Raw genomic sequence first — 72,089 nt, 5'->3', positions numbered from 1 at the left:
CGAAGGTACGTCCATTCACGTATGTCTCCACGCAGAAGACGCTCTAGCTGAGAAACGAACCGGACAGCGTCTTACTGCGAGGCAAAAAAGGCACCAAGATCCGGGTAACCTTGAGGTTCCACAAAAACGTCTAGAAGTTCTGCAAACCATAGCCAAGGTAAAAGAGCACCATGGGCCATTTTCTATTTTATTTTATCCTTTTTACTTAAATAAATTAAAATAGAAAAATGGCCCAGTGTGCTCTTTTTGGAAAAAAAAATCGCATTTGCAGCAGCATAGAAAAGAGGTGATTCATTAAGTCACCTTCTTCATTAAGATCATCAAGAGGTAGTACACTTAACGAGTCAGCACAGAGGCTTTCCATTCTTTTTCAGATCAGAAAAGGACCATCTGTATTAAACAATGAAGGGATAGTTGCTGGCTGTGGATATGGCTGCTGGTATTTTTTTTTTAATTTATTCAAACTGGAAGGCATCCATATAACTCATGACTAAAATGTCCCCGATTTTGCCTCATAGATTTGGTCTTTTCTTTATAAAATTTGTGGTTTTCGGAATGAGTGGTATACATTGCATGGCCACAATACAGTAATCATGCAATGTATACCTCTCAAATATCCTTCTGTCACTCTATGATTTTGCTTCATATTTTTGGTCTGTTACTGTCTCTCAAATGTGTCTAATCTTCAGAGTGTTCCCTAACTTTGGCTCCAAATCATACTTTGCACCTCTTATTCCCCACCTAAAACTAATAGTTTGGGTAGAAAAGGAGTTGCTTACACATAATAAACAATGACAGTCATTGAAGATATTAAGAGTATATATTGCATGGCTGCAATACAGTAATCATGCAATGTATATTATTCAACTGTCTGTCTATCCTTCTTTGAGTTTGCTTTATATCTGTGGCCTGTTCCTATCTCTCAACTGTGCCTGATTTAAAGAGAAATCCCTGCTTTTCACTCATAATTATGCTTTGTCCCTCCTAATCCATCCTTAAACTGGCAGTTTGGGTAAAAAGGTAGTAGATTATATAATTAATAAGGACAGTCAAATTTCCAAGATATCTGCAAACTGATCAACAACTTAATTTCATCTCCCCCAGTGTAAAAACAAAAACTGAGAAAAGGGAGGGAGCCAGTAAAATTGTCATTTTGGGTAAAAAATCAGTTAATGACTAGTAAGTAAAACCAAAGAAAAAACAGTAGTCTGACCGTCCCAAAAAGTTTAATAAAACACAAAGCTTTCAAGTCTTACAAATTCTTCATCAGTGTAGATAAAAATAATGAAAGACATTCAATTTAAATAGTTACAGCCAGCCAATCAAAATTCACAGTGGTTGACTTTTTCGAAACAGTCACCAAGGCCATTGATGAGGGAAAGGCAGTCCACACAGCCTACCTCGACCTGGCAAAGGCTTTCGACACAATACCCCACTCAGGTATCATTGAAAAACTCATCAGCTTAAATGTTAACCCATACGTCACAAGATGGATAGCAAACTGGCTAAGTGACAGAACCCACAGGGTGAGAGTTGCTGGTGCCATGTCAGACTCAAAGCCTGTCACAAGTGGTGTCCCACAGGGCTCAGTCCTGGGCCCACTCTTGTTCGGCATCTACTTTTCAGAAGTACAAGCAAACACAGGAGGGTTATGGCTGACAAAATTTGCAGATGACTGCAAACTGGGTGCCATAGTCGAGAACACATCTGACACAGATATCCTTCAGAAGGGTCTCATAGAAACGGATAACTGGTGCCAGAGCCATGGACTAAAGTTAAACGCCAAAAAATGCATAGTCATACCCTTCGGGAAAAACAAGGTTACCCCTAGCTACCATATAGGTGGCAATCCATTGAGCACAGAAGAGGTTATCAGGGATCTGGGGACCCAGGTTGACAGTAACCTTTCGTTTGACACTCACGTCACCAAAGTAGTTAGGAAGACCTTCTACATTGCCCACCTGATCATGAAGGGATTCACGTCTAGATCAAGGGAGGTCATCGTCCCCCTGTACTCATCACTCATCAGACCAATGATTGAGTACAATGCCCCATTCGGAATGTATCTGACCCGACACCTGCAGCAACTGGAAAGGCCCCAAAAGTTCCTCACCAAAAGGATAAAGGGTCTCAAAAATATGTCTTATGCTGCCAGACTGAAGGAACTCCAGCTCTAGTCAGTCGCTTACCGTCTGCTCAGAGGTGACCTGTGCCTGACATACAAGGCCATGTCCAACCCAGAATTGATGAACATGCTTCACCTCAAAAAATCTAGATCCCTCAGAACTACAAGGGCAGGAGACTTAAACCTTGACACGGTTATTAATAGGACGTGTTGGAGGGACAGATTCATCACCCAGAGACTCCCCATGCTGTGGAACAAAATCCCGGTACACGTGAGGCAGAGCACCTCGCTGGCCTTGTTCAAGAGAAATCTTGACCAATGGATGGGAGATCGCAGATATACCCCAGGGATTACCTCAGTGTCACTGCTTGACAGAGGCACAGCAAAATAATGGGCATAGTATCCTTCAAACTAAAGGGGTGGCGAAAGCCACAAAACTCTGGGCTAGGCTTATAAATGCCCTTGGGCAGATAGCCTAGTATGAACCACATGGTAAAATAAAATAGGAAACATATTTCTTTGGTTCTACATCTTTCTCCTCTGTGGTCCATTTAGCTACCCTGCAGTTTTTTGCTTTGATATATTGGCTAGTAAGTACACTGTCTGGATGACAGCAAAGTAGAATATTGCAATTGTTCAGCAAAAAGCAGTTCAAACATCAGCTTTGGTACAACAGATGGTTTTCAGTCATTTATAGGAACAAATGAATCAAATGTACTCAGAGGTGATTAAAATAAATGAAACACTGAAGGAATATATCATCTCAAATAACAAAAGGCCGGAAAAATAGCAAGCGCTTTAACTAGCAAGTCAGATGAAATAACAGAACTGCAAAAATTAGAGATGGAAATGAAGAAAAGGCTGGCTGAATATGAAGCTTTTCAAGAAGAGCAGCTTCAAAAAATAGTAAAGTTAGAATATCGGGCACATAGATAATAGCTGAGATTTTCTGTTGTAACAGCGAAACTGGTAAGAACAGACTGTATTACTTTTTATGAAATCACACATAGGCAACTGGACTGCTGTAACACAGCAAGGTTTGTTAATTAAGAGGGCACATTGAGTGCATGCTCCAAACCTGGCCAAGAGAAAGCAGCCAAGATCTACATTAGTAAAGATACAATCATATCAGCATAAAGAGTTAATCCTGACAAAACAGTGGCAGAAAGAAAAAGTATTAAAATTGGAAAGAGCAGAGTGTTTGTGGAAAACAATTATTCACTGTACACCATGCAGAAAAAAGGCAAATTTATTGCAGCAATCAAAGAATTGTAAGGTGTAGATGTAAGATTCAAGGCACTGTAGCCAGCTGTCTTCAGAACAATTCTGCCTGGAGAATCAAAGACATTTTGAATGCAGAATAGGCTAAAGAGGGAATACTAAAGTTTATGCAACAAAAAGTGAGCCAGTAAACAGAAGGGGATTGTTCTTCTCATTCTTCAGACAATTAAGCTCATAGAGAGACTTTGCCAGTAAAACATTTTCTATTGTTCCAAAGGAAAATGTTTGAGAAACAAAAATAAATAAATAAATAAAGCAGTGAAGTCTTAAAACTTTGTTGATGAGCTCAGTCACAATAAATTCTAAAAATCATGAAACTTGGATAGTGTTCTATAGCAACAAGCCTTTATTTGTCACAGACAAGTGATACTCAGTAACAAAACAATCAGAAATATTTTAACAATGTTAAACATTACAGCTTTTATATACTTAGAAGTAAGTGTGGAAAACATATGTATTGTTTCATTTTAAATCATCCTATTTCTGGTAAACAATATAAACAGGGATGTAAAATGGATTTTAGAACAGCAAGTACCCACCCCCATGCACTACTACTGATTAGGTCAAACTAACTCCTAGTTAAAGAAAACAATATCTATCCATTTGCAACCCACATTCCAAAAGCAGGTATTAAGAAAAGCGTAACATATACATAAAAAGACTTTTAACTAAAATCACTTTCGGCTAATACAATAAAACCTTTATTAGGTCTGTAACAAGAAGTAAAATCATGAAAAAACACATAGCTATCTAACCATAAACATAATCAAACTAGAACATTATAAAAATACATCTGTCTAATAATATCTAGTAACAGTAAATAACTAGTAAGTATAACTAGAAAAAAACAAGAGCTAACTAAAAGAATCACAAGTGCATTGGACTTAAACCAGAGTCTATTGTTGGGAAATAAAGATGATCAGGAAGAAAACCAGCAACATTGAAATTAGTACACGGGTGTAGCCAGGATTTTTTATTTTGTACTCTAAGGTCTAATACTGTTATCCCTATCACCAATACTGTCCCACCCCTTCATACATGCTGCTCTGTCCTGTCCTCACTTTGGGAAGAACTTTTCTCGGCCCTCAAAGTTTGGGTTGAAGGGTGCCAGTCCTGGAAACTGCTGAGTGTGCTAGACAACCTAGCTGCAGCTCTGTATAACTTTAATTGTCTGTACTAACTGGCAGACTAAAACATGAAAACATATAAAGAATAGTTCAATTCCACAGCAACATAACCAGATATCAGGATCAAACACTGGACCCTGGGCAGTAAGACACAGATTTTAATCACTATGCCACTGTGATTACCTCCATTCAGACAATGAGTACCTTTACAGGCATAAATAAATACTTGACATGAGGACTATGACACAGCTAAACAAGCACATGCACATATGCTGCCCATTCTAGTAAATTTGCTAGTGCAAGAATCAAGTAGAGTGTGAAACTTTATCTAGAACCAAGCTTCCTAAACATTAATAGCACAACATAAAAAACTGTTTCCATCCTAAGAAAAGGAGGATGGTAGTAAATGTTTCATGACCTTATTAAAAGTAGTGTGAGCAGAGGCTTCCTCACAAAAAAATGCAATGCCCAAGTCAGGAAACTAAGTAAACCTAGCTATTCTTAATGTGAACTATGCAACTCGACACACACATATTAACTTACATCTAAAAAAGTGCACATTACAGGACTGAGAAAAAAAAACAATTTAAAAAAGTAGCTTACATTATCTTAAATTATCTTAAATAAATTACTTTATTGCTCCAATATAAGCCCAGTGTATAACAAAAACTGGACATCTCAAGTACATGCTATGCAAGTTATATAACCATGCTTTATACAGATTGCTATTGTTTACAACAGTATTCAGTTCACTAACAGAACACTATAGTTTAACAAGCCAAGACACCCACTATAGTAAAGCATAAAAATGATTATTTATTTCTAACAATTATTACTCAAATTGGTTGTTAGAGACCAAGCCTTTTTTCACTCATTTCGGTCTCCTTACACTTTCAGTCAGTCATCCATATTCTTTATAATCTTATAAAAGCAAACCACAGAAAGGGACAGAGCAATTGTTATTGGAATTTTTTCAATATATTAATGGTACAAATTATTTTTTAAAGTTCACTTATACATATTCATCCACAAAGATAGATTTTTTAGATGTACAGTTAAATAGAGATATGCTAGATTAATTTACTACTAGTGTGTACAGGAAGAGTGTCAGAAAGAACAGTATCCTACACAACAACAGTATACATCCGAACCATACTAAACAGAATGTCCTTAAAGGACAGGTTTTCCGTATGATGCATCTTCATAATAATGATGTTGACTTGAATATTGCTCTAGCTTCTCTGAAAGATGAATTTTTAAGCAGGGGCTATAAGAATGATATCATAGATACGCAGATTTCAGAAGCTTGGAAGGAGAGGAGGGGCAGATGCAGACCATTTTATGGCACAAACTCTAACACAGTGTCTATGCAGATGCCTAATGGCATAGATGAGTGTGGGTCTGTGAACAACACTGACAAAACTAAACTGAGAATGCCTCTGACTTTTGCTAGCAACATCAATATGCTATGTGATGTTATTAGTACAAATTGGAACATCTTACTAACAATACCAGAGTTATGTGGAGTTATTAATAATAAACCAGATTTTATGTTTAGGAACAATAAAACTTTAAAGAAGCAACTGTGCTATAGACCCCTGAATTCTACTACCCATGTGCAATCAGAAAGAGTTGTCACATTTGCTTGTAGAAGGTGTAAAGCCTGTGCTTATATTTATTCAGACGGTAAGTTTACACACCCACATCTTGGTTTTGAGATCACTACTGATTTTTATGCTGATTGTCACACTAAGAATTTGGTTTACCTTAGTTTTTGTACAACATGCTATGCGTATTATATTGGCAAAACAAACAGACTTTTGAAAGATAGAATATTGGAACATCTTCAAGATATCAGGAACTCAAAAGAGTCTAATGCCTTAGCTATGCATGTGATGAAGGAAGGCAATGAGCATAAGTTTAAGTTTTTAGCTGTAGAACTTTTACATGTCAATGTTAGAGGGGGAGACCTTAAGAACAGAACATAACCTGCAGAGCAGAAATGGATTTTAAAATTACAATCAGACAAGTACCCTGGCTTGAATAATAGAGTGCCACTAAAACCATTCTTAAGAGCTAGATCTCTGAAGCATTAATGAATTTTAATTAGCTTAGTGTAGATAGTTTGTAGGTGGGACTTTTATAATTGATTAGCATTATTTTAAGTGAACTAAGTCTCGTCATGTTATAAATATATGTTTTACATTATTAGTCATAGTTTATTTTATATAACAGTCATTTACTATGAATGGCTATATTTTTAACAGTTCAGATAATTCTATTAATGTATGTATTTATTAACTTCAATTATTGCATCATTTCCAAGTTTGAATTCTATTGGCTGTATTATATTTAAACATTGAGTAACAGTTGCTATGTTTTATCATGGTCTGAAGAAGCAGAGTCTTGATCCGAGAAAGCGCTTACCCTTGCTTTTTGTACTTATTAAATATGTTTGCGTCAAGCTGTGCCTGGAACTTGTGCTGCTTTTTCTTGGATATTTATTTTTTTAACAGTTGGTTCCTGCATCAAAAGTGAGGGTTGTTTGCAGTTTTATTGGATTTTTTACTCACTTTTGAGCATGGCTGAAGGCAACAACCTCACGGCTGAGGATTCCATGAATGTTGTGAGGAATAGACCTACTCATCATCAGCTTAATGCCTTTTTGGAGGATCGTAGTAATCCTCTGTTGAAAGGAACTGTTAATTTAGAAATGAACTATTCTATGCCTGATGTTAATATTGCTGAAGCCTTTTATACTGATTATCACTTGTTGGAGAATGCAGTATATAAATATAAATGCCTGCAGTGGCAAAGATATCATTTAGAGGCTTCTTTGAATTTACAGATTATACCTAGAGGGCTGAGAGTCCTGACAATGCCTTCATACGGCTCTATGTATCCAGAACTGCAGAGATGCTGGCAGGTGCTTAATTTAGAATGTAGTGCAAAATACATGCAATTATTGATCGAGTTTTTTAGACCAGAAGAGGTGGATTTAGGTGAACGAATTGAAGCATTGCAGAACAAAATATATGAAACATATCCAATTGACATTTTAAGTGATAAGATGGATAATTTATTTGAGAACATCTCATCCTATGATAAAAGGCTTTATAATGTCAAAACCAGGGAACTTCAGTGCGATAAGCTAGATTTTGAAAAGGGTGACGTCTTTTCCTGGTCTCAAGACAGTTCGTCACAGAATACAGCATCGCAACATCAGACAGGAAATGGGAGGTACTCTGAGCATGCACGTTTCGTTGAGTCTCATAAAGGAGACACGCAGAAACAACCAAATGAATCTAAGATTTCGTTTACCAAAGTAAATCAAAGTGGAGGAGGAGTTAATGAAGAAAATGCTATCAGAAATAGCTCTACAGCCATTCCTAATAACACCGTTTCTGTCAAACCGAGATTACCAATGGGTGGAGAGTCATTCACCCAAAACTGTTTCACCGGCACAAGAAACAGTGTTAATGGATGTAGCAGGGGTGTCTACCTCTTTTTTACTGAAAGAACCGTTGCGGATACGAGGGAGGTCAAGGAATCATTTCCAGAATCCCAGGATTCGATGAATTCAGAGCGAAGAAGATACAACAAGGAGTGTAAAAAGAACCAAACAGGTTTAGTATACAACATATCATCTATCATGTTAACTGAGACTCAGATTTCAGTGTTAAATAGAGTGTTGACTTTCGTACCTGCACAGACAGCAGTGTTAAGTGATGTTTTACAAGATCTACATATGTTTGGCAGGACTTTGCCTTTGAAAACAATGTTTAAGAATGATGCTTAAAATGATTATGTTTTAAAAAAAACGAGTTTATTTGTGCCCCCACCCAAATCTACCATTGACCTGTTTGTAGATGTTTGTGATAGACAACTCAGACAGAAGTTTTTGGATAAGCACAATGACCGCTTTTTTAACTTAACCTGTGATGAGAGGCGAGCTTTATCAGACTTGAAATGCTTAAGCAGTGTTGAAATTAGACCAGCTGATAAAGGTGGAGCCATAGTTGTGCTAGATAAATGTGTTTATATTTTATTAATGATGGAATTATTAGCCAATACACACACCTATGTTCCTATACCATCATATACACTCAAGGGTATCATTGAGAAAGTAGAGTTTTTAGTATTTGATCTCTTGATCACAGGCTTGATAACAGAACAATTATTTGAATATTTTAAAGTTGAAAATCCTACTGTCTCAATATTATATGGCCTCCCGAAGATACACAAAGATCTCTATAGACCACCAATGAGACCCATAGTGTTTAGTAGGGGTTGGCTGACAGAACCCTTTTCCATTTTTGTGAAGAAAAATATTCGTACTGTTTTGAATGAATGTAAGACTGTCTTGAAGGATACGAAAGATGTTCTCTCTCACTTAACTAGCCAGCTTAGTAATATTACAGGAACTTGCTTCTTTGTTACACTGGATATAGTTTCACCTTTTACAGTGATACCCATTGACTGGGGTATAGAGAATGTCAGGTCTCTACTACATGCACATGATGTATCTAATAATAAGATTAGACTTTTATGTAGCTTATTGGATATTGTTTTAGATAATAATGTGTTCATTTTCAATGATGTACACTACTTGCAAAAGGTTGGGGTAGCTATGGGCACAGCTTGTGCCAATAGCTACGCCAACCTTACTTTGGTTGGATGGGAGACACAATATATTCTTTCAAGTGATAGATATGGTTCCTCAGTTGGTTGGTATGTACGGTTTGTAGATGATATTTTTTTCCTTTGGAAAGGGACTGAGCAATTGTTATTGGAATTTTTTCAATATAAGAAGAAGATTAATGGTACGAATGATTTTTTAAAGTTCACTTATAAATATTCATCCACAAAGATAGATTTTTTTAGATGTACAGTTAAATAGAAATATGCTAGATTCAGTTACTACTAGTGTGTACAGGAAGAGTGTCAGAAAGAACAGTATCCTGCACAACAATAGTATACATCCGAACCATACTAAACAGAATGTTCTTAAAGGACAGGTTTTCCATATGATGCGTCTTCAAAATAACGATGTTGACTTGAATATTGCTCTAGCTTCTCTGAAAGATGAATTTTTAAGCAGGTGCTATAAGAATGATATCATAGATACGCAGATTTCAGAAGCTTGGAAGGAGAGGAGGGGCAGATGCAGACCATTTTATGGCATGAACTCTAACACAGTGTCTATGCAGATGCCTAATGGCATAGATGAGTGTGGGTCTGTGAACAACACTGACAGAACTAAACTGAGAATGCCTCTGACTTTTGCTAGCAACATCAATATGGTATGTGATGTTATTAGTACAAATTGGGACATCTTACTAACAATACCAGAGTTATGTGGGTTTATTAACAATAAACCAGATTTTACGTTTAGGAACAATAAAACTTTAAAGAAGCAACTGTGCTATAGACCCCTGAATTCTACTACCTATGTGCAATCAGAAAGAGTTGGCACATTTGCTTGTAGAAGGTGTAAAGCCTGTGCTTATATTTATTCAGGAGGTAAGTTTACACACCCACATCTTGGTTTTGAGATCACTACTGATTTTTATGCTGATTGTCACACTAAGAATTTGATTTACCTTAGTTTTTGTACAACATGCTATGCGTATTATATTGGCAAAATGAACAGACTTTTGAAAGATAGAATATTGGAACATCTTCGAGATATCAGGAACTCGAAAGAGTCTAATGCCTTAGCTATGTATGTGATGAAGAAAGGCGATGAGCATAAGTTTAAGTTTTTAGCTGTAGAACTTTTACATGTCAATGTTAGAGGAGGAGACCTTAAGAACAGAACAGAATCTGCAGAGCAGAAATGGATTTTAAAATTACAATCAGACAAGTACCCTGGCTTGAATAATAGAGTGTCTCTAAAACCAATCTTAAGAGCTAGATTTCTGAAGCATTAATGAATTTTAATTAGCTTAGTGTAGATAGTTTGTAGGTGGGACTTTTATAATTGATTAGCATTATTTTAAGCGAACTAAGTCTCGTCATGTTATAAATATATGTTTTACATTATTAGTTATAGTTTATTTTATATAACAGTCATTTACTGTGAATGGCTATATTTTTAACAGTTCAGATAATTCTATTAATGTATGTATTTATTAACTTCAATTATTGCATCATTTCCAAGTTTGAATTCTATTGGCTGTATTATATTTAAACATTGAGTAACAGTTGCTATGTTTTATCATGGTCTGAAGAAGCGGAGTCTTGATCCGCGAAAGCGCTTACCCTTGCTTTTGTACTTATTAAATATTTTTGCATCAAGCTGTGTCTGCAACCTGTGCAGCTTTTTCTTGGATAAACCACTGAAACTGATGACTGACGTAAGGATAGCCAACCACAGATGTCAAGCTCTTAGATCCAGAAGAAGAAACAAAGCAAAAAAAATCTAAGACAAAGATACGCAAGGACACAGTTTAAATACTGGTACTAACAATTCAAAAAACTTCCAAACTAGGAATACTCAGAAGGTATTTTCTAAGTAAAAAGTTACTATAATGACTATGAATATTTACTAATCCACCATCTTTTCTCAAAAGGTCACTGACGGTCTCAACAAAATATTGAGCCCAAATCATGTTTTTACCTAGTCTCAAATGTCTAAGCAGCTCAGATATTTTATTGAAATACAACTTCTAACATTCTCACTTCCTTATCTTGTCTCTCTGTTTCTGTCTGGACTTTAGGCAGCACTTCAGATAACATAGTTTCCCTATTCTTTGATCACAATTTTCTGTATTTAATGGCCATGTGCTACATAGTGCTCCCTTCCCTAATTTGTCTTTGTTTCCCTACTGCAGTGCTTCAGTAAACCCCCATGCACTGCCCTTGGAGTTCTTAGACTGCAAGTGGAAATTATTCCATTGCTCTGCATTCATCTCATGGTTTTGGAAAAGGAAGCCAATACCATGCAGACTTTTGCACTAACCTCAAAGCATTCCTGTGTATAGTAAATTTTAACAATCAGTAGCACAAAAATTATATAACCCTTTGCATTTGTTTCCATATTTAACTCAGTATACATTGAATGAGTAAACAGCATTTCTGTTTTAGAATGTACAGCTTACTTGTTATGGCCAATTATACTAATAAGTGAAACATAATGGAACATTCTTTGTCCCCCCACCCATTGTCTTTTACAATCTAGAACAAAAGAGTGCTAATTGTAGCTTCTAATAGCTTTCTTCATTCAGCACTCCTGACTTGTGTCCAAAATGACATGCTTGTAAAGAGTTATCCAGCAAAATGATTCTCCTGCATCAAAATGAACAGAACCTTCTCTTATTCAGAACAAAATAGCCTTGCTGTTCACCAAAATGTGCATTTGAGCCACTTTCATTAGTAATCTCTTTATAAATGATTTCAGTCTCAGTACACTGCGTTCCATCCATTTTTACAATGATGATTTGGTTATCTGGGGAGATTTCAGATTTCTCACCCATTGCCCTCAACCTCTTATCTTAAGAATAAAGGACTTCTTATTTTGGCTTTTCCAGGTTAGGGGTCGCCACAGTGGATCACCAGTCTGCTCATGATTGGCAGTAGAGTTTTATGGTGTCGAGTTGCCAGCCTGGCGCCCAACCTTCCATGGAAGGCACACACACGCACGCACTCACACCTAGGGCCAATTTAGAGTGTCCAATTCACCTACAGCATGCCTTTGGGATGTGGGAGGAAACCAGAGCACCCAGAGGAAACCCACGCAACCCTTAAGAATAAAGGACAAAGGTCCAAAATCAAGGACGGATTTTAAATATTGCCACTATTTACTTAATTATCATTAATTTTATGAAGGATATGAATTCTAAAGTTCATATTTCTGACACATTTAATAATTGTATTCCTTAATGATTTGCCAAGAAACATGCATTTATATGATGAACAGACTAAACTGTGAGGCAAGCTCACATACAATCTGCAGATATATTCTGTATACTGTTACAGGCAGAGGCCATATCATAAATACTTTTATGTGCAGAATGGACTTGCTCTTTCAGTCTCATTTTCTATCACTCATTCTCTTTTTCTTACGTACAGATTGTGGAAGTAGCTTCTATGTAATACACATAAATTCTACACACCAGTTTAAAGACAAAGTAGCCACAAACTCCCATAGGTTCATAGGTTGGTACTAGGCTATCAGCCCTAGGGCCTATACAAGCCTAGCCATAAGAGTTCCCTGGCTATTTCTTCCCACAATATTTACTCTTACAAATAGATTGTAGATGCCATTTTCTAATATCAATTAATAGTAACCTTAAATGCTTACAAGTAAAACAGATTGTACATGCAACTTTTTTTAAAAATAGTAGTCACGAAAAACCTTCCAATCTAGTCTATTAAAAAATACAATAAATTTTCACCAGTAACTATTTAACACAAATACATAGTGAAATATTAACTTTTGTGCAGCTCCCAGTGGGATGTATGCAGCAAATAATTACCATGCTGTAATGTTCTTAGCTTATATAGTGCTGAAATTGAAGAAAACTAAACAGCTGAAGAAACTCAAACAGTGTGTACCAAGAAACACTCACAGGTAATTGTATATAAACATACTATATTATTATATGATATAGAAGTAGATTGAAAGCACAACTGCCAACATCTTGCCACCAGAGTCATGGACAAATCCAGATAGAATTATGGACAATAAGGGGCACTTTTTAAAATATTGTTGGTACTGCTGACGTAAGAACTTGACAGCATACGAAAATGTGAATTAACATGCATTTTCTGAAGTAAAAGACGTCTATAAATCTAATTATTTTATTGTGAAGTGTAATCCACCATCTTTATTCCAAAACTACTAGTTTTAGGAAAGATTATCAGGGACAGGATCATAGGAGGTTACATGGCTAATGGCACTGGGGCCCTTACAAGCCTAGCCAAGAGTTTATTCCAAAAAAGAAATCTCAGTCAGCACCTGTCACCCCTGTCAATGAGGGATACAGGTGGAACCCCTGGGGGCAACTTTGTGGTTTCTCATCCACTCATCAAGGTTGTACTTGAAGAGGGTCAGCGAGGTGCTCTGTCTGACATGTATGGGAAGTCTATTCCAGACACAGGGCAGCCTCTGGGAGACAAACCTGTCTCTCCAGCACGTTTTGTTGATGCTGCATATTAGATTCAGGCCTTTTGAGCAGGTAGAGCATGAGGAGTTAGACTTATAGATATGGAACATCTCTAGTAGGGCAGGGTCTGAGATTGTTCTGTAGATGAGACACAGATCACCTCTGAGCAATCTGTACAATACCAAGTAGAGTGATAGTGATTTGAGCCTGTCTGCATAGGACAGGTGTTGGAGGCCATGGATTCTCTTTGTGAGGTATTTCAATAGCCTTTCCAGTTAATGCAGATGTTTGGAGAGGTACATCCCAAATGGGATGTTATACTCAATTATTGGTCTAATGAGGAAGGAGTATAGAGAGGTAATAACCTCCTTTTTTTCTGGATGCAATCCTTTTACTTATGAGATGAACCAAGTCAAAAGCTTTTCTGACCACTGCCGCTACATGGTCGAATGTGAGGTTGTTATTAACCTGAGTGCCCAGGTCTCTCACCACAGGTTGTGTGCTTAGGGGGTTGCCGTTGATGTAGTAATCGGTAGGGGCCATGTTTTTGCTGAATGGTATGGTGATAATTATTTTGCATTTAATGGCTTCAGTCATTAGTTGCTGTGAGACCCTCTTGCAATATGTTAACGTCATTAGGGGAGTCAATGACAGCACCCAGCTTGCAGTTATCTGAAAACTTGGTCAGCCACAGGTCTTTTGTCTTTGCCTGGACCTCAGAGAAATAGATGCCAAACAGTAGAGTTCCCAGGACGGATCCCTGGGGAACTCAACTAGTGACAGGTCTGCTATTGGAGGTGGAGGTGCCTATTTTGACAGAGCAAAATGTTAAGCAAAAATCAAGGGAAGTTAAAAGTTATGATGGAACTTTTAGATTTTGTCCAATGTGCTTAAAGTAAGCAACTGAAGAAACTGCAACACATACTGCCCAACCTATTAGCGCAAGACATCTGGACAAAGCCTAAAATAATGGGGGGGGGGGGGCAAAGGCCAAAAAATAGGGATGGATTTTAAATATTGCTCTTATAAACTTAGAAAGTTGCTAGAATAACAGGCTTTGTGTTAGCACTCATTTTTTGAATAATATTATGTCTGAAATACAAATGCATGCCATTGTTTAATTACTTCAGTCCTTAGTGATTTATCAGAAAGTACAGATTTTATGAGGAACGGACTAAAAATATGAGGCAAAACTCTGGACATTCTGCGAAAATATGTATAGTTGACAGCTATGCTGCAACAGCGTTCCACAATTTGTGGATGAGAATCTGTTCTGCACAGGAAAATTTAAAAAAAAAAAACTGCTGTGGGTCCTGTTAGCATCCAGCTAGCAAACCCCAACACAGACAAAACAGAGAAGGAGTCAGTCGGGTTTATAGATAAGGAAGACTGGTATCTCATTATTAAAAAAAAATAAGCATAATAAAATATATATCCAACAGACAAAGCAACCCTGCTGCAATACCATTCTGTAACCTAAACAGATCTATACAACAAAACTGCAAACTTTAACAGGAAGACAAAGCACACTGCCAATGCAGCTACAGCTAATAAAAATACACATCTTCCAACTTCCATAGGCACACTGGTACTTACAAGACTGTTGATCCCCAAGGATCTGTAGAAACCTAGCAATACCTTCACATGAAGTTTTTAGCCCTTATATTTTAAGTACGAATAACCCAGAGATGAGCAGAACATTTACATGTTGCCCCTATCCATGAGGGACAAGGGTGCTAAAGAAGGATGAATTTATGCTTATCCATCCAATGGCTCTCCTAACAACAACTTCACTCCTCAAACATATGTGAAAAAGGTATCCACAAAAGAAATACATATACTACAATAGCAATCAAAGTAAAAAATGCCTTTCAACAACCATTTCAATTTGAAGCATACATTTTCAAGCCAGGCTTGAGAAGTTGACCAACCATCTCAACAGCCACATACCAAACACATCCATGAAAAACCACAATACAGTACCAAGATAAACAACAAGCACACAGTTATGAATGGACTCTCAAGAGATGTGGGTGGCCAAAAGTACTATATTTGCTTCACTCTCAATTTCCTGGATTCCTTGCAGACAAAATGATGCACACCCCTTCAAGAGACAGAGAAGCTGAAAACACTAAGGAAAACAGGGGGGCTGCATTAGTTTTCAGATTTCAATATGCCAACAGCTTACAACAAGCTTAGTGTTTCTTTTATCCTGGAATCAAACTACAGACAAGGTAATTCAATGACAATAACAGCATATTCAACATCAACACATGCCCAGCATACTCTAACCAAAACAAATTTTCTCAAGAAACAACCTTGCACATATTAGGTAGATTATAAGTCATGTATAATATTTGCAACTGGGAGTGTGTCAGTATGGTTTGTGATGTAAATGCTTGCAAATAGGATTGTGTTAGTGTGGTTTGTTTTCATTTGTATAAATGTATGATTGCCTGTGTAGTAAGTGATGGTTTAATAAATATGTTTCCTTGTTAAAAAAAATAAAAACAGGCAGAAATTGAATAATTTATGTAATGTTGCTTAGGTTATATAATATATAACAATATATGTAAAGTGAAATATTTGTTATGTTAATTATGGTCTGATTACTTTTACATGAATGTAAATTTGCCTATGTTACAAGTGATAATTCAATAAAGGTAACAAAAATAACGTATGATGCAAGGGGTAAACACTCCATTGCGAAAAAATAAAAATAATATAAGTAAAGTAACAATATCACAGCGGAGTGACCAGGCAGGAAAAAAATCAGGATCTCTGAAACCTTCACTTATAAAAAGTATATGTATATTTATTATAACAAACAAACGGTAAATGCTTTCGCAATCAAGCTTCATCAGACCTTATTAAAACCAAAAAAGACACTCCATTTATAAACATTCAAATTTCCAACATCCAATTGGAAAAATACATCAATTAAGGAAGTATTTAAATATTTAAAAAGAAAACTCTTCATGAAACATTAAAAAAATCACAAATAATAATAATAAAAACATAAATTACACTTCCTATTCTATATAAAATAAATACAATAATAAAATAACAAAATAAAATAATATAATATGATGTAATATAATATAAAAAAATTGTATTTCTGAAGTTTTCTCTTCTTGAGCAGGGGCTTAATGGATGCCCTCTCATTTAAACCATTCCCCCTATCTGCCCTGAGCATGATGATCCACTGTTTCCCTATGTTCTGTATGAGTAATAATGTCACCCTCCCTAACACTGGGCAGAATAATCTCTACAACCCTAAAACTAAATGTATGTGTTTCACCAACCTGTTTGATGTTCTTAGAGAGTGCATTATGTTCTGATTTCTTCTTGATATGATACATATGTTCTCTGATCCTGTCACATAGGACTCTATTGGTCTTGCCTATGTAAAATGAATTACAGACAGCACACTCTGCTAAATAGACCACGTTAGATGTCATACAGTTAGCATAGGCATGAAAAATAAACTCTCTGCATAAATCAGGATGATAGAAAATGCTGGAAGTATTAATTAGAGAACAAAAATTGCATCTTCCACATGGTATTACACTGGGACATCTTTCATGACAGAGTAACCTTTTCAAGTTCTTTCTGTTCTTATATAAGAACCTAGGTTTCTCACCTACAATCTCACCAATATTCACATCAACTTGTAAGATAGACCAATGCTTTGCAAACAAATCAGTAAGCTCTCTATGGTCACTAGTATAAAAAGGAGGAATCCTAACACCTCCATTGTTCCTATTAGATTCACTGCCATCTTCTATAATCACCCCATTAGTAAGTCCAAAATAGGGGGCTGCTGTAGTATCTCTTAGCCTATCCAAACCCAACCAATTCTGACAAATTTCCTCATGACCATATCCCCTCTCCAGGAACCTCTCTTCTAGGTTACTAATCTCATCCTGAAAGCCCTCCACTGTGGGATTCAGTCTAGAGGCCCTCATCCCTTGGCCCTTTATTAAGTTCCGAAAAATGTAACCCAGATGCATACTAGATCTAAACAAAAATGCATTCCTATGACACATTTTACAATAGATACCAGTATTAATGGAATAATCATGTAATTTCTCCACATAAAGATCTAAAAAACTCAGTCTGTGTATATGACCAATTAAAGGTAAATTTCAGGCAACTAGTAAGGCCATTAATTACTTGTTGGAACTCATAAAGTTCTTCCTGACTTCCTTTCCACAAAAGAAACAAATCATCGACAAAACATCGATAAAATAGAACATTCGTTCTATATTCCTCTTTTCTAAATAATATAGTATTCTCCCAGTGTGCAAGGGACATTTAGGTGTAGCTACTGGTACACAAAGTGCCCATAGCTATGCCATGTCTCTGGATGTACATTTCACCATTGAAGGTGAAAATATTATTCTCAAGAATTATCTCCAAAAAATAGCAAATCAGATCTACTTGTACTATAGTTAGGTCACTATTGGCCAAGAGATATTCATGAACATACTGTATCCCTAGTTCATCGGGAATCATTGTGAACAGAGATTGTACATCAAAAGTTACAAAAATAACACCTTCAAGGTCAGAAATCCCTCTGGTGCAGTCATACAAATCTATCAAAAATTGTTTGGAATCCCTCAGGACCACTTTATTCAAGTTAATTATTGGTCTCAAGTCCTTCTCAATATAAATTGATAGCGACTCTGTGACCCCCCCCCACCTGCTACGATGGGTCTCATTGGTGGATCAGATGGATGTTTATGCACTTTCGGCAAACCTTATATTATTGCTATCAGGGGATTGGTCACCTTAAGAAAAGAATATGTTTCATCCGTGACAAGATTCCCAGAAAAAAACATCAAACAGACTATCAGACACAGAAGAAATAGTTCTATGCACATCTTCAACTGTGATTTTATTGTAATAAATATCTTCACTCAGCAGTGTTTCCATAGATTGTAAATAATGGGATTTGTCCATCACAACAATAAGACCACGCTTATCTGCTTGTCTAATAATAATTGAATTGTTGTTCTGTAGGTCCCTAAGTGCTGCTCTTTCTTTATAAGTTAAATTTTGTTTTGAATTCCTTCTGGAAATACTATCTTTATTATCATAAAACTTAAATATGTTCTCTTCTGTAAGTTTTGGATATGCTTCAGCTAATGGATGATTATTAGGGATGAAATTACTCAATTTCCTGAAATTAAGGTGACGTATATTACTTCCAGGTTGCCCATCTTTCATATTAACATCCCCATATAGCAAACGTAACATCACATTCCTGCAGAAAACTTTAAGATCTAAAATAGTGTCAGACATTCTGCTCTTACATGTAGGTATAAAATTCAAACCCTTACAAAGCACACGTCTCTCCTCAAGGGAGAGTTCGTATGAAGAGATATTCAAAATCAATGACTCACCACCTTCCCCCACATCTTTTTTTTATAATAAATATACATATACGTTTTATAAGAGAAGGTTTCAGAGATCCTGTTTTTTTTCCTGCCGGGTCACTCCGCTGTGATATTGTTACTTTACTTATTTTAATTCAATAAAGGTGTTTAAAAGAAAGAATCTTGCCTATGTATGTTAAATAAATGGGATGCTGCCCGTACATCTCAGTTGTTGTTTTTTAAAATCTGAGTGTGAGAAAGTTGCATTCGTGTATTGTTAAAAATGGTATATTACTTTATGGTACCTTACCTGAAATGTCATAACTAGAAAAACCATCAAAGAACAAGTGTAAAAATAACCACAGAAACTGGAACGCTGCAACAGATTTATTCCGGTACCTCGGCGAAATGCCTTCAAAGGAATAAAGTACAAACACATGTTGCAACTATTTATATTGTGCAAAATGCAATTAATCAATTACAAAAAGTTAATTGCAGAGAAAAAAAAATGTGACCAAAGTATTTAAAGAGACATTACATATGACAAGCAAATATAAGTGAATGTAAACATTTGAAACTAAATTCATATAGAGAAGATGTCTAATAATCAAAGAAAAGCATTGAAATGCAACATGGAATATTACAACAGCAAAAGATGCCAATATCATTAAATAGTAAGATTTACTTCCAAATTCATACCCCTAGGTCTCAAAGTACCAAATTTTAAAATGAAGCTGCTCTCTAACTTCAAAAGATTTTGTAAGCAATTTACACCATTCTTAGATTTTGGTTTTGCTAAAGCACAAAAAATTAATGAATCCATATTACCCTTATGAACTATGTTAAAATGTTCAGAAATAGGACTGTCCAGTCTAGCATTGCGAACATCACCCATATGCTCTAAAATACGTATTTTTAGTTGGCGTTTTGTTTGACCAATATAATATTTCGGTGGATCACAATCACAACCAAGGATGTACACTACACCACAGGATTTGCAATTAAAATTGTCATGGGCAATGTATTTGACACCATTAATCATACATCCTGACAAGTTTTTGACTTTTGGGCAAATTTTACATTTGCCACAACTGAACATGCCATGTGGAAAAGTGACATTCTCAGGGATATTAGCATCACCAAATCTAAATTTCAGAATTTCCTTAAGATTGGCATATCTACCATAAGAAAAGGACACATAATTTGGAAACAAGTGACCTATTTCTTCATTTTTACAAATAATGGGCCATAAAAAGTCTACAATATATTTCAAAGTTATTGAAAAAGAAAACTTTGTTACAAAAAATATATTTTCACTTTTGTCACATAAAGTTTCATTAAATCTGAAACTTTGATTACCTACTTTTTTGACCCTGTTTTTATTCCTATCAGGGTTTAACAATCTATCACAACTTCTCTTGATGATGCTTTCAGAATAACCTCTAAACAATAGTCTAAATTTGACATTCTCGAATTCCACCCTCAAATTGGCACTATCTGAGGTATGTTCCTTAATGCGTTTAAATTCACCAAAATGAAGTGCTTCAATTAAATGTGCAGGATGTGCACTAGTAGCATGTAAAAAGTTATTTGAAGCTGTGTTCTTCCTAAAGGGTCTGAACTGTACTAATTCATTTTCATCTACATATAACAAAATATCCAGAAATTGAATTATTTGTGTGTTCACTGTAAATGTGAATTCCAAACCAAATTTATTTTGGTGGAGTTGGTCCACAAAATTATCAAAATCTGACGTTTTGCCTTTGCAAATAAAAATCAAATCATCAATGTATCTATGATATGAAATGACATTTTTTTGAAAAAACTCTAAAGTATACAAAAAACTAATCTCAAAATATGACATAAACAAAATAGCATAAGTGGGGGCAAAATTAGCCCCCATCGCAGTGCCCTCTCTTTGAAGAAATATCTTTTGTTCAAAAAGAAAATAATTATGAGTGAGTGCAAACTCTAATAACAAAATGATGAATGAAGTACGTGGTCCCTCCCCCAAAATTTTGCTAATAGCCTCCAAACCAAATCTTGTTTTAATACTGGTGTAAAGAGCCTTTACATCAATCATAGCCCAATAAAATGTTTTGTCCCATCTGAAGTTTTTAATCAACTCACAGTATTGATTGGTGTTACTAATATGAGAAGTAACATTCTTAAGTTCTTTTTTAAGAATGCTATCTAAAAGTATGCCTATATGTTCCAAAAAGCCTCCACAACAGGACACAATTGGACGACCAGGGGGATCTAGTAAATTCTTATGGATTTTGGGCAAAGCATAAAAAGTCGGGTCCTTGGGGTTAACAATAAACAATCTTTTAACATCCCTGCTATTCAAGAAACCTAACCTTTCGCCCCTTTCTAAAAGCTCCATAAGCAATGAATTATACTCACTAACCGGGTTATTGGACAGTTCTACATAAACACAGTCATTACACAAAAGATCATAATTCATTTTTAAATAATGACATCTTTCCATAATAACCCAATTTCCCCCTTTATCCGCTGTGCAAAATATATATTTACTAGAGACATTTTTCATTTCCTTTAAAGCCAACCATTCAGCTTTTGTAAGGTTATAAGTCATGTATTGCTTTAGGAAAGAAGCATACTCAATTTCCACTTTTTTACAAAGGACATTTTCAAAAACCTTCAAAATAGAACAATTTTTAGGTGGACAAAATGAGCTACACACAGGCAAACTTGGAACAGTAAGTTTGCCATATCCAGTGCAGAAACGCTCAGTATGCAAGGCATCACTACCAAAATCCAAAACAGAGCTAGAAGCAGTTTCAGAATCTGAATCAGCCATAACAAAGTTATCAGCTTCCTCAGAAGAATATTCATGAATGGAAAGTTCCATTAAGGAATCATTCAAAATAGACAAATTTACAAAATCACAAGAGGAAGGGCCGTCACACTCAGTTAGATCAGTACTTACATCAGTACTTGCATCGGGTGCATCAGTCCCCAAATACGCATACTTAGGAAACTTATTAGATTCAAAAAATACTTTTAAATGAAGTTTCCTACAAAAACGTTTAACATCCAGGAGTAAATCTGATAGGGCAGGTACCCTGGTAGGAACAAATTTACTACCCTTATCCAGAACCAATGACATGTCAGAAGTGATAACAAAATCACTTAAATTAACAATGTGTAAAAAGTTATTGTCAATTTGTGCAAAAACTGCATTATCAAAGTTCTGACTTTCAACTTGAGAAGCAGAACCAGAATACAACATGATATCACTGGTATTATCAGTACCTTCGATTTCGGCCCTTTTGTCGTGACTTCCGTTTCAAACCTTGGCGAAAATTCCATCTGCCCTGTTCTTCTGTGTCGGAAACTCCACCAGTATCACCTACAATATCCACTCTCTCAAAAGAAACACTTTTTTTGCTAGCAACAGTGTCCGACGAAGAAACAGATGAGTCCCGACCACTACGCGAGCTTCCTTCAGCAGCCTTCACTTGGGACAAACCACTTTTTCGCCTTCTCTGCCAAGAATAAACCAAATTCCTTTTGAAATCACCGACATCTCTATTAAGCTTTTTCTTTTTCCTTGCGATTACATCACATTCTGCTTTAGACACCTCAACGTTGATATCCTTCATAGCCGAATTAAATGCTGTATTTGGAAACTCATTAGATAAAGTAGCCTCACCTTCCGCAATTTGTGTTTGGATTAGTCCAAGACTTCTCCGGTTACGCTTGATTAAGATTTTTAACCAGCTGAGCGTACATTGTAACGAAGCTGCCTTCCATTCCTCTAAATATTCACCTTCATCTTCTGAGAATTTATAAGCAGGTAGTTTATCAATCCTCAGACCTCTCGGTGTGATGGATAATTCAACATACTTCTCTAACAGGCGAATGTCATAAAATAAAGAGGTCTCCTTAATTCTTAGTTTTTTTAAATCTTCAAACTTCTTGTCAAAAACATTATTACCAGCCACAGTCCATGGATCAAAACGTGCCAGCTTATCATCCCTTTCCTTGGCCAAGCTGGCAAATAAAATACCATTACCATTAGAATCCGACACTGTAGACATTGTAGAAATGACCAGCTTCTCAAGCAATAACTAGAAAAACCATCAAAGAACAAGTGTAAAAATAACCACAGAAACTGGAACGCTGCAACAGATTTATTCCGGTACCTCGGCGAAATGCCTTCAAAGGAATAAAGTACAAACACATGTTGCAACTATTTATATTGTGCAAAATGCAATTAATCAATTACAAAAAGTTAATTGCAGAGAAAAAAAAATGTGACCAAAGTATTTAAAGAGACATTACATATGACAAGCAAATATAAGTGAATGTAAACATTTGACACTAAATCCATATAGAGAAGATGTCTAATAATCAAAGAAAAGCATTGAAATGCAACATGGAATATTACAACAGCAAAAGATGCCAATATCATTAAATACTAAGATTTACTTCCAAATTCATACCCCTAGGTCTCTCTTTTTTTTTTTTTCTCTGCAATTAACTTTTTGTAATTGATTAATTGCATTTTGCACAATATAAATAGTTGCAACATGTGTTTGTACTTTATTCCTTTGAAGGCATTTCGCCGAGGTACTGAAATGTCATAAGCAAGAGTGGTAATATGTGCGGTATGTATGACAGGCATCTTTGCAAAAGGCAAAAATAAGATGTTTTAACTAACAGCATTACACACATTCTCATTAGCTACTGCAGACAAGCAAATGCTTTTCGTTCTTTAATTCAGGAAATAAAATATACACAAAATGAGAAGTTCCCAAAATACATTTAATCATGAAACTTCCAGAAGTCCAAAAGTGTGAGTCGTGGAAATAGTTTATTTCTATTATCATTTCCTAGGCTAAGCCTGAAATGCCTCCTTCTGGATTAATGCTTTAACTTGGTTAACAAATCTAAACAGAATAAAACAATAAAATAAATATTAGACAAATGCTTTCCAAGTTAAAACACCCTTACAGTGATGCATAAGATTGATACTGCTGTATCATACACAATGTACAACTCTCCCACCCCACCCCCGCAAGTATCTGTGTCCACACTGGAAATTCACTGAAGTCAGTAGACTTTTTTTTCCTGGCTGCCCTCACCCATCTTACAAAAAAAAAAAAAAAAAAGGTCACTGGCATTCTTTATTAATACAGACACCCCTCCTCCAAGCAAAAAATCCACGAGGTAAAGAGCTTGCTTCCTATGTTTTTAAAGAAACAAAAGAAGTGTTAATTGCCGGTCTGATTACCCCATAACCTTTTAGAACTTCTGACAGTAACTACACTGAATATTATTCCTATGTGAGACAAAGCTTTTTATTTATTTTTTTATAGACATCCTTTTTACTGTGTTTGCTACCCGCTGGCTGGCTACATGTAAGCTGTAGTGTACATAGGTTCATATGTTCATAGGTTCATAGGTAGGTACTAGGCTATTGGCCCTAGGGCCTATATAAGCCTAGCCAAAAAGGTACCCTGGCTTTTGCCACCCAAGAAAATTATTTTCCTGTGCCCCTGTAGAGTAGAGCCACAGAAGTGATCCCCAGGGTGAATTTCCTATCTCCCATCCAATCATTAAGATTTTTCTTGAAGAGTGCTAATGAGGAGCTTTGTTTGATATAGATAGGTAGTTTGTTCCAGAGTATGGGAAGTCTCTGGGTCAGGAATCTATCCCTCCAACATGTTCTGTTTATTGTGGTAACAAGGTTTAGGTCCCTAGGGCATGTAGCTCAGAGGGATTGGGATTTCTTTAAGTGGAGCATGTCCAACAGCTCTGGGTTTGACATAGCTTTGTATGTTAGGCAGAGATCGCCTCTGAGTAGGTGATATGCTATGGAATAAAGCTGGAGTTTTTTGAGATGGTCTGCATAGGACATCTGTTTGAGGCCGGTAATCCTCTTTGTGAGGTATTTCTCCAGCCTTTCCAGTTGTTGTAGATGTCTTGTGAGGTACATACCAAAAGGGGTGCTGTATTCTATAATGGGTCTAATGAGTGATGAGTAGAGGGGAACAATTACCTCTTTTTTCCTGGATGAGAAACCTTTTGTGATGTGATAGCATACCCTTGCCAACATCCATGAATTAATAAATAAATGGGAGACAATATAAAAAGCATCAATCACATTTGTGAAATATGAATTTGCAAGTGGCGGACAAAGACTGGAGTTTTGCTGACTTTGTTAAACTTGTGGGTAAAGTATAAACTCCACTTTATGTCACTAATGTTTAGAAGGACACTAAAGGGAAAAAAAGAAATAAAGTAAGTAAAACAATGTTTGTTCTTATTAGTAATTGTATAAAACATCCTATGATATATAAACTGAATGCTATATTGTAAAGCAATTTTGTATAGGGTGTAGCCAGAGGGAATTTTAAATGTTGGGGGGGGGTCTTTTCAGTGATTGTTGTATATGCTATAGTTATTACAGTAAACAAGTGTTATTTTGTAATTTTAAGAAATTTAGGCTTTACACTATAACAAGTAACCTAAGACAGAAACATGTTTAAGCTAATATAATGATGATATGATCTTGAGCTTCTGGGATGGAAGTGGGGTTTAAGATTCTACTGATTATATCATATGCAGAGTTAAGATAATGAATTCCTTTGTCTTTACAAGTGTGGTTGTCTAGTTAAGTGTCTTTCACTTAAGCTATAAACATTTTTGTAAAGCAAATAGGCTTGAAAAATAAGACAAAATTATGAAAGCATAAAATGTGAAGTTTCTTGCATCTGCAAAGATATTAGCTTGCCATTTATTCCATTAGTAATGTCCTCAGTGGAAGACATGAAGTCTGCAGTTGAGGGCAATTGACCAGGGAAATTTTGTACATTGTGTTCTAAGTGAAATTTTCAAAAATGATTCCATACATCTGCATAGTAATTTGTTGCCTTTTTTCTCATTGCTGACTGTTTTTACATGGAACTTTGCTGTTTGAGATGCAAGCAATTTATTTTCAGAGTTCTGAAAATGCTTTGCTGAGGGAAAGGCAGCATTTAAAGGTACAATGGCAAACAATTCAGTAAAAATGAAGTCTGATATTTTGAGAAGTGAATATGAGATAAGTATCCTCTCCAGCAGCCTTAATACTAATGAATTTAATAGAACAATGCACAATTTATTTTTATTTATTGAAAACTAGTTCACTTTTTCTTAGGGCTAAAATGTAATGTTTTCCCCAAAAGGGAAAGTACAATAAAGGAGGGTACACTTTTTGACGAAGTTTATGAAAATAATTGGCATGGAATATGTGAATTCAGTACTAGGAGTTCGGAGGGGATTTACATATTATTCCCCAAGATAGAAGAAATGAACTAGGTGAGACAGAATATACATTTCACAGGAACATGTGCATTTAATTGGAGGTCTTGATACACACCCAATAACTATGTCAGATCATGTAACTATAATAACTAAAACAAAAACACAGGGTAATGAAATAAAAATGAGACACTGGCACTTTCCCACCTATCTGTTGAAAAGAGAGGAATTTAAGGAATAGGTAGTGGAAATTATTCTGGAGCTATTAGAGAATATGGAAATTTCTTCTGAAACTATAGCTAGGGAGTGAGATAAAATTAAAGTGGAGTTTAAAATAGGGTGGAAATAAAAGAAAAGTAAATATAGTTAAGAAGAAATAAGAATTATTTTGAGGGATTGATACATATTAAGGTATTGCAGAATAGGGGGAAATCTCACAGAACAAGAAGAGGTGCAAACAGAAAATAAGGGATTACCTCGATAGTATGCATGAGTTTAGAAAGATTGCTGTTAATCAATAGTTTTTTGATAATAACTCTAGAGCAAAAAAATGTTTAGCACAAGATCAACTCAGGCAATAGAAAGCAGAAAGGGCTGTCACCAAGTTTAGGGAGCCAGCCTATAACAAGGAAGTTAACAAAAAATCCTCTATAGATTTTAGAAATACTGTGGAAGTCTGCAGAGAAATATGAACATCAAGAAAAGGTACAAATGGAAATGTTTATGGTAGAATTAAATATGCCAAGGTTAGAGGTAGACAAGGCTCAATTGCTAACAGTTAGGATAGGAGGAGATGAAACAAAAATGGTGATTTATAACCAATCTGCGGGAAAGTCCATAGGAATAGATGGTATTCGTGTGGCTGTTTGGAAGCTAAGAAGGAAAAAAACTGATAAAGATCTGGAAGGTTTTGTTTAACAGTATTTTAAGAGGAAGAAAAGTACCAATATCCTGGAAGAAAGTGGTGGTATCTGTAATAACTAAACAGGGTAAAGATCCATTAGATCCAGCTTCAGACAGGCCCATTTCAACACTAAAGTATGATTATAAAGTGTTTATGTCTGAAATGGATAAAATAATGACAAAATGGATGTCAAAATTGATAGATAATGTTAGATAGGGAGGCAAACATTTGACAACATTAACAGAACATTGATGATCCAGAGGGAAGCAAAATGTAATAAAATGTCACTGTTGTTGGTGAGTCTTCATTCAGAGAAAGCATTTGACAGAGTAAACTGGGACTTTATGGGCAGGCCAATGGAAGCATTTGCAGCCCCTGAAAAAGTTATAAGGTTGATTAGGAGCATATATGAGGGATCAGAGGTGAAAATTAAAGTGGTTGGGGGTCCTGTCTGATAATTTCTGCTTGAACAGAGGAACCAAGCAGGGGTCTAATTTTCCCCTCTGTTATTTGCATTATATTTAGGACCACTGGCAAAGAAAATAAGAGAGTCAGAATTTCAAGGATGTAATTCATATGGTAGTCAAAAAAGCTGGCTTTATTTGCAGATGATATTATTTTATTATTATTTTATACCCAAGAAAACCAGAAAAAGACATTGCAGTGTTGTGGAACATTTTTAGGCAGTTTCACATCATTTCAGGATACAAAATTAATGAAGCTAAAATAAAGGTAATAGTGGTAAATTATGTACCCCCATACAGATTGGTTCAGCAATATCCATATTTATTGGGACATGATAAAATGAAATATTTAGGAGTATGGATTAAAAATGATTCCATATTGAAATGTGTGAGGACACTAAAAAGATAATACAAATATTGAGAAATTGGAAACTCTATTATATGGATATGGATAGTAAGATACAAGCTGTTAAAATGTTTTTAGTCCCTTTAGTCTTATACACAGGTCAAGTATATTTTTATCAACCAGAGAAGTTCTGGATAGCAATTGATAAATAGCTGAAGGATTTTATCTGGGAGTGGAAGACAGGAAGAGTCAAGTGGGATAAGCTGATTCTTCCAATAGAACACGGTGTTCTGGGATTACCTGATTTGAAGGGGTATTTCAGAGCTACACAGTTAAAGCTCCTATACATAGCACAAGCAGAAATTTATAATTCAAAATGGAAAGGGCCAATGAAAGAAAGTGGTAGTTCAATAAGCAAGAAGAAACTGAGATTTTGGATGCAGATCTTTAAGGATAATAACAATAATCATGCAGAATATTATATTCATAAAGTAGCAGAAAGTATTCTAAGAACTAAGCCAACACAGGAATGGAGAAAGGAGATTCTGCCGATAGGGTTGACTGCAATTAAGGATACAGATGATAGGCAAGAGGGGGCTGGAATTTGTTGGAGAAAACTTGCAAAGGAATGAAGGTATTGGGAGCAAATAACTAGAAAGCAAAATATAATAGAATAGGAAAACCCTAAGAATTTATTTGGACTGCAGGTTATAGACTTCCTTCCCTATCAAGGAGTGACATGGGAGTAAAGGCAAAGAAAAAGACATAGGGGGACCTAAATGAAAGACCAACACTGGTAGAGATTTTAGTATAATCTAAATAGAAGCTGCCATTAAAGAAGACTAATTAGTAGAGCATATAAAATATTGCATGATATCTATAAGAAACAACCAGGGGAGGATAGAAAGAATTGGGAAGAGAGACTGGAAAAACAATTTGCAAAGAAACAGTGGGGGGATATATGTATGTCTCTCTAATATGGGACAACATCTAGAAGATTTAGGATTTTTGCTTGGAAATGTTTACATAGATATTTTTATACCCCAGGTAGACTCCGGAAAAATTTTCCCCAGGTAGACAGCAAATGAAGGTCTGATGAGGAAAAAAGGGGTAATTGGGAGCATATTTTCTGGGAGTGTAATGAACTGGCAGACTTTAAAGCTTCCCTGTAGACTAGTCTGTTGGAGATGCTGGGTGGGCAAATTGGTCTAACTAAAAAATAGTTTTTCTGACCTATGATACAGAATCAGAATTGCCTAGACATAGTAAGGCCTTGTAGAGTCTAGTTATCGTGACTGCCAAAAAAGCAATTACTAGAAAATGGAAACAAAAGAACAAGCCAACTGCACTAGAAGTAGTAAATATAGTAACAGAGATAAAACAACTGGAACTGGGATCTTTAAAAATGGGTAGGAGCAAATTACATAGGAAAAAATGGGAATAGTGGGAACAATACATACAGGGAAGGAATGAGGTTTAAAAGGAGGCCGGACATGAATGAGCTGTGTAATGTTTGACTGACAATGATTGGGTAGCTTATAAGTGATGTGTAATGTTTTCAACTAGTTTTAAGACAATATGGTTTGTGATGTAAAATGCTTGCAGCTGGGATTATGTCAATATGGTTTGTTTTCATTTATAGAAATGTATGATTGCCTATGTTAATAAGTGATACTTTAATAAAGATGTTTCTTGTTTAAAAAAGGCAGGAATTAAAGTTGGAGGGTTCATTTTGGGTAAGCTGTGCTTGAAAAAAGGAATCAGACAGGGATGTCCTCCTTCACCTTTATTTGCTTTATATTTAGACTCATTGGCAAAGAAAATAAGGGAGCCAGAAATTCAGGGATATAATTGGTATGGTAATCAAGAAAAGTTGGCTTTATTTGAAGATGATATTATTTTGTACCTGATGGAACCAGAGAAAGGACATCTTGGTATTGTAGAACATTCTGAGACAGTTCTGGAATTTTCAGTATATAAAATTAATGAAAATAAAAGAAAGGTTATAGCTATAAACAATGTACCCACACATGAATTGGTTCAGTAATACTTATATTTATGGGGATATGATAAAAAGAAGTATTTAGACATATGACTTAAAAAGGATTCTGTTATGGCAGCTAAGGATATGTGGCTAGAGGATAAACAAAAGGGAATACAGAAACTGAGAAACTGGAAGCTCTTGCTTGTGGATGCAGATAGTAAAATACAAACAGTGAAAATGTTTTAGTTTCTTAGCTTTATATACAGGTCAGTCCAGACTTATTTGTATCAACCAGAGGAGAAGTTGTGGACGATAATTAATAAAGAATTGAAGGAATTTATCTGGGAGGGGAAAAGGGCAATATTTAAATGGGATAAGCTGATCCCCCAAGAGAACAAGGTGGTTCAGGATTCCCTGTTTTAAATGATATTTTAGAGCTACATAATTAATGATCATATACATAAAACAAACAGGTTATAATTCAGAGTGAAAAGAGGTGATGATGAAGCAGGGGAGGAGTTCAAGAAATAAGGAAAGGATTTTTTATGCAGGTCCTTTAGGAGAATAATAACAAGCATGCATAATATTATATTCATGACATTGCAGAAAGCATTCTAAGAATTAAGCTAACACAGGAATGGAGAAAGGAGTTTTGCCAATAGGAATGATTAAAAGTAGATGTACAGAAAACAGGCAAGAGGGGCAGGAAATTACTGGAGAAAAGTGACAAAGGAACCAAGATACTAGGACCAAATTACTAGAGAGGGAAAGGTAACAGAGTGGGGTGAGGCCAAGAAGTAATTTGGACTGCAGGTTATCGACTTTCTTCCCTCCCAGGGATTGATACTATATTATAGGCATAGAGGAGTCCTAAGTGAAAATCCTGCTGTGGCTGAATTTTTATCAAATCTGGAAAAGAAGCTCCTGTTCAAAAAAAAAGGGATAATTGGCATGGCATATAAGATATTGCATAAATATAAGAATCAATCAGATGAAGTTAGAAAAGACTGGAAAGAGAGACTGGAAAACGATTTACAAGTGAATAATTGGAGGACATATGTATGGCTGCCAAGTACACAGTCAAGTCTGGAAGATTTAGGATTTTTGCTAGGAAATGTTTGCATATATATTTTTATACCCCAAGCAGACTTCAAAGACATTTTCTCAGGTAGATAGCAAATACTGAATGGTGTAATGGGTAAGAAAGAAGTAACTGGGACATGTTTTTGGGAGCGTAATGAGTTGGAAGTTTTTAAAACTCACCTACAAAGTGCTTTGTCAGAAATATTGGGAAAGCAAATGGCTGTAACTAAGAAAAGAAAATTATTATTTTGCGCTGGGACAACAGGATCTGAATTGCATATTTATATGCTTTATTAAGTTTGATATTATTGCAGTGATATAGCTAGAGTTTGTGCTGCCCGGGGGTGTCTTTGAGTATGTCGCTCCTCCCCCCTCACAAAATCATGGTCAAATAGGCCCCCCCCGCAGCCATTCCGGTGTTCCATTACTTGGCTATTTCTTCCTATTTACCATAAACACTGTAATGTGCATACTGTTTTATGCTTTACTTCTACAATTATTATGTGGATTTAATTTAAAACTTTTATTTTAAATTTCATAGCCCACGCACTGACAGACATCTGCAAAACAAAGCAATACAGTCTCACAATGAAACTGGACTTAGCATTAAAACTTCTCTGCCCTTGAAACTCACATTCATTGAAACAGCATTGAAACCCACATTCAAAGGAAAATGCATCTGGCCCAGTGGTGGATAAAGTTTACCTTTGGGCTGTTTTCAAATCATAGGCCCTTTGCACATATATTTAGGACCATGCAAACATACATGTGTTCATTGATTCACCTTCCTGATTGTATTAAATTATATTCCTTGTATAATACAGCACACTTGTTAGAATGTGTTTTAAATTTATTGTTTTGAACATTTTTTCCAGTAAGCAATGAAACAAAATGTTTGACCCAATAATGAGAAAACTCCCCAATTCAGAATATTTCCATCATAAAAGTCTACTCAAAATTCTGTCATTACAATCCACCAATATCAATAAATATGTACAATCTCTTCAGAAGTAAAAATCATCTAAATAATTCCATATTAAAGAGATCTGTAAATAATGAAGTTGATGCTAGCAAACAACTTTATATTTCATTGTTTCATTTATAAATTGCCTGTTGCCCTTGAAGAATAAATTGCCTATACTACATTAAAAAGGTACTGTAAACTGGTAATATTGTAATAGGGAATGGATGGCAAACTGATAACAGGTTTGTGGTTATTAGGTATCGCCTATAGTGCAGGACATTCTCAGGACTGCAGCATCCACCACCTTTAAAGTACAGCACAGTATAGTATCAGCAATCCATCTACATACTGTGGTGGAAGAACCCACAGCATTTTAGATCAAAAGCAAATATACTACCTGCTGTGTTGCTAACAATGCTTTTAAATACTTTAACACAATAGTGATATAATTTTCTAAACAACACTTACACATTGCAAACAAACTTGGCATAAGCAGCCCTAAACTCTTCCCCTGAAGCTATCAGCACCTTGTAAAATGCACTTGACACTCAACTATCTCTCTCAACTTCACAGCAAAAGAAATCTGAAAAAAGCCAAAATTTATGGGGGGGAGGACAAAGGCCCAAAACCAGGGACAAATTTTAAACATTGCTTGTACAATCTTAGAAAGTTGCTAGAATAAAATGATTTGTGTTGCCGTGTATTTCCTGAAAGATAGGATGAGTGAAACTTAAATGGCTGTCATTATTTAGCAAATTCAGTCTTCACTGATTTGCCAGAAAACCACAAATTTTAAAGGACAACAATGGGATATTAAAGCAGATTGCTCAACCTGCTATCTCTTTTAATCCCTGTTCATTGATACAGCCTTGAAAAATCATCCATGCAACTTTAAAAACTAATCCACTCAACTGTTTTCCTTGTTAGGCTTCCTACCTTTCCATACTGTTTTACTTTCACTTTGAAAACCAAGCTGAAAAACCTCTAGCTGGCTCTGAAATTATGATGTCACATCTGCCAGAACTTTTGCTCTAGCTACCGGGATGTTTCCTCCCCCAAAGTGATGTAATCCCCACCTGATTTGCTTGCTGTATAGAAGAGCCAGTGGACCTCCCACATTGTGATGTCAGAGCTGCCTTGCCCAGTCCACTCCTAACCTAGCAAAAATGTCAAATTATAATCTCACTTTTTCTGAAGAGCCCTACCAATATGTGACAAAGTACAGGCAGAAGCACAGTAACAACTGCAAAAACTAAGAGCATACATTTGCAATGACCATGCGTAGACATTAATTGCATGTTTTTAGATAAGAAGCAGATGTCTGTCACAATTAATCGACAACACTGCATCAGATTACAAGAAGTATGCAATACCATACTTTTCTTCAATTACTACTTAAAAAAAGGATGTGGGTAAGGTTGCCACCCATCCCGTTGTCAGCGGGACACTTACGGGTTAAGCCACCTTATCCCGTTGCCCGCTGTATCAAGTAGTGGGACCTGAAAAGTCCCGCTTTTGCGATCGCACTGAATTGCTGTGGAAAAGTCGCAATTACTTCCGGCTTTTTCACAGCAATTTTGTTACGTCACCAACCTGGACCTGCAGGCAAAGTTGCTGCCTGTTAGGTCCAGGTGCTTTAATTCATGCAGCAATTGGCTGCAATTCACAAAAGGGGTGGGGATTGGAGCAGGAAGAGCCCTGCAAAGATTGCAGCTGTAGGAGTGCTTTGTTTTAAGCGCTTCTACAGCCACTAAAAAAAGACCAAGATTTTTTTTATACAACAAGCGATCCAGCCAGCCAGCCATCCTCCTCCATCCATCCTCCTCCTCCATCCAGCCAGCCAGCCAGCTTCCTCCTCCATCCAGCCAGCCAGCCATCCTCCATCCATCCAGCCAGCCATCTTCCATCCATCCAGCCAGCCAGCCAGCCATTCAGGCAGCCATCCATCCATTCATGCAGCCAGTCATCAATCCAGCCAGGCATCCATCCATCAAGCCATCCATCCAGCAGCTACTCCCACCAGCCAGCCATCCATTCAGCTCCCAGCCATTTATGCAGCCAGCCATCCATCCATTCATGCAGCCAGCCATCCATCCAGCCATGTATCCATTCATTCAGCTATCCATCCATCAAGCCATCCATCCAGTCATTCATCCATCCATTTAGCTGCTACTCCCACCAACCAGCTAGCCACTCCAGCAGCCATCCGTCGTGGTGATGTCATGGTAGAGGGTGTGGCCAGTGTCATATTGGCTACACCCCCATGTCCCACTTTGGCCCGATAAAAGGTGGCAACCCTACATGTGGGTGCTGTCATGCAAGTCTGTGAAATATTTTGTGTTTATAATGCATCATTTGTTAGCTATTTAACCAAACAGGAAGGAAAATAAGTGGGAGTCTGATGCTTTGCAAAACAGTGATTATTCACAGTGCTATGGAGCTTGGTTATAAATTTGACAGGAGGAGTGCAACAAAAAAAGTCTCCCACTGTAAGGAAGGAAAGGCTGACAAGAAAACGGTACATTAGTCTGGTCACCTGCTGTGAGCTGTCAATCACATGCAGATAATGGGTCAAATTACCCTTAGCTCTTTGACAGCTAGGGAAGGTAGGTATGAAGGGGAGGGGAGATACCTAAATCAAGTTAGCATTTCTAAGAAGAAAGAGCAATAAAATGCACTTTTCAATTCTGTTCTGTAGCATTTGCACTGCTTGTGTTTGAAGTAGTCATTGAAAAAGGATACAGTTTTTACCAAAAGTAGGTGACTATAACACAGCAGCGAATGCCTGTAAAATCAGTGCATTGACAGGAGCTTTAGGGAAATGTGGCAGATCTGATGCAATTTTTTGGAGACAAACAATGCATTCTGGGTTTCTTGGAGGCAAACTAAGCAGTCAGAATTATTTCAAGATGGCAGACCCCATGTGGTCAGAGTCAGAAATTGCATATAAAATATCTAAAAAGCTCTAAATAGTCCCAGAGTGGTGCTAAAATATAGGAAACACCAAACCATGATGAAATAAACATGTTTTTTTGAGTCTGTGGGTGCGGTTGTCCTTTAAGAGGAACAGACCAAATGTATGAGCCAAGGTAAACATTCCAGACATTCTGTTGACTCAACTCCTTGAATCACACATGGCGGTAGGGGTAGAGAATTCAGGCTCTTGTTTCTTGTACCCAAGGTACAGGGTTTCAGCCTGAGTAACAGTAACTACCAGATATCCCAATTCCACCAAGCACTTAAGCAAATCTGTGAATGCAACTGTGTGGGGCGGAAAGGAAGAACAGAATGTCTGTGTGACAATGCATGCACAGATGTGATGTGACTGTTCTTAAAGAAGAATGTACTTAATTTATATTTTTAATTAAATGTGACAGAGTGCTGCCAAGGGCAGACCCCTCCTCTCACCCTCCCCTAGCTACGCCACTGTTTCCACCAGACTTTGACTAGAATGATTGTCCAGGAAAGTGAGGCAGTTGTTAATATAGGTAGCAGGGAATGTCTGAATCTTAAACCGGGTAACCAAGATTGCTATAATATTATGGTTAGTGCTGTCTAGCAAGACCACTTGTAGTCTAGTTTGCTCTTAATGCTATAGCCATTCACATGAGCACATTTCAGCCCTTTGCTGTAGATGATGTGGATGGACAGAATTGGGATGATAGTTGCTAATCAAATGAATTGGAATGGATAATGCTGCATGCATGTTTTGCAGTTAAGGATAAAGAGAAAGGGGGGATAGAGTGGAAGGAAAACCTGGTTTAAGATTTATGTCCCAGATAATGTAAAGTTTTAGTTATAAAAGCTGCATGAATACAGAGAGTTTTAAAAGACATTTTATTTATTTAACATTTGTTGACCAGGAAAGTCCAACTAGGACAGAGTCTATTGTCAGCAGAGGCCCAGGGAGAAACACTCCAGATGGACGTCTATGGAATGTGGGAGGAAACCAGAGTACCCGGAGAAAACCCACATGAATGCAGGGAGGACATGCAGACTCCACACAGAAGGCATCCCAGCCAAGAATCCAACTGGGGAACCTCATGCTGTGAGGCAACAACAGTAACCGCTACAGTACTATGCCACCCAATGCACTGGTATATGCGAAAGAACTAAAAGAAGTAGATTAAGCTGTATAATGTATTATCTTCTGGTTAAGGGGTTATTAACATTAAGATTTAGGATAAGATAATTGGAGAGTATATATTGATGTTGGAGGCTGGTAGGATGGGAATTGAATTTGGTAGAAAATAGTTTTGGTTTACAGGGGAACAGAAAGCACCAGTGTCAAGTTAAATAATGGTAATGTTTAATGTGGTCATGAGGCGAGAGGCTATAAATAATATATGGAGTAGAAGTTGTTGAGGTAGTACCTAATATGTTATCAAAGAGCTTTGGGAAAAAGATTGTTTTCAGAAACAAACACTGACAATGTATCGCTTGTTAATAATTCACAATATATTGACAATTTAGAACATATACAAAATGTATTCATTCATTAGAAATATTAACAATGTGAACATTTTCAGTTATTGAAGGCACTTGCAGACTGAAATTTTTATGTTCTATTTACTATAAATTTGTAAGGGATAATCTAATTAAGGCTTTTGGGAGTCTTCATAGGGATACTACATCTGCAGTTTTATTTAATTAATTACTGACATAATGTTAACATATACAATAATAATTTACTTTTACATATTGAAAGTTCAAACTAAAGGAAGAAAGATAAAGTATTCCATACAAGAGTAGCTAGGGTGTAGCCCCCAATGGAAATATGATTATCTACATTTGTGTGTCAACTTAAAAAAATATATTAGACACATGCACATTCAGTGATGGTCAGTACAGCAGCAAGCCTGTTATTTTAGAGGTGTAAATATGCATCCCTACAAATCTGGGTATCACACTGTTATATGCAATCTTTCACCACAACAATTGAACAATTATTAGCGGCATATGCACTTATCAAAACTAGAAATGGTGCAGTGTTGTAAAAGACGCACAGGTGAAAGAAAATATTATAAAAAAGATATCCAAAAGACAAATATTTATATTTATGCATGTCGGGGTACAGTATCTAGAGTAGTAATTCTTCACATGCACAGACACACACACACACACACACACACACACACACACACACACACACACACACACACACACACACACACACACCAAGTAAAGCAAAGCAGATCGTACACTTACAAAACATCCGTGCATGCAACAGCCTTAAAATTCCAGCAAAAAGGACTTAAGCAAATCCGTGAACACAACTGCATGGACGGTAAGGAAGAACAGGACATCTGTGCGACAACACATGCAAAGATGTGACATGACTGTTCTTAAAAAGAAGAGTGCCCTTAAATATTTTTTTTTCTTAATTAAATGTGACAAAGTGCTCGCCCTCCCATAGCTATACCACTGTTCTACTGGCTGCCAAAAAAAACAAAACAATTACTAGAAAATAGAAATCAAAGTCTAAACCAAATGTATTTGACAAACTGAATATTCTAAAAGAGATAAAATAACTAGAAGGATATTTGAAAAAATGGAAAAAGCAAATTAAGTAGAAATAAATGGTATTTTTTGGAACAATGCATACAGAATAATGTACAGAAGGAGGAGTAAGGTTTAAGGGAAGGCAGAAATTGAGCAATTTATGTAATGTTGTACTGAATGTCAGTTATTATAGAGAAAGAAATGTATGTAATATATAATGTATGTAAATGAAAAATGTTAATATGGTTTGTTTTCCTTTCTGTTAATGTATCTGTGCCTATGTCGTAAGTGATAATTTAATAAAGATGTTTAAAAGAACAAAAATCTGAAAGGTTTTGTGTATTGGTATTTTGTAGGGGAGGGGTACTAGCATCTTAAAAGAAAGCTGTGGTGGCTGCATTACCCAAATCCAGCTCCATATATACCCATTTCAATTTTAAAATGTTTATGTCTGTACTAACTAAAAGTATAACAAATGTGTTGCCAAAATTGATTGGCATGAATCAGTTTGGTTTTGTAGAGGGGAGGCTAACATTTGATAACTTTAATAGAACAATGATGATCTAGAGGGGAAGCAGAATGTAAGAAAACCCAGCAATTGGGTTTCGACACAAAGAAAGCATTTTAGAGCCAGTTGTAATTTTATGAGTAGGGCAATGGTTGCATTTGCATTCTACTTGGAAGGTATGTGAACAGTCAGAGGCAAGATTTAAGGGAGAGAGTTCCTATCTGACAAGCTTTGTTTGAAGATGGGAATGAGGCAATGGTGTCCTCTTTTACCTTTGTTGTTGCATTATAGCATCATAGGTTCATAGGTGTTTACTAGACTAATGACCACAAGGCCCGTTTTAAGCCTAGCCGTCAATCCCAAACATCTGACAAGTTCTGCTACCCTTAATAAGCATAAGCAGGGGCTTCGGAGATAAAATATTTACAAGAAGGTGCCTGGAGATGAACCATTTCCAGGGTGCTTGTGTCCATTAGAGACATACCTGCCAAACCATGGATGAAATGTTTCTGTTCCCCATCCAAGTGTCCAAGTTACACTTGAATTAGGTTAGGGAGGAACTCTGCTTCACATGGATGGGGAGCGTGTTCCAGAGAAGAGGTAGTCTCTAGGATACATACCTCTCTATATAGCAGGTCCTATTTATATCACAGGCAAGGCTTAAGTGTTTAGAATGGGTAATTCTGATGCTGTTTGTTTTGTGGATATGCAGGAGGTCCATCAGAATAGGGTCTGACAATGCCTTGTATGCCAGGCGCAGATCTCCCCTCAACAGCCTATAGGAGACAAAGTACAGGGATAAGGCCATGAGGCGGTCTACATAGGACATGTTACTTACGTCATGTAATCTTTTAGTGAAGAATCTCTTTGGATGTTCCAGTTGTTGGATATGCCTGGTTAGATATATACCAAAAGGAGCGTTGTACTCAATGATAGGTCTGATGAATGTCGAATACAATGGAATAATGACTTCCTTGGACATAGATGCCATATCTTCAATTATAAGTTGCACAACATAGAATGAGTTCCTTACTACTTTAGACATGTGATGGTCAAAAGCTAGATTACGGTCTGTGAGTGTCCCAAAGTCCCTGACTACTGGGTCAGCTCTTAGGGGTGTGTTGTCAATATGATACTTACCAGGAGTGAATGACTTCCTGAAGGATACTATTATTCATTTCTTGGCACTTAGTTTTAGCCCTTGGCTCAGACACCAGTTGTTTATTTACGTCAGCCTTTTCTGGAGAACATTTGTGTCAGTAGGGGATACAGTGACAGCTCCTAATTCCCAATCATCTGCAGATTTAGTTAGCCAGAGGCCACTAACATTGGCCTTGACTTCAGAGGAGTAAATGTCAAAAAGGAGTAGTCCCAGAACCGGTCCCTGAGGGACTCTGCTTGTGACTGGTCTCTTTGTAGAAGTGGATTCCCCAATTCTAACTTCATGGGTCCTGTCTGTGAGCCAGCTGGCTATCTACCAGGTGACATAAGGGTTTCTACCTAACTTCCTGAGTTTGTCAACAATGTTCAAATTGGGTATTGTGTCAAATGCCTTGGCCAGGTCAAGGTAGGGTGTGTGAACCATTTTGCCCTCATCCATTACTCTGGTGACTTTGTCAAAGAAATCCACAAGGTTGAGTAGGCATGACTTGCCCTTGATGAAACCAAATTAGGCTGGGTGCAGTGTCTGGCGATTTCCTATGTCATTATTGATTATTTCCATGATAATTCTTTCCATGGCTTTGCATATGAGATTAGTGAGACTTACGGGTCTGTAGTTTCCAGGGTCTTTATATGGCCCACCTTTGTGCAGAGGAATGACTCTTGCTATTGACCATTCATGAGGCACGAAGCCTATTTGGAGGCAACAGTTAAACTATAATTCTAGATGGCCTGATAGGTCATATTTCATGCTATTTAGATGGCATCCTGGGATATTGTCTGGGCTCATTGATGCAGTGTTCTTGGCCTTAGAGAGAGCATTAAGGGCCTGTTCCATAGTAGTAGCGGGGATGGGGGTTATATTTGATGGTATTTCCTGAAGGAAGGTTGAGGGGGAGAGAAGGGTGAAGTTGGAGCTGAATTTGTCAGTCAGTAGGTTTACTATATATTCTGGTTCAGTATAGGTGACTCCACTAACAATGAGCTCTGCACACAATTGTGTATTGCCTTTGAGGTTGCAGACACAGCTAAAGAATGCTTTGTAGTTGTCCTTGGACTTGGAGGTCACATTTACCTCAAATTTGGCTTTGGCAGACATAATTTATCCTCTGAGTTGTTTGTTTAGTTTAATGAGAGTTCTTTTAACCTGCTGGGTGCTGCACCTCCTAATTTTTGCCATGATTTTCTTCCTTCTGTTATACAGCCTACTGATGTTGTGATTCCACTAGGGTGGTTTGTTTTCTGAGTTAGTTCTTTCATGTAGCTATTAACATGCTTATATAGATTTTCTGTGAACAGTTCCACATAGGCAACAGCGTTTTCAGGATCTATAGGGACTTGACATGTTGCCAGGTTATCACTTAATAGTAGGAAGTTAGCCTTAGAGTAGTTCCTGAGTATTCCAGGTTTAGCCGCTGTTCCAGGTTTTATTTTAACTTCAAAGGAAACTGTTTTGTGCTCTGACCTTACCAGAGAACACATTACACTATGGGGTGTGCAGGACTCTCCCATATTAGTGAGGACCATATCCAGTATAGTTGCACTCCTGGCCAATGTTCTGACAATCTGGTCCAGGGAGTTTGTGTTTACAAAATCCAAGAATCTCTGCACTTGTACATTTGGTTTCATATATGATTTCCAGTTAATAGGTCAGCCATGAATATGGTATTGGGTTGGATGGTGAATGTTTCCAATAAGTTTAAATACATGGTATGAGTTTCCTGGGTCATAGAGGGTGACATATAGCTTGCTAGAAACTGGTATTGGATTCTACCTATGGTGAGTTGAACTTGGAGAAGCTCAAGTGCATTGCCCTTTTTGACCAGCCTTGAGGTATATTTATTTTTTATGTAAATTGAGACACCTCCACCTATCTGCGTACTAACTGGTCTAAATTTGAGGAAAGCATTATAACCTGGCATTATCGGTGTGCTCTCTGCTGCTTTAAACCATGTCTCAGTGACCTCACAGACGTTAGCATTCTGTAAGGTGAGAAGACCTTCTAGGGAGTGAAGTTTTTTCTTTAGACTTCTAGCATTAAGCAGATACACCTTTAGATTTTCTTGGTTTTGATTTGTTATGTCTGAACTACTTTCAGTTTGGCATTGTCTAAAAAAAGCACTATAGTGGAGGAGAATGTTTTACTTAATATTTGAAAGCCTAGTGGCGAGAGGTGCAAACCATTCCTGGCAAAGCAGTGTGGTCTGTTGACCATCTCCTTCCATGCTGACAAATATTGCACTCCCTTAGAATGACACCAGAAGCTAAGCCAATTATTAAAGTCAGCCATCTTTTGTTCATATTGTGGCATCATCCTTGGAGAAGGCAAAATGCTGCTCAGTGCTAGGCTCATATCAGCCTAAGACACATATTCTGAGAGTTTCATGATATTGCTCTTCATATAGTTTGAGGAGGTACATCTTAGTTCATTTACACCCACATGGACTATGAGTGAGTCATACTGGTACTTGTGTTCTAGTGACCAGATTGCATGCATAATGTGGTGGATCCTGGCCCCTGATAAGCAACTGACTATTACTTTCTCCTTACTCGGCCTGGTAAGAATGACATCAGTGTGTCTCACAATGGAGTCTCCAATAACCAGAATGTTGGATTGTGTGGTGGCTTGCCTTATGGGCTTAGAGGTAGAGACTTCATGAGATATGTCTGTATGTGCTGATGTGGGTGTTGTTTTGAAAGACTGCATTTGGGGCTGCTGAGGGTATTTGTTATGTGTACTTCATCTAGGCGGTCTTGTGAGTTTTAGTAAGGTTACACTTAAGTGCCTCAGCATATGTGGGTCTATGTGTCTGCTTTGAATTGTGTGTGTTGGGTGCATGGTGTGCACTACTGAGAATCTTATTGACATTAGGAGTGCTTTTATGTGAGAGCTTTGCCTCCAGTGACATTTCAAATACATCTCTCACATACTATATCAATTTGTTTAAGAATTAACTGGTTGTCAGTAAACATGATACAATTTCTTCATTGGCTCAGGATGCCCATATCCTCCAAGCTGGTAACAGAGATAGTGGGAAAGTTCATATCCAAGGCAACAGACCCTTTTTTATTGATTAGACAGTTGGACTGAGAATATAATGTCAGGAGTATCTGGTTTGCAACTCTGAGGGCAATGCTTGTCACTGCAAACTAGTTGTCCTGTGTGCAACTAGGTATTGGTGAAATTTCAATAGTGCTTTTACAGGAAAAATGCCAACTCAAGGTGTCTGAGACACATTTGGACTGCAGGTTAGAGATTGTCTTCCCTATCAAGGATTTATATCAGAGTATAAGCAAAGAGAAAGAAATGGGGGGTCCTAAACAAAAAAACAAAACAAACAAAAAAAAAAAAAACAACACTGGCAGAGTTTTTAGTAGAATCTAGAACAGAAGTTGCTGTTAAGAAAGGAATAATTAGTAGAGCATATAAAATATTGTATGATAACTATAAGAATTAGTCAGAGGAGGTTAGAAAGGATTGGGAAGAGAACTTGGATAAGCAATTCACAAAGAAAAAACTGGGGGGATATATGTACATCTCCCAAATATGCAACAAAGTCAAGAAGATTTAGATCTTTGCTTTGAAATCTTTACAATGGTACTTTTATACCCCGAATAGACTCTAAAGAATTTTTCCTCAGGTAGACAGCAAATGTTGGAGGTGTGATGTGAAAGAAAGAGGTAACTGGGAACATATTTTTGGGAGTATAATGAGTTAAAGATTCACTGCAGGCTGCTGTGCCAGAGATACTGGGTGAGCAAATTGGTGTAACTAAGGAAATTATTTTTTTGAGCTAAGATACAGACTCATAATTGCCTAAACATAGTAAGGCCTTGCTGAGTCTAATTATGATGGCTGCCAAAAAAGCAATTACTAGAAAATGGAAATCAAAGTCTAAACCAACTTTACTAGAAGTAGCAAAGATAGTAACATGATAAAACAACAGGAATTGGGATCTTTAGAAAAGGGAGGAAGTAAATTACAAAGTTAAAAATGGGAAGTGTGGGTTCAATAAATGCAGAGGAGGAATGAGGTTTAAAAGAAGGTGGGGATTGAAAAAGATATGCAATGGTTGACTGACAATGACTGGCTATATTATGAGTGGAGTGATGTATAATGTTTACAGCTACAGTTGTGCAGACATGGTTTGTAATGTGTAATGTTTGCAACTGAGATCGTGTTGGTATGATTTATTTTAATTTATATAGATGTAAGATTGCCTATGTCATACATGATAATTTAATAAAGATGTTTCTTGTTTACAAAAAAAAAGAAAGAAACTCAAGGTGTCTGCATCTATACAGGGTACTGCCAAACAGTTGAGGTGAAACAAATTAGACCCTGATGATTTATGGATAAAGTATTTAGGCAGATATTCTGAAGTTAGAAGCAAGTCAAGCAGTACTTGCTGAAAAGAAATAATTAGCTTGTCAAGAATGATGAAAAGAAGAGAGTCACCTGAATGGCTACTGCTTGGCTACTACTAGTGTTGGTCTCACCACAGCTTCATGCTGCTGGGATACAATGCTCCTTTGCTTCTTCTCTCACCAGAAGCAAAACAGTAGCACCAATACCTAGATGAGAAGCAGACCTAAGGCTTTTTAATGATCCACAGTCTTGTCCCAGCTGATGCAAGGGTCTATAAGCTTCTTGTTCCTGGTAGAGATGCCTTGAATAGCAACTGGATCAATCAGGACAGTCAAACACAGACACTCACTGCCCAACCAGAAACAACCAGGAATCAATGCACTCTGCTGCTTTACTTCTCACACCAGAAGCAAAATATAAGCACAGATTCCAAGCTGACACCTACAAAGCAGTTATTAGGCTTTCCAGCGATTAGCAGTCTCCAGGAAATGTTCCTATGCTCCTTCTCTCACCAGGAGCAAAACAGAAGCACTAATCACAAGAAGACTGTGAGAGGCAGAACATGGACTCTCTGATAATTGGTAGCCTTGGAGCAGATGTTGCAGATTTTAAAGGTGAGATGGGAAATGGGTTAATATCCTAAGAGCTGCAGTGTGCACTTAGCACTTAAATATGAAAGAGGGGGTAACTTAAGCTTTAGTTGTCTAAGTGGAGAGCCATTAATTTTGATAGAGCAAGATGGATTGGAAGGGGGTGGGCACTTTGTTTTCTGGTTCTAAGGCATACAGTAGGATGGCCAATAAATTTAAATAGTTGAAGGGGAGTGATTCCACAAAATTATAGCTGATGAAAAAGGAGAGGGAAGAAGATACATGCTGAAATTAGCATAATGGGTAGGCAACTAGAAAGACAGTTGAGTTTAAAAAAAACACTAACAGATGTGGAAAACTTAATTTCTCTGTGTCTCACAAGAGACACAGCTGTGGTCTCTTTCATAGTTTAAATATGCAATTAAAAGCAGAATACAAGTAAAACACAGTGTAAATAAAATTAATCACAGTATTAAAATATAAGAAGGCAATGAAACAATACAAAATACAAGAAAGCAAAAACAAGCTAACCTTTGCCTCACAGCAAGTTCTGGCAGAGTCTGGCTGAGATTTTCTAGTCCAAATTTTCAGCCAAGGCCATTGAGGAGCTTGGGAGTATTGGGGCAGTAGTGGTGTCTTATCTTGAGTCTTTTTTTTTATTTTATGACATACCAACCTACAACCAGGACCAAGTCTCCCCAACTCACATTCCCAGTCTTTACCAGGGATCGTTGTGAAAGAAAATGTCACTGCCAATCCTCTCAGGATGGTAATGCCTATCCCTCCTTGCTACTTTGTCAGTCACCTGAAACGCTAGTTGAACCCAGGTTGCCTGGGAGGTAGTCAGAGTTTTATCCCTCTGTGCTACTGGAGTCATTTATAAAGAAAAGCAGGGACTCACAAATTGAAGGATATAATTGATATGGTAATCAGGAAAAACTAGATTTTATTTAGAGATGATATTATCTTGTACTTGAAATATGCAAAAAAAGGATATTTCAGTGTTGTGTAACATTCTGAGACAGTTCCAAGTCTTTTCAGGATATAAAATTAATAATGACAAAACAAAGGCCACAGAGGTAAACTATGTACCCACACAAATTGGTTCACAGTACCCATATTTATGGAGGCATGAAAATATGTATAGATTAAAATAGATTCTGTTATGACAGTAAATTATATGTGGAAGGAGACTAAACAAAAGATAAACAATATAAAGTACAAGCTCTTGATTGTGAATATGGATAGCAATATAAAAGCAGCGAAAATGTTTTAGTCTCCTTTTAATTTTATATATAGGTCAAGTATATTTTTATCAACAAGAGGATAAGTTGTGGATGATAATTAATAAAGAGTCAAAGGAATTTATTTAGAAGTGGATGAGGGCAAGAATTAAGTGGGGTAAGATGATTATTCCCATAGAACAAGGTGGTTTAGGATTGCCTGATTTGAATGTATACTTTAGAGCTGCATATTTTAGGTTCATACAAATAACAAAAGGAAAAGGTTATAAATCATAATGGTAAGAATGATGGAGAAACAGAGGGTAAGTCTGAGAAATAAGGACAGAGCAGGCTTCTGTATGCAGTTTGTTAAGGAAAATAACAATGACCATACAGAATATTATAGTCATAAAGTAGCAAGAAGTATTCTAAGAAATGGAAAAAGGAAATTTTTCCAATATGGATAACTGCAAGTAGGATTATAGAAAACAAAGAAGAAGGGGCTGGAATTTACAGGAGAAAACTGGCAAAGGACTCACTGTATTAGAAAAAAAAAGGGTCTAAATCAGAAGCTCGAATGGTCAAAAGAGTGAACGCTCTTTGATCAAGCTTTAAAGATCAAAGGTACTAAACAGCAAAGACATGGAACAGCGATTTTTCCCAGGGAAAAAATTGCTGGTCTGTCTTCTGAAGTTTACCATTTCCTCCACCATGGTGCGATCTCGGAGTTGGTATATTTAAATAGTGGGAATGTGGGAGGCACAGCCCCCCACATGGGGGGGCTGAAGCCCCCTCACTTTTTTGTTGTGTTTACATTTGTTTTGGGGGTTTTTTTGTTTTTTTTTTAACCGGACCAGCGATTTTTTTCCCTAGGGAAAAAAATCGCTGTTACGTGTCTTCGCTGTTTAGAAGTTCGATCTTTAAAGCTCGATCAAAGAGCGTTTGCTCTTTTGACCATTCGAGCTTCTGATATTAACCCGAAAAAAATAACCAGAGAGGGAGAGTTAACAGAGTGGAATGAGGCCAACCAGAACTCTGGACTGCAGGTTAGAGACTACCTTCCCTTCCAGGGAGTGATTATATTTATTTTGTATATTTTTACATTTTGTTGACTGAGTTAGTCCCACAAGGTTAATGGCCTTTATTTTCAGAGGTAATTATACTGACTAAGGAAAATTTGGCCAGGGCATGTAGAGAGTGGAATCCATTTTGCATGAGTACTTCCTGTTTCCATTTCAGGCACAGAGGTAGCCCAGAGAAACTGGGAGGCAGAGGGAGGAAAAACTGAGATAATGGAGTGGTTAGAAAAATGCAGGAGAAAGCCGATGTCAACACTAGAGACTGCATGCAGGATTCTGAGGCAATGTTACAAAGAAATCTGTTTGATGGAGATGAGTTGGCAAATAATGGATGTATAATTACAACCCTCAAGTTGGGAGTGTTGCAGGATGATTTACTTAAAGAAATGGTGATGCAGAGTGAACCAGAAACTGAAGGAGACATTTCCTGGGTGGGACATTATGAAGAAAATTCAAAAGGAGGATACAAGGGCAATTCTTAAGAATAAGGAGGGGGGGGTGGTGTAATGGTTAAGGCATTTGCCTCGCAGACACAAAGTACAGAGTTAAATTCTCACAGCGGGTAATTGGCTAGGCTTAAACTGGCCCACAAAGGCAGTTAGCCTAGTACCAACCTATGAACCTATGGAGAGATGGAAAAAAAAAACATATGCAGAGAAAGTAAAAGAAAGACAAAAGGGGAACAGCAGAAAAGAAAAAGGCAGAAGAAAATGAAAAACAGCAGTACATGGCAAGGATTCAAAGTAAAGAAGACAAAGAAATGGACAGGTATGAAGTATAGGACAATTTAATAGTTCCTTTGGATACAAAAACATGAGATAAGAGCATTTATACTTAACAAAGAAACATTTTGTGACATCATAGTCTGTTTTTTCAATGGAAAATTGTCTTGGAGAATATGAAAAAAAGAAAGACTGTAACCTGTGGAATCTTTATGTGAAAAAAGCATTTAACAGGCAAATAAAAAAATAAAATTCATGTACATTTTCAAACAGAGGTGGAAAGAGAGACTTTGAAAGAACATTTGAAAACTTTATGTAAAGAAGTACTGGACACTGCAAAAGTTTATGATAAAAGGGGTTTATGGACTGGTGGATAGAATTGTAATATTGTGTTAAAAATAGAAAGAGAAAAAATATGCATCTACTAAGCATGACACATGTGAAGGGGAACATGGGGTGTCATAAAATACTGGGGACAACCCAAAACATGTCTTTTTTGTCAAAAATAAGGACATTTGATAAACTAGCAGTGCTAAAAGAAAATATTATATTTGGAAAATGAGACGTGATGCAAAATATGTGAACTGAAGTGTTATAAATGTAATAAAATTAGACATTTATGGATGGATTGTAAAAATGAAAATAAGAGTTAGTAAAAAAAGAAAGAAGGAGAAGAAAATGAATAAAGAGAAGACATTTTAGAAGTAGCAGAAATAAAAGAAAAATTAGAAGACAAAAAATAATAAAGAGGACGTAGAAGAAGGCTCTGAAATAACTGATGAAGAAGACATACATTGGAAGACAGTAAAAGAAAAAAATCTCTTGGTAAAATTATAAAAGAAAAATAAACTTTAAAGTGACAAGTACAAAAGAAAAATGAAAGGAAATGGATGAAAAAGAATATATACAGCTAATGGGACCTCCAAGATGACTGCACGCTGAGTAATAGGTTGTTTCTAGCTCTCCCAGTGTGAAAACAGAAATTCAGAAGAGAAGGCCAGTATACTTGTGTCTATGGGTAAATTTCAGTAACTGGCTAGTAACTGCATTGCCTGGATGCCAAGAATAAATAAATACAGAAGACCTGGAAAAAATCAGCTACAAAAAGTGAGGAAGAAACACTGACTGGAGAAAGTTCAGCAGCCGCTCAGCAAAAGCAATGCAACCTTCAGACATGACTTCCAATAACCTACAGGAAGATATAAGACAACTGCATACAGACCTGGTTAAACTAAACAAAACAAAGAAACATGAGCCAAGCAAAAAAATAGGAGCTGAATTCACTTTATGTATAATACCTCAGCATGTCGCCTTCAGGGATAACTTACAAGCTCACAAAGCTTCATTTACACAACATTGCTCCCTGCTGATTGATTACATCATACTTCAAATGCATACTTCTCACAAAAAATATAAATATTACAAAGTGTATAAATATACAGTATAAACCTAATTTTGCTTGAGCAGGTATTGCTTAAAAAGGTTAAGTTGGAATATTTTAAGTTTCAAAAAGCCAAAAAGCATTTTAATTTAACCAAACAGGAATGGCAGTCTTTAAAACAACTAAGGGACAATACTGAACACTATGAGTTCAAACAGTCAAATAAAGGGGGAAACTGGGTGATTTTGCCTAGGAGCAAGTATAATATTATGGTTCAAAAGTTATTAGTGAATGAGGAGGGGTATGTTAAATTGCCAAACAATCCAATTAAACAGTTTAATGCATTATTACTGGCATTGTTGGAGAGGGAGAAAGACTTGTTTTTTTTTGGACTCTACTGATGTTAAGAGGTTGTATGTTGCTAATCCTGTTGATACAATCCCTAAGGTGCACAAAAATGTATCTGACCCACCTGGAAGGCCCATAGTTTCAGGGATAACTTTATATTTAAAGAATGCTGGCATTTTTCTTGATTCTTTGCTTAAAAATATTTATGTATGGTTTCGACACATGTTAAAAATACTCTGGAAGTAAGTCAATTTGTTACTAAGGTGGAATGGCAAAATGATTACTATTGGACCATTGTGGATGTCAATGCTTTGTACACCAATACTGATTTAAAATGGAGTTTGGAGGCCATTTGGAATATAATGGCTGAAGGTCCGTGTACTGCTTTTGTGATGACACTTTTGGAATTTTGTTTAACACATAGTTAGTGATTTTGTGTTTGAGAATGAGTTTTTTTTTTTACAGAAGAGAGGTACTGCTATGGGTACACCATATGCTCCATCCTATGCAATCCTTTATATGGGGGAGATTGAAAAGATATTTATTTATAGTACTGAATTTTTCAGAAAGCATGTCATCTTATATAAAAGGTTTATTGATGACCTGTTTTTTGTTTGTAGAGGTTCTATGAGTGAATTCCAGGTTTTTATGGAGGAAGTAAATAAAAACTTGCATGGGCTGAAATTTTCTTTTGAGTGTCGGAAGAATACCATAGAATTCTTTCATGTGGAATTTTATGTGGATGAATATGGAAAAACTCAGTTTAAACCTTACCGTACATCCATTGCTGTTAATAACTTTTTGCATGCTAGCTGCATGCATCCTCCACACCTTATTAGTTCCCTTCCAGTAAGTAAATTTAAGCATACCCTACATAATACTTCTGAAGATAAACTTAAGGAAGTTAAACTTAATGAAGTTGTTGAAAGACTGTTAATGAGAGGGTACAATAGGCATATGTTGGATGATGCAGTTAAGAGGGTGTATGATGGTGAAGGTAGAAAAAGGCAGATTTTTGATTCATGAAAATAATGTGGGTTTTGGTAGGCAGTGGTAGGAGAATAATGATGTGAGGGATCATCAGGGCAATGAGACGGACAAGAAAGCCATGTATTTTGTCACAAAGTACTCCTCATTGTCAGACATTTTGAGAAAATTAATGGTAGACTCTTGGCATCTTGTATCTAGGGATGAGCAGTTTGGTGGTTTATTCACTAAGTATGTTAAAATTTCCTTTGGAAGGTATTTAAATCTTAAGGAGCTGCTCAATGTTAGGCAGGTTGGTGTAAATTCTGATAAAGCTGGGACATTCCCCTGTAAACATTGCATGGTGTGTAAAAGGGTAAAAAAATTGACAGGTAGTTATATTAATGGAAAAAAAGATTTATTTCCAGGGGACAATTTAGTTGCAGTTTGTGTGGGGTGGTATATATTTTGGGTTGTGGTTATAGTAAAATTAAGTGGTATGTGGGACAGACCAAAAGAATGGTTAAGGTTAGAATTTTAGAGCATTTGGGAGATATTAGAAAGGGGGATATTAACAGTCTTGTTGCTGAGCATTTTCACTTGGTCAATGGTGGTTCTGATGAAAGTTTGTTCTTTTGTGTATTGGGTCAACTTTATAATATGGGGGGTAACTTCATTATGACATTACTCAGGTTAGAAAGCAGGATTGTCTCAAAGGGGTTTTAATCTTGAGGTACATTTCAATATTTAATTAGTGGGTATGTCAACTGCGCAGTAGGGTTAATTTGTAACATGTTGCTGTGGCACAAAGAAAATGTAAATTGTATTTGAAAGGTTTGCTACATACATAAAAAAGTGTTTACATGTGAATGTTATAAGGTTTATATATTTGTACGCTTTGTAATATTTGTATGTTTTGCAAGAAGTATGTATTTGAAATATGATGTAACCAATCAGCAGGGGGCAATGTTCTAGAAATGTTTCTTTGTTTTGTACAGTGTTATTTGTGACTGTTGTTTTAGTTAAACTAAACAAAACACTGATGGTGCATATCAACACAAACAATAGAAGGCTGGAAAAAATGGAAGAACCTTTAAAAAGATATTCAAATGAGATGATAAAGCTGCAAAAATCAGAGGTCAAAATGAAGAAAAGGCTGGCTAACTATGAGACTGCTCAGGAAGATATGTTTAAAAAAACAATAGAAGACAGAGCATGTAGAGAAAACCTGAGATTAACAGCTATACCAGAGAAGCTAGAAGAAACAAAATGCATTAATTTTATGAAAGCAGAAATAAGCAACTGGACTATACTCTATAGTAGGAGTTGTTAGTTGAAAGGGCACAGTGTGTGTATGCTCCAAATCTAACTATAAGAAAGCAACCTAGACCTATAATAGTAAAGATGCAACCCTACTAGAAGAAGGAGTTGATTCTGACAAAACTGTGGCAGAAGGACAAAATACTAAATGTAGGAGGCAGCAGTGTGTTTGTGGAGAATGATTATTCACTGTACACCAGACAGAAAAGGAGTAAATTCATTCCACTATTCAAGGAATGTCTAGCAGCAGGCATGAGATTCAAACTTCTGTACCCAGCTATCTTCAAAATATTTTTCCCTGGAGGGACAAAATAATTTTTTGATGAAGTACATGCTAAGGAGAAAGTACAAAAGTTTGTCCAACAAAAAGTGAGCTGTGAAACAGAAGGAGATTCTGATTTTTGTTCTTCTGGTAATAAAGACCACAGAGAGATTGTGTGAGTAAAACCTTTTCCAATGTTTCAATGGAAAATGCTGGAGAGAAGGAAGGGAGCTTGAGAGCTGACTAGAAGAAATGAGAGTACATTGGAAATGAAGCAGAGACAGGATTTGGGATATGGAGATGAACAAGAATAAAACCAATAACTTGGAAATTGACAAATGTGGGATTACAAAGCAATAATTATATTTGTGAAATATGACAGAACAAGAAAAATTTGAAGTATTGGTCATTCTGGACTTTGTTGGACTTGTGGGGATATATACCCTACTTCATGTCATTAATGTTCAGGAAAAATACATAGGAGAGGGGAAGACGAGTTAGAAGCTCAACAGTAAGTAAAACATTTTATCTTAATAGTACTATTTTTATAGTGTATGATTTTCTTTGCATGCTATAAAGTAAAGTTTTCTCAGTTGTTTTTTAAGTGTAATGGGGATACTATTATAATCAGGTGTGCCTATTTTTTTCTTTTTTTTCTGTCTCCCTTCTCCTCTCTTTCTCCTTGTTCAGTTTTAAAAAATGTAGGCACTGTTATGTAAAATAAATCTGGTTAAAAGAGCACAACAAAAGAACATTTCATGTACTTTTTTTATTTATGCATGGGGGAATGACTGGATTAAGGCCCTTAGCTTGATCTAGTTACAAGTTTTAAAAGAAAGCAAGTTGAAAAATATTGAATATTACAAGGTGTTTTTCTAGCAAATAAATGTATCCTTAGTAGCAATACTGTATCTGGTCCTCATGTCTCTATGGAGACAGTCTGATAAAGAGAAATTGGCTAGAAAAAAGAGAGAAATTGGCTAGAAGATAATGTTCTCTAAAAACATTCAGGTGTTTACTCATCTGGGAGAGCTATAAAGATAAGACAAAAATCAGACAGTACTTAGTAGAAGCACAGGCTTCACCATGCATCTTAGCATGCATAACCTTTCTTTTAGGTTAACTCAAGTCTATAAGTGTAGCCGTCAGTTTAGGACATTTGTTCCTATTAGGAGGGTAAAACTTCAATATTTGAAGATGTACATATTTGTGTGTGTTAGTGTTGAGTTAATAGGTTATCAGGGGGTGTTTGTCTTTTTTCTTTGAGGGCTTTCAATAAAACAAATTTTTTATAAGCTATGGCATAGGCTCAAATGGATATAAAAAGAAACAACTGTATAGAAGTTCAACCTGCCAAATAGTGTATGCATGTAACACAAAAGTTAGAAGTAGATATTTACCAAAAAAGCTGTTAGACATTAAAGGTGGGAATAATAACTTTTTAATACAATGATGTTTTCTGTAATATCTTTAAATCTCAATGGTCTCGTAAATAAATACAAAAAAAGGAAAGAGTAGTGAACCATATTTAAAAATGGAGCATGCCAATAACTATGCTACAGGAGACATATTTGGAAAGAACTGAACATGTGAATTTAATAATGAAAGGTTTTCAGGATGGTTATTCAGCAGAATACCTGGGACAAAGGAAAAGAGGAGTAATTATATTGATTGCAAGAAGATCTCCAGTTGTGATAAAAGAGGATAAAAAAGATAATAATTGTGGATTTGTAGTACTAAGGGGCTACTGGCAAGGGAGGAGGATTACATTGGCACGTACTTATATTCCAACTAAAAACTGCTATAATGGAGCTTAAGAAAATTCTGAGAGGAATCTTTCAGCAAGGAATACTTATAGGCGAGGACTGGAATTTGATTTGCAGCAGTGAAGATGTGTCTGAGGGGCCCAGAAGGGAAAGTATAACAAATGAGGGTAGACTTTTGAAGATATTTATGAAAATATTTGGCATGAAAGATGTGAATTTAGTACTAGGAGTTCGGACTGAATTTTCATATTATTCTTAAAAATACAAAAACTGGGGTTTGGCTAGACAGAGTTTACATCTCACAGGAACATGTGCATTTAATTGAAGGTCTTAATACACACCCAGTAGCTATTTAGGATTATGCACCAATAATAACTAAAATATAAACACATGTTAATGAAATAAAAACGAGACACTGGGCCTTTCCCAACTATCTGTGGAAAAGAGAGGAATTAAAGGAATGGGTAGTGGAAATTATTCAGGAGTTATTAAAGAAGTTACAAATTTCAGGTCTATATTACTGTGTCGAAAGACATGTTCGCTTAACACGTCTTAATCGACATGGAAATATTGACCTGCTAAAATCCTGAACAGCCGAGTCAGCGAATTTTTTCCCAGGGGAAAAAATTGCTCAGCAGTACACAAAAACCCCCCACATTTTCAAACCCTACAACTTAGGGGGCTTCCCGCCCCACTCCCAACTAAATATACCAACTCTGAGATCGCACTACAGTGGGGAAAAGGGAAAATCCCTGATGACGGCTGAGTGATTTTTTTCCCCTGGGAAAAAATTCACTCACTTGGCCATTCAGGATTTTAGCAGGTCAATATTTCTGTGTCGACTAAGATGTGTGTTTGGTGAACATGTCTTTCAACACAGTAATATAGACCCGAAATTTCTTCTGAAACTATAGGTAGGGAGTGGGATAAAATTAAACTGGAGTTTAAAAATAGGATGCAAATAAAAAAGGGAGCTATAGCTCAGAAGTAACAAGAATTATTTAGAGCAATTGACAAATGTTAAGTATTGCAGAATAGGGGGATTCTGACAGAGAAAGAAGAGGAAAAACTGCAAAATGCTAAACAGAAAATAAGGGATTACCTTGATAATATGCATGAGATTAGAAAGATTGCTGTTAAGCAACTGTTTTTTGATAATAACTCTAGAGCACAAAAACTTTTGCCCAACGACTCAGGCAACAGAAAGTAGAAAAGGCTGTTGCCAAGCTTAGGGAGCCTATAACAAGGAAGGTAACAAGAGATCCTGTAGTGGTATTAGAAACATTTTGGAAATTATATGAAAGTCTCTATAAACCAGATAAATATGGAAATCAAGAAAAGGTACAAATGGAAATGTTTATGGAATAATTACATATGCCAAGGTTAGAGGTAGATGAGGCTTAAATACTAACAGTTAGGATAGGAGGAGATGACATAAAAATGATGATGTATAACCAATCTACAGGAAAGTCCCCAGGAATAGATTGTAGTCCTGTGGAAGTTTGGAAGCTAAGAAGGAAAAAACTGATAATGAACTGGAAGGTTTTGTTTAACAGAGGAGGAGAAGTACCAACATCCTGGAAGAAAGTGGTGGTGAGTATACTACCTAAAGAGGATAAAGACCTGTCAGATCCTCCTTCATACAGGCACATTTCAATAATTAAGCATGATTATAAGGTGTTTATGTATATAATGGCTAAAAGAATGGCAAAACTGATGCCAGACTTCATAGATATGGATCAAGCTGGCTCTGTGGAGGGGTGTAAACATTTGACAATATTAACATTTCATTGATGATCCAGATGGAAGCAAAATGTAGGAAAATGCCACAGTTGTTGGTGGCTGCTGATGCAAAGAAAGCATTTGACAAAGTAACCTCGGACTTTATGAGCAAGCCAATGGAATCATTTGCATTCCCTGATAAAATTATAAGATGGATTAGGAGGATATATGAAGGGCTGGAGGTGAAAATTAAAGTGGGTGGGTTTCTCTAATAATTTCTGCTTGAGCAGAGGAACTGGAACGTGTATCCTTTTTTTGTTATTTGCATTATATTTAGAACTATGGGCAATGAAAATAAGGCACTTTGAAATTCAAGGATATAATTGGAATGGTAGTCTGTTTTTGTTCTGTGACATTCCCATTATTCTGCAATACTTCAACATTTGTCAGCCTGTCTAAATAATTCTTGTTACTTAACCATATTTCTTTTTCTTTTATTTCTGAAATATTTTTAAATTCCACTTGCATTTTATCCCACTCACTAGATATAACTTTCTATCTTCCCTAACTACTTTCAAATAATTTCCACTACTCGTTCCTTAAATTCCTCTCTTTTTAACAGGTACATGTGGAAATTTCATTGTCTCATTTTTACTTCATTACCCTGCATTTTTATCTTAGTTGTTATTGGTGCATGATCTGAAATAGTTATTGGATGTGTGCTGAAACTTTCAAATAAATGCACATGTTCCTGTGACATTCACTTTCTGTCAAGTCTAGCCCAGTTACTGCACCTTGGAGAATAATATGTAAATTCTCTCTGAGTTCCTTCTACTGAATTCACTTGTTCCATACCAAATGTTTTCATACATTTCTTCAGAACTCTACTGTTTTTTGTTATATATTCCTTTCTAGGTTCTCCAGATATATCCTCACTGTACAAAATCAAGTTCCTGTATCCATGTATAAGTAATATTCCATGCTGAAAGCTGATTACTTCTCCCAAAATTTTCTTAAGCTCCATAACAGCAATTTTAGGTAGAATATGCATACATGTAAACATAATACTCCTCCCTTGGCAGTATCCCCTTACTACCACACATCTGCTATTATTTTTCCCTCTTTTCTCACTATTGCAACTCCTTAAGCAATTAGTATCAGTACTTCTATTTTCCTTTGTTCCTGATATTCTACTAAATATACATCCTGAAATTCTTTTTTCATCAAATTCACATGCTCACTTCTTTCCAAATGCCTCTCTTGTAACATTGCTATGTGTATTCTGCATTTCTTAATATAATTCCGTACTCTTAACTTTTGACTATATGTGTGAGGCCATTCACTTTCCAAAATAATATGGATAGTTTAGCCCTTATAATAAGAATGTATTATTCTCACATATTATATATGACAGATTTTTAAAGTATCTGTTTCCAGCATTTGTGTTGCATACATACACTAATTTTCGGTAGGTTGATCGTTTATACAGTTGTTTTTTGTCATCTCCATTTGTACCTATGCCACATTTAAAAAAATATTGTTTCAATGAAACCCTCAAACAAAAAGAAAAACATACCCCAGAACACCCCCAGAACCTATTAACATAAAACAAACACATAAAACTATGTACTTCTTCAAATAATGAAGTTTAACCCTCCTGATGGGAACAAATGCCCCATATTAACAGCTGCATCTACAGGCATTAACTAACCTACAATTAAGGTTATCAGTGCTAATGTGCATGTTATAGCCTGCACTTCTACTTACACCAATTGCTGTCTGTTTTTGCCTTATCTTTATTCCCCCTTCAAGATGTGAAAAACAGCTTGTATACTTTCAGAAAATATTAACTTTTAGCCTTAAGAAAAAGTGCACTGGCTGTCTTTAAATAAAACTAAATTATACACTGTTCTATAAATGCAGTGAAATATTTAGATACCAGAAAGTTATCTCTTATTCACTTCCAGTAAATTCAGACTTTATTCATTTACTAAGCTGCTTGCCCTGTACCTTTTAATTTCATATTTCTGTCAGTAAACAATGCCCAGACCTCTTGGCATTTATTTCCTTTACTTGTAGTCAGCTCGTTTCTGTGGAAACATAAGAATCAAATGTTCAGCTGCCCTCAGCTGCAGATTTTTCAACTCACACTGAACATTTATTTGGTAAAAGAAAACTGTTCATTACATTAAGCCCACTTGCTTATATAAAAAATTGTTATTAGATTAAGCCAAGGGCATTAATCCAGATATTCAGATATTCACTTATACCAAAATGAATTTTCTTTAAGTCCTATTCAAAAGTTTTAAAAAAGTCATTTCTACACATATTACAATCAGTGCATTTTTATACCCCATCCCCACAACAGCCCATGATTACAGCCTACTAACTTACATGTGCTTTTGTAAAGCCTTTTCCTCTTTTTACATTGTAATGTTTACATTTTTAAAACAAAAAATATTATTATCACATACAATCACTAAAGATGCTTTGCTGTATAACATGATTTATATCACAAAATGTTTTATACAAATAGATTCAAGAGCAAAAATTATTTTACTAACACTTACTTTTTTCTTTTTTTCCCTTTCAATGTCTGTCTATACATTAGTGTCATGAAGTGGGGTATATGCCTTTCAGTTCCCCCTCCAAAAAGTTTAACAAAGTCAACAAAAATGCAATCTTTCTCAGCCATTTTTTCTTGTAAAGCCATATTTCAGAAATATGATTTATTTACTAATTTCAGTGTTGCTGGTTACTCTGTTGTTTCAAATTTTTAATACTTTGCCTTTCTGCCAAAGTTTTATCAGGATCAACTCTGTCTGCTGGTATGATCGCATCTTTACTAACACAGTTCTTGTTTGCTTTCTCATGGCCAGGTATGGAGCATACACATAACGTGCCCTTTCAATTAACAAATTCTGCTGTGGAATACCAGTCCAGTTACTTATTTGTGCTCTCTTAAAATTAATACAGTCAATTCCTTCTGGTTTCTCTGGTATAGCAAAAAATCTCCATTTTTTTTCTACATGCTCTGTCCTGTAACTCTGTCATTTTACAAGCATCTATTCTTGAGTCATCTAATACTCAACTAGCCTTTTCTTCATTTCACCACAACTTTTGCAGTTTTCTCAGTATATCTGAATAGCTAGTTAAAACTTCTTCTATTTTTCCTGCCATTTCTTATTTAAGTTGATATACTCCCTCAATGTTTCATTTATTTTAATTAGCTCTGTGCACATTTGATTTATTTTATTACTAAATTACTGGAAACCATTTCTTGTATCAAAACAGAAGTTTGAACTGCTTTTTGCTGATCAGCTACAGGATTCTTCACAGGCAACATTTTTCTCCACACATTTTCTATTTTATTTTCTTCCAGGTTCACTAAATGTATTTTTCCTGGGATCCAGGCAGTGTAGTCTCTCACCAGTAAGTGAATTTACTCAAACTGACAATATCACTGGCTATTGTGTATCAGTTTCTTTTTTCACACTGGGAGTGTTGAAATTAAGCTGTTGATCTGTGCACAGCTATCTTAGAAGTCCAGGTCTATTGTTTTCATCTAAATCTTTGCTATTCATTTGTCAAACTCATAAAAAACACTTTTCAGTCAGTATTTACAATATAAATGAGTCTGTATGACCCTGGATCGGGATAATCTTTCTTTTTCTCTGGTATAAATACCACTATTGCATCTTACCAAGTCAATGGCACATCTCCACATAGAAAATATTGTTAAAAGGGGTTTTATATTAAATAAGCGAATGCTTAAAAAAGCGAACACTTATTCATCAACCCCAGTTCAGCGAATGCTGAAAATGCTGAACACTCTGAACAGCAATTTTTTTCCAAGGGAAAAAAAAAATCGCTGTTCCACAAAAAAAAAAAAAAAAAAAGAGACTTAAAACACTATTTCATGTGGGGGGCTTTGCCCCCCCACACACCCCCTACTTAAATATACCAACTTCGGGATCGCACCACAGTGGAGGAAATGGCAAACTCACAAAACCAGCCCAGCAATTTTTTTTTCCCTGTGAAAAAATTCGTTGTTCCGAGTGTTTGGCAATTTCAGCATTCGCTGAAATAGGGTTGATGAATCAGCGTTCGCTTTTTTAAGCATTCACTGATTCAATATAGACCCATTAAAAGGTACTAACCATCACTATCAAGGGTATTCCCTGTATTCTGGTTTCTCATTTGTATTTCTCCATTTATCTCCATTTATTTTTGATTATCTTTTGCCCCTGGCTAATGGCTCTAAATGCAAACTAAAAAGTAATGGTAAAGGTGGAGATCCCCTGTCAGTTCTTCTTTTAAGACTAAATGCTAGCAGTTTAATTAATTTTTCAGTATTGACACTACAATGTAGCATGGGGGGGGGGGTTGATCCACTCCTGAGAGTGTCATCCTCTGTGCGAGACATTAAATTGAGGCTCCGTTCACCTAATCTAGTGGTAGTTTATGTGGCTGTAAAAGATCCCAGGGCATTTACTGAAATGAGTAGGAATCCTTTAGGTATATACAAAATAACTATTTACAAAATATTTACACATGTAGAAAAATATAAATATACAAATTTGTTTAACATATTCATAATTTCCTTTACAATCATGCTAAATTTTATTGTATGTATACATTCATAATTTTTCCTGGGTCCATTTCTACACTACCATTCTTAGAATTTCTGACTTTAGTTATCATCCTTTCAAACTTTCAAACATTGAGCCAGCAATTTGGTTACTCAAGGTTACTGTCAAAAAGTAGTTGTTTTAAAATCATTGTTTTATGTTCTTTTATAATTCCTCAGTACTCTTGTATAGACATTCCAGATTATTTTAATTGCTCTTCAACCAGTTGTTCCACTTATTCATTTTTGCTTCTGTAAATCTCTAGCATTTAAGGCTCTGGATAGCTACTGTGACAACTGTTCCATATTTCATTTGTTTTCATTGTGACCACATTTATAATCTTCAATTTCAGTTTTATAATTATCCAATTATTTGCAAGATGTTTTATTTCTTAGGTTCAAATCTAGTATAATTTCAGATAAAGTATTATCTACCCAGTTATTAAACAGTTTCCATTTCAGAAGAAATACTGGAAAAATGTCAAGGTTTATCATAACAGGCTTTTACTTACTTAAAAAAACTTAATTTCTATAGGTGCATAGTCTAACACTGTTATAAAATGTGTTTTAATGATACAGTATGTAACATATATTTCATATTACCCAAGAATCATATTTATCTGAAAACATTCATTATGTATTATTTTTATTACATCAATAAGCCCAAATACATATGTATACTTTTCTAAGTATTTCTCTGAGTATCTGCCCTCAGCCAGAATTCTTTGATATTTTGGCCCTCCAGAAATTTCTTCCTTGTTACCTATAGCATTTCAGTCTCTAGCTACTGCTGTATATTCTCGATGAAAAGCTATAAATTATCCCATAATATTCTTTATCCATTGTCTCACTGCTTTCAGAGGAATATATAGTGAAGCCAGTGCAATTATTATACTCTTAACAATAACCTTTCACCAATATAAATCTTTCCTGCCTGTCCTTCATTTGTTCCTCAGTTTTTATTCCTATTCTCTAAGACCTCCTTCTTTTTCTCTCCTTCTCTTCCAACAAATAAACCCTTTTCTACTTTCCTTTATAAAACTTTCACATTCATTATGATTCAGGCATGTTTCCTGTAACATTATTATCTGTGCATTACTATTGCAAATATGAGCCAGTATCTTGCCTCTTTTTTCCTGTCTACCAGTCCATGAACATTCAAGGTAATAAATCAAACTAATAAAACAAACTGTCCATAATAAATCTTATATTCTATTCTACTTAAATTGTTTTCTTTACCTTTTTGTTATGAAAACGGGTCCTTCTCAGTCTGTTTCTGGCAATGTATGTGTCACTTTAAATACTTTTGTGTAATATCGTGTCATATTGTGTCAAATGTACCTCATCTCTTATTAGAACACACAATTCCCTCCCTACCCAAGAAATAAACAGCATATTAACTATATATATATATATATATATATATATATATATATTTTTTTTTTTTTAAGGTCATTAAGGCCATTGTGACCCTTATACCACGTCTTGTACTCTGTGTGCATAACCCATAGTGTGTCTCTTCCAATGGGGCCATGTAATGTGGGTTGCAGTCATCCCTCTTCATAAGGGTGGACCATCAACCGACCCTAGGAAATACATCCATCAGTTTGACAAATCTAATATGCAAAGCCATGGAACAAAATATCATGGAAATGATTAACAAAGACATTGGCAACACTGGACCCATCATAGTTTGGCTTTGTTAAGGAAACATTATGCCTACTTAATCTGGCTGATTTTTCAAGAAGGTCACCAAGGCAATGGATGAGGGTAAAACAGTGCATACAGCATACCTTGACCTGGCCAAGACCTTCAATACAGTACCCCACTCAGGCATAGCTTAGACTAGGCTAATGGCACAAGAGCCTTTACAAGCCTAGCTAATAATACCCAGGACATGACAATATTATACCTTAATTCCCCTGATATGGGATAGGGTAGTATCAGGGTAGTGGGTCTTTGGGTGTTGGAGCCTGAGTCATTTTACAGACTGTCTCTGTCCTTAAGGAACATGGGCAGTGCCCTGGGAGTGAATTTATGGTTCTCCATCCATTTATCCAAATTCTTTTTGAAGAGAGTGAGAGATGGGCTTTGTTTTATGAAGAGGGGACATTTTTTCCATAGATGAGGTAGCTTTGAGATACAAATCTGTATCTCCAGCAAGTTCTGTCAGAGTCACAGATAAGGTTCAGGTCCATGGAATGCATAACCCTCATATAATTTTCCTTGCGAATATGTAATATTTTCATCAGGGCAGAATCAGGAAATGCCCTGTAGGTCAGGCATAAGTCACCTCTCAATAAACGATATGAGACTGAGTAAAGAGATAGGGCCTTTAGTTGGTCTGCATAAGACAAGTGTCTTATACTTTGCATTTTTTTCTCCATTGCTTTGCAGATAAGACTGGTCAAGCTTATGGGTCTGCAGTTCCCTGGATCAGTTGATGGACCCCCCCCCCCCCCACCTTGTGCAGAGGGATGACTGTTGCAGTCCTCCATTCTTCTGGGACAGAGCCCATCCAGAAGCTGTGGTTAAAGAGGATTTCTAGTGGCCCGATAGATTCTGTTTTATGCTATTTAAGAAGCATCCTGGAATGTTATGAGGACCCACAGAGTTTGTGTTTTTGGCTTTAGCGAGTGCAGTAAGGACCTGTTCCCTCATAATGACTGTTTGGGGGGGGTGGTTGTGGGTATTTCTTTGAGTGTAGTAGGAGGTGATGGGGGGGGTTTGAACTGAACTTGGTTGGCCAGAAGGTTTGCTATAGTACAGGCTGGGTGTAAGTGTTGCAATTCATGATTAACTTGGCACATTGCTGAGTGATTCCCCCAGAGGTTATGAACATAATTAAACAAAGCTTTATAGTTATCTTTCACCTGGGAGGCTATCTTTGCCTTTAATTTGCTTTGGCAGGTTTCAGTAGTTCTCTAATTTGCTTGTTTGTTTAGACCGTTGAGTGTCTTTTTGCATTGTCTTGTCTGCTCCTTCTTGGCTTTGGAAAGCATCTTTTCCTTTTGTTGAATAGCCTATTTATGGAGTCCACCATGGTGGTTTATTTTTCCCAGTAATCATAGGTTTGACTCGGATAGGTACTGCCTCCTCTATGCAACTATGAATGTGGTTGTACAGTGCTTTTCATACAACTCAGATTAGGCCTCAGTGTCATCTGGGTTTGAAGAGGCTTGGAAGTTTAATAAGCTGCCACTTAGCTTGAGGTAATTGTCCTTAAGAAAGTTCTTAACAGGTTTGGAGTTTGATGGGGGGGTCTAGGTTAATTTTAATACTGAAGGAGATGATTTTGAGGTCATATCTTACCAGGGAGGACTTAATGCATGGGAGGGAGCAGCATCCCCCCATGTTTGTGAGTACCACTGATTAGGATATTTGTACTTCTAGTTGGCGTGCAAACTAGTTGCTCCAGGTTGTTTACATTGATGAAGTCCAAAAACCTCTGAGCAAGTGAATTATGGGTTGTATAAGTCTCCCAGTTTGTGGAGGGGCAGTTGAAGTCACTGTAAGTAAGGTATTAAGCTGAATGTTAAGAGATTCCAGTAAGTTTAGGTAGGAGTTGTGATTTTTCAGACTCATGTTAGGGGATTTGTAGCTAGCAAGGATATGATACAGGGTCACACCTATGGTTAATTGAGCATAGAGCAGCTCAAGTGAGTTATGTTGTTGGACCAGTCTAGCAGTGTACTTATCCTTTATGAACATTGAAACACCTCATCCCTTTGTTTTATTCTAAGCTAAAGGGGATTGAAATATATGAAAGGCATTGTAGCCTTTGATAGCTGGGGTGCTTTCCATGGTTCTGAATCATGTTTCCGTGACTGAACATATATCTGCATTCTCCAGGGTGAGAAGTGCTTCCAGGTAGTGCAGTTTTTATTTAAATTCCTAGCACTGAGCAGCAGTACCTTTAGGCAGTAGTGAGTGATTTTTGTTTTGTTGGAGGGTTTAAAAACTTGGCATGGCCTAAAAGAGGCATTATGGGGATAGATAACATTTTTGCCAGTGTTCGGAAGCCAAGTGGTGACAAATGCAAACCATCTCTGACAAAGCATCATGATTTATCAATCATGTCTCTCCAGGATGACAGATATTAGATCCCTTAGTTGTGACACCAGAAACAAAGCCAATTGTTGAAGTCAATCATTTTTTGCTGGTACTGTGGCATCATCATTGGCGAAGGTAGGATGCTACTCAAGGCTAGATTAATATCCGCCTGGGACACATATTCAGAGAGCTCCATTATGTCTCTCTTCATATACTCTGGTGAGGTAAGTCTTAGGCCATTTATGCCCACATGGACTATGATCACATCACGTAGTTGTGGTTTAAAAACCTAGGTGCATGCATGATCAGGTGGCTCCAGACAGACAGCTCACTGTGATCTTTTCCTTGTTTAGCTTGGTAAAGGGGACATCTGTGTGTCTTACAATGGAATCCCCAATAACTAGATTGCTTGGCTGTGTGGTGTGTTGCCTTCTGGGGTTGGAAGCAGGGCTACTATGATTTTCAGTGTTATGTGTTGTGTGAGGTGCTGTCTTTTTTGAGTGTGTGCAGGACCACTGAGAGATGCTTTTAGGAGGTCTTGGACTTTTGGGTAGATTACATGTGAGTACCTCTGCATATGTGGGTCTATTTCTTTGTTCCTTAGTGTTGATAGTGAGTATTTTGGGTATAAAGCAGACAACCTGATTTTCATTTTTTGTGTGTTATGTGAGCTTTTCCTGCAATGACATTGTGTATCTACATCTCTTACACACTGTGTTTGTTACAAAATTAAATGGTTGTCAGTGGACATGATGCAGTTACTATACTGCCTCAGGATGCCATATCCACCAGGCCAGAAACAGATATGACAAGGAAGCACCTATCCATTATACCAGATACTTAGCAGATGGGAAGGAGTAGGGAAGAGTCACTTAAAGGTCTAAGTGAGAGTGTTTAATAGTATATTATAGGATTACCTGCAGTGGTGCTGCTCTCCTTGCAAACTGGCAGCTCTTAGAGCAGCTGTGAACAGAGGGAGATTATGGACAGCATTTTCATAGAGGATTTTGAACTGGAGAGGCAGCTTGTTTAAATACAAGACATGGGTAACCTTGTTTGACCAATGTCCGAATATGAGGCTTTTATACCAGCAGGTTGAAAGACTTACACAGTTAAGTCCTCAGGCCAATCAGATAAACACACAGTAAGCCTTCTGCTCCCACCATAGTACAGAATAAAACCATCTTCATATAAAGCAAATTTGTTTTGAGCTCAAGTACTTTACAATAAAATGCAGAACTCATCTGTAGTATCAGGAATACTTAGAAGTAAGTTCTCAAACTCTGAGGAATGTTCCCAGATGCAGAAAAGACTGTGCAGATGTAGGAAAACTTCTATAAACATAGAAAAACTTTGCAAACCATAGAAATATTTTGGCAAACTCATAAGAGCTTTAGCAGTATCAGAGGAGGTTAGGAAATATCAGAATATTGTTAAAATGACCTAAGAGCAGTGCAGTAACAAACAGAAATAGTTTGTTTAACAAGTGCAAGCTGAAAAACAGTAATAAATTGAACAAAATCAATACATGCAGCACAGAACTGTTAAATAACACTGAGATAGATCAAGTGCAAAAATACTTATATCAGCTTTGTAGGTCCACAGATGTTTTTCAATGCAATCCAAGTTCTTATAGTCACAGGTGTTCAAGCCAGACACAGGGAAGTGCTGAATAAATGAGCACAGCCTCACAAAATTAAGGCTTTTATGACACCAGGGTGAAAGACTTTTACATAGTTAAGCCCTCGGGACAATCACATAAAGACATAATAAGCCTTCCACCAGCAGTTCCCAACTCTGATGGGTTGAATTAGGCCTTACATTCTACAAGAGTGCAAAATAAAACCATCTTAATGTAAATAAAAGGGTTTTGAGCTCAAGTGAAGTAACACATCCTTTACAACAAAAGGCAGAACTCCTGCAGTATCAGGAAGCTTTGGAATATGTTCACAAACCATGAGCAATGTTCCCAAATACAGAAAAATGTGCACAAACATAGCAAAACTTGTACAAACATAGAAAAACATTGCAAAACTTAGAAATATTTTGGCAAATGCAGGAGAACTTTGGCAAACTCAGAACAACATTTGCGTTATTAGAGAAGGTTAGGAAATATCAGTGTAATATTAAATCAACCTAAGGGCAGTTAAGTAACAAACAGATGCAATTTTTAACAAGTGTAGGTTAAAAACAGTGATACATTCAACCAGATCAATAAAAGCAGCACATAACTGTCAAAGAGCACTAAGATAGTTAGAGCAAGTACAAAAAAATACTTATATCAGCTTTGTAGGTCCACAGATTGTTTTAGATGCAATCCAAGGTCTTGTAGTCTCAGGTGTCTAAGCCAGGCATAGGGAAGCTCTGAATAAAGGAGCACAGTCTCACAAAAATATAAGTTTTTTTACCAGCAGAATGAAAGACTTTTACATAGATAAGCCCCCAAGCCAATCAAATAAATACACAACAAGCCTTCCATCAGCAGTTCCCACCTCATATGGATTGAATCAGCCCTCTGCTCCCACCAAAATGCAGAATAAAACCATCTTAATGTAAAACAAACTGGTTTTGAGTGCAAGTGCAGTAACAAATGCTTTACAACCAAAGGCAGAACTGTTGCAGTTTCAGAAATCCTTGGAAATAAGTTCTCAAACCATGACAATGTTCCCAAATACAGAAAAAAACGTGTGCAAATGTAGGAAAACTTCTACAAGCACAGAATAAAACTTTAGAAAGCTTAAAAATATTTTGGCAAACTCAGAACAATGTTTGCAGTATCAGAGGAGGTTAGGAAATATCAGAATACTATTAGCATAACCTAAGAGCAATACATTAATAGACATACGGTGCTTTTTATCAAGTGCAGGCTGAAAAATAGTGATAAATTCAATCAAATCAATAAATGCAGCACAGAACTGTTAAACAGTACTGAGATAGAGCGAGTGCAAAAAAAATTATATCAGCTTTATAGATCCACAGATTATTTTAGATGCAGTTCAAGGTCTTGCATTCACATATGCTCAAGCCAGGCACAGGGAAGCACAAACTCTCTGAACTAGGAATAAATCCCTATATTATTCACTGGATTGCTGATTGGCTCACAGACTCACAGATATTACCCAGGAAGTCAGGATTAGGGAGACCACATCCACCAAGAGACCAGTCATCAGTGGAGTACCTCAGATCTCCATGCTGGAGCTGCTTCTGGTTACTTCTTCTTGGAAGTCAAGGCTAATGTCAAAGGCCTTTGGCTCACCAAGTTTGCTTTGAGACTGTAAATTGGGAGAAATCATAGATTCCCCATGACACCAACATCTTGCAAGAGGGTCTAACACAGATAAATGACTGGTGCCAAAGCCATAATTTAAAGCTCAATGCCAAGAAATGAATTATAATTCCCTTTGGGAATTTACCCACCCAGTTAATTATTCCACTGATAAAACACCCCTAAGAGTCAACCCTGTAGTTAGGGACCTTGGAACATATCTAGACCATTACCTGGTTTCGACCATCAAGTAGCTAAGATGGTAAGAAAATCTTTCTATGTCATCCAATGTATAGGTATGGGTATGACATCCAAGTCCAATGAAGTTATAGTGCCACTTTACTCAGCTCTTATCAGACCCATCATTGAGTAGAATGCCCCCTTTGGCATATACCTAAGCAGACACTACAACAGTTGGAAAGTTCCTAAAGGTTCCTCACCAGGAGAATCCAGGGCATGCCTACACAAACTGCATTAAGACCCTGTCTCTTTGGTCAGTATTCTACAGGCTGCTGAGCGGCATCTATGCCTCATCTATAAGCCATCCTTAGATCCAGTCCTGATGGATCTTTTGCACATCTGCAAAATCAAAAGCTCTAGAAACATCAGATCCAAGGATTTAAACTTCACTTGTGACATAAATAGAACATGCTGGTGGGACAGCTATGTGACTCAAATGATCCCCATGCTATGGTGTAGGCTCTCCATCCATGTGGAGCAGAATTCAACCCTGACCCTATTCAAATGAAATCTTGACCATTGGATGGGAAATCACAAATTGACCCCGGTTTGGTTCCCATGTCTCTGATGGACTGAGGCTATCAGTAAGTAATTGTTCTCCTAGTAACACCCCCCTCCAAAAAAAAAAAAACGTAGCTATCTCCTTACTAACAGACCTCCTCCTCCTAATAGATGTCCAATTGCTCAAGGACAAATTGGGTCAGGGTGCACATCTAAGCTTATAGAGGACATAGTGGTCATTAGCCTAGTAACAGCCTATTAATCTATACCTGTCATGCCTGTTGGCTATATTTCCTGCCACATTGAGCTTTCTTAGTATACATATTCCTGTCTTGCCCTTTGGACTTAATTGTCTGTCAAAGTGACCTCCTCAAGTGGCCAAGTACCTGTCATTCCCTTAGGTTGTATGCCCTACCATGGTGAGCTTACCAGGTCAACATGTATCTTATCATACCTTCAGGCTGTGTGTCCTACCCTGACATGATGAGGCTCTCCCAACTGGACATGCTCCTGTTATGACTTTGTGCTGCATGTCTTGCCAAAGTGAGACCCGTAGCTGGTCATATATATGTCATGCCTCTGTACTGTGATAAGTAGTGCATATTTACTCCTCTGTGTCTCTGTTGCTGCTATGCACCATGAATGTTTTGCATAGTGCAGAGTTACATTAGCAGGCATCGAATTGTCATTTAATATGCCAGTTCAATGCCTTCTTCAGTGAACTACTGCTTCCGAGTTGCTCACCTTAATGCAGTATGGTGAACACTTTTGATTGTTCCTCGTAGTGTGGGAGTTATGCTACAGGGGAATGTAGTGTGATTATCTCTGAATTACTACCATATTGCATTGTGCTACTACAGCTAAGCAGTGCTACCATGCTTGTCCTTGCACATTCTGGGACTAATGGAATATGTGCATAACATATTCATGCATGGAGCCAGTGAAGCTCATAACATCAAAACTGTGTGCTAATGATACTTTTGCTAGAGCACCATTGCTGCCCAGCCATGCACATCACATGATGTCCAAATGTGTGGCCATGTATGATATTGTAGCAGTATGGTGAAAGTGGCCTATTCAGACATAGGTTTCTGCAGCGCTTTTGCCTGGTAAGAGCAAGAGACCAGGATGTTTCTGTTCCTTCTCTAGAGAAGCCATTATATAAGGTAAATGCCTGGCACTGGCTTATCAGGATGGTGGGTGATGCCACTGGCTTATCCATTCTCATGAGCAGTGCAGGCATATCTGTGGTGACTTGTGGTGGCTGGACTCTGACCTGCTTCATCAGTCAGTGGCAGAGGTTAGGGAGAGTATGCCCACCTTTTTACAGTAAGCATGTATATTTGTATTTACTTTCAGCTATTATCTGTTTGTTGCCTTGCTTTCTTTTCACAGGACCACAGTGTACTTAATTCACCCTACTTTATTTTACATCAGCAGAGGACCCAGATTTCAACAAGGAAGTCTGTCTCAGTAGGGCTGACTGACTGTCCTGGTGAAATCCTATATATATATTATGTCCAGTGATGTGTATACTATGTTGATGACTGCACTGCTTACTGCTACTCTGTGTTCCCCTCTATATGTGTACTAATGCATTTTCTTTTCTTTTTTTTTTCCCTTTATGTTTTCTCTCTTATTTATACAGATTCATCTATAGAGTAGAATAAGGAAAGGTGGTAGAAACTTTGGTCTGTGCCAGCTGATGTGTCTGATGCTGGGTCACCAGTGGTATCCAGGCCTCTCCATCAGCAGGGAGATGGAAGTGACCCTAATGAAGGTGACATTCAGGGCTCACTGGTGGGCCCTATGGATACCTCATATGGTGGAATGGAGATTCCTCTTCTGAGTGACCTGGAGGTGTTCCCCACAAATCATTTGTCATCAGATGCAAATCTGGTTGCATTCAAGGTGTGCCAGCATGTGGACCATCATGCTTGAACTGCAGAGTGCTGCCATGCACTAGAGTTGTACAAGTGACCATCTACTACCATTGAGTCACCAGAGGCAGAATTCCAACATGATATCAGCCACAGAAGTGACTGATGTCAGGGTGGGCTCTCTTCTGTACCCTTCTCTAGCCTTCATCCTGGTGCTCATCTTCCTTATATGTCCTTCCTGCTACCATGTTTGTAGTCCAAACCTCCCTATCACCAGTTGTTTCCCCTCTGTGTGTCTTCATCCTACCACTGCACTCCCACCTTATCTGTTCAAACTACCTCTTTCAGTTTATGTCTGGATTATCTGTTTGCATGTCTGCACCTGTACCTACTCTACTCTCTCTATCCCTCCCACTCATATTCTCATTTCTTTTTGTACCTATATATAAAAAAGGCAGCTATAACAAAAAATAAATAAATAAATAAAATGGCCTTATAATTATGGTTGTATGTGTTTCTCTGCTTGATATTCTCCATTTCTACCTTTCCTGTCACTCAACTCCTACTCTCCATTTGTATGATGAATTCTATCGGCACTTTGCTGTGCTGGACCTCTGTGAAGAGTTCACAGTGTCTGAGTTGTAGCAATGAGGCATTTTGTTGCATGTGTAAATGATCACAAACGTGTGTACATTTCATTACTTTTTAGGTAACCTTGATCACGTGAAATACCAGTGTTACTCTTTTCCTATAGTTGAGGAGCACAATTGCTGCCTGTTACACAGCAGCAGCACTAATTTACTAATGCAGTACATAACTATGTATCTATGGATTACAACACACTAATAACTACATGTTACTTAATGCTGTTTTTTAATTTCTCTAAATCTTTTGGGTTTCTAATACCATGACGGGAATGCATCCCATTTCTAAGTCAAAGTACGATTAAAGTTCATGAAATTAGTATTGTTTCAGTCCTTGATGTCAGGCAAAAGTGCTCTTCGCAACACCTGCAATGAGCCCAGTAATTACTCCTTCTGCAATTCATATGGAGTTACATGGATTGGTAACATATCTAAATACGATTGTAGATTCTTTTTTATAAGACCCATTGCTCCTACTACTATTGGAACTGTCTGGGTATCTTTCTTCCACATTGCTCTCATTTCTGCCTGCAGATCCTGCTATTTTATGACTTTGTGACTCTCTGTACGCACGACTGTAGTCACTAGGTGTGGCAATTTCAATGATTAATGCTACTTTTGTCTTCTTTTCTTGGACCACTATATCTGTTTTTCTAGCATCTATCTTTTGAACTGTTGGTAATGGGTGATCCCATGTGATGTAAACTTCATCTCTTTCTGTGATGCTTTGTGGCTTAAGTTTCCAGTGTTTTTCAGTCATTTCAGTACCATAATGGTTGCACAATCCCCAGTGCAACAGTCTTAACACATTATTATGCCTTTCAGTATACAGTCCTTATGCCATTAGTGTGTTGCAACCAGCAACTAGGTGTATGACTGTTTCCAATTCGGTTTTACAAAACCTACATTTGTCTGTTTCTCCCACATGTTCAATGGACTTTGTAAACCAGCGTGTATGTAGCCCACTATCTTGGGCTGCCAATATTAACCTTTCATCTCTTGGTTTGAATTCACCTCTCCTTAACCATTCCTGCATTCATTCCTGATCAACATGAGGTTCTTCCAGAAGTTTTCTATACTTACAACTATATTTATGCTTTTTCCACATTTCTTGCCTTCTCATCTGGTCCTTCACCTTATATTCTTTCTTTTGTTTTTTGGCACATTCAGTTGCTGCCTGATTTTTATCTACTTCTGGTTTGATTTCCATTCCTGCTTAACACTGATATGCTTCTGCTATATTAATCAGAGAAGTCATCTTAGATTTATTTCCTCATGTTTCAAAACTTTCACTACATTTGGATCTTGTGAGGTCAGTAGATATATGTGGAGTCCCACAATTGCAGATCTATGTAATCATGTAATCAATTTCAAGGAGGCCCTTCTTAGGAATGGGGAATATATAACCTTGGTATACACTGATTTTTATAGATCATTTGGTGAGCATGGAGCATCCTTCTGGTTTTAATATCTAATCTACCAAACACTTTTTGGGGCCAGTCAATCACTCCAAAACTGTAAGTTAGGACAGGAAGAGCAAATTGGTTTATAGCTTGGATCTTGCTCCTAGATGTCAACGCTGTTCTCGGGATTAATTTAAGCCTTCTAATGTATTCCTTACCGAGTTTTATTCACGTTTGTTCATGTTTTATTGCTGATCCTTCATCAATTCCCAAGTATTTATACACTCCCTCTTGCTCAAGTTCTTTTATATCGCATTCTTGCCCCAAACTGATGTTTTCCTGGTGCTTCAGTTTTCCTGCCTTAAAGGTTGCTTTTGCACATTTATCAAGACCAAATGACATTCTAATATCATTTGAAAAAGTTTTGACAACCTGTAGCTGTGCTGTCAGTTCCTCATCTGATGAGCTATACAGTTTTAAATCATTGACAAAGAGAAGATGAGAAGTCTT

Source organism: Protopterus annectens, chromosome 13.part0 (genome assembly GCF_019279795.1).
Source record: "Protopterus annectens isolate FY-2018-M chromosome 13.part0, PAN1.0, whole genome shotgun sequence".
NCBI classification, from domain to species: domain Eukaryota; kingdom Metazoa; phylum Chordata; order Ceratodontiformes; family Protopteridae; genus Protopterus; species Protopterus annectens.
The sequence above is the reverse complement of the archived record's forward strand: the minus strand, read 5'-3'. Positions refer to the sequence as shown.